Below are 71,483 nucleotides of genomic sequence, written 5' to 3' on the forward strand. Positions count from 1 at the left end.
TGGCAACCTAAAACCAAATATCCCTGACTTTACTTCTTCCTGCATTGCTGTCCATCTCCTCCCACCTTTGCCTTCAGCTTTACATTGTCCTTTCTGTATCGTCCAGAGATGATACCCAGGAAACAGGGGTGGAAAAGAGAGTGTGAGAGCAGCAAACTGGGAGACACCAAGCTGGTTGGAAGGGATGTGGGGTGAGAGGATAAGGATGGGAGAGTTGCATGGGTGATGCTGCTCTTGAGATGGTGAAAGGCAGTCCCACAGGTACCATGGGGTGGAGGTATATTGTCACTTATAAATTGGGAACTAGGCATGATTTCAGCTGCAGAAGCTTCAATACTGCAGCAATCCCAGCGAGCATGGGTGAGCATCAGCCCAGTAGTCATGGGATGTCAGCAGAGAACCTACAGAGCTTTTGAGCTTCACTTGCTGTTGACATTCAAATCCAGTGCTGTGTGAGGCCTGGCTCATAGCAAGGATTACCAAAATCCTACCTGAGCCTTTGGACCAAGAATTCCAGTTTTCAGTCTAGCTGATCCTGCTTTGGGGCCTGGATAACCTTTTGGGGTCCTTTGAATCGTATCTCCCACCCAGTCCCTTTCCAGGTCACCCCACCACAGATGCGGAACAGGAGCAGGTGCCACCAGGACCCCATTCATACAGTTAAGGCTCAATGAGGGATTTTTCTGGGAATGAATGAACAGCAGAGAACCATGTTCAAACTTCTCCTGAGCAGACAGTTCACTCTTGAGAGGGAACCCAATGCTTGGACCTAAAAAACTATACACACACAGATATGTTACATATTTATTCAAGGCAGAAATTGGCCAGGAAATGGCTATAAAACACACATTTTGAATAAAAGGAGGGAGATTTATGGCTCTTTTGCGAATCTGAGTCATATCTTTCTGCATCCCCCAGGCAGGAATACTCTAATCACTAACATACCCCAAACATGTATGCACAGTGGGCCGAGAATTGCTTCCTTCTGGCCACAGCTCCAGCTAAAGACGTGATAGGGATTGAGCTACTTTATCTGACAGTTGGTAAATGAATTGCCAATTCATTCTGAGCTCGGAGGGGGATTTTTTCCCCTTTCAAAAAAAGGGTCCTTTTATATACGTCTTTGATCAGTCAGGGCCTTGACAAATTATTTTCCAAGGAATTTCTTGAGCCCTAATGCCATGAGGAGGGAGAAAAAAAGAAACCTGGATTTGCTCTCAAAGAAAAGCTTTTATGTCTCAAAAATCACAGCAGTATAAGGGGTTTTCCTCCATTTCCCCTTGTCTCCTTTGCTTCAAGAAATGGAGGCAGGTAGCCTGAAGACTTTTCCGTCCCACCTAAAGGCAGGATGCGGATGGGGAGGAAGCATGGCCAGGTCTCCCAGCCCGATTCCTCCCCAGCAGGGAGGAGCACCATGAACTCTAGCATAGACTGAACAGAAAGGTCATGGTCATCAATGACACTGATAAAGAGGCCCTTCAGCACTGGCATGAGCAGTAGGAGCAGGAGCAGCTCAGGGTTGTGTCACCAAGAGGCTGCTTGCTTGCCACATTAAGCACTTTGGAAAGGTTGGGACACAAGAGAGCATCTCCTCACTGGCACTGCTTGCTGCTGGGGTCACTCCAAAGTGTGAGGATAAAGCAGTGTTTGCTTGTCTTTTCCCAAGCAAAGGGAATGGAGTCAGGGGAGGCTTCCTGGGTTTACCACTTTACTCTTTTCATCCTATCATTTAATCCCTCTTCTCCAGGCAAGTTTCATGTCCTTGATTGAATCCCAAGTGGTTCAGGCAACGAGTTGCACAAATCAGGTCTGCACTTTCTATTACCATTAATGTACAAATAACTCATTCCCCAGTTATCCCACTCATCTGTCCTGCAGGGGGGCAGGCTCCCAACAGCACAGGATTCAATTAATGTATTTCCACTACACTGAACTTCAACAGGATGGCTCCAACTCAAAATAAAACCAAACCCACAAGACCTTTTTTCCAGCCTAACCCTGCATGGGAACATATGTAACCTGTCTACAGGAATCCTCCTACTGGAATCCCAATAGCAGCCCCACTGCAGGCAAGACTGATGGATAAAGCCTTTTGGTTAGAGGCTAGCTGGTCTCAAGAGTAAGTTGTAGCTTAATCTTCTAAAGAAATTAGCTTAACCAAATCACTGCGGCTGCCTCTTGGGAATTTTTCACATTCATGAGTGAGATCCAAGCACCTAAAGAATTAAAGGTTTCAGGCTGAATATTGTAGAGGGTCCTCAGTATGACAACATTGCGCTTGAAGAGTTTTTCAAGCTCATTCGCTTTTTAAATAGTACCTGTTAAACTTCTCCTGGCTCACAAAGTCTCTAGATTTGGCTTCAGATTAAGCCTTAATATAGGTTATATATAGTTGCTGTTCCATCTCAGCTCCTGTTCTTGGAAGTCAATCCTCCTGGAAAGAGCAGCAGCTGTCTGCCAACCAGGAATAAGAGACAGAGCCACAGATGGACACAGCTAAAGAACCAGGATGTTCTTGCCCCATCCATCAATAAGTGATCAAGTTGTTAAAGCTGTCCTAAAAGCTGCCACGATCAGATGAGAAAAAGAGATCTCACACACAGCTTTCCTGTACTTTATTAACAGCTGTGTAAATATGAGTAAGATCCAAGCAAACCAACATTAAAAATAATCCCATATAAGGATCAGCAATACCCTGGGATATGGAGATAATCCTGCTCAGACCAAGAGCTCACTTCCTTACAGGCAAGAGTCTTCAAATATTGGCATGGACTGAACCACGGTGTCGGGAAGACAGACATTAAGAAAATACTTAAGGCTTTCTTTAGATTGATGGGGTTTTGATGCTATAGCACAGCTAGGAATGAGGTGGCCCTTTTGGTTCCTAGTGCTGACATTGCCATGTTTTGTTATTCTTTTAAATACTGATTAGAGCTGAGCAATATTTTGGGATGTTGGGGTAGCATGAGGTGAGAACTGTCTTTCTTCTACAAAAAAGATTACATCAAATTGCCCTTACAAAAGGATTCAGCAACCACTATGAGACCTATCCTCACCTCCCATCCCAACAGCAATGTTTTATGTCAAAGCATGAGCAGCTTTGGTGTTTCCTATTCTAGGAGACACTTTACATACAAATACAATTTTTTGTTTCAGGTGATTTGTTTAAAAAAGAGAGGGAAAAGTACAATTAGAATCACAGCCTGGTTTGGGTTGGAAAAGACCTTACGATTATCCAGTTCCAACCTCCTGCCATGGGCAAGGATGCCTCACATTAGACCATGTCGCCAAAGGCTCTGTCCAACCTGGCCTTGAACGCTGCCAGAGATGGAGCATTTAACACTTCTTTGGGCAACGTGTGCCAGGGCCTCACCACCCTCACAGTAAAGAACTTCTTCCTTATGTCTAACCTGAACTTCCCCTGTTTCAGTTTAGACCCATCACCCCTTGTCCTATCACTACAATCCCTGATTATTTCTTAGTAAGCTAAGTAAATGATGTCCTTCAAGCCTAAGCAGCATTTTGGTGCTGGCTCAATACAGCCAAAAAGAACACTTATCCACACTGGTCCAACAGTGGTACTTAATTTCCTCTGCAAAGTGGTTTTGGAGGCTTTGAAGGTCACCCAGCAGCACAAGGTTGCCTCATCTGTGGCCCATGGCTCTGGCTATGCTGCCTCCTTCCCTCACTGCACAGCCTCAGTGTAGGACGCTTGGACATGAACCAAAACAGAACCTCATTACTTGCTCCCCATGTAGGCAAGTGCTGCAGTCACTGCCCAGCTGGGTTCGTCATCACCACCTTGACTGGCATCGACCCAATATCAATACTGGTGCCTGTCACTCAATGAGGCTGTTAAAGTGTCTGTACAGACACATGCACCCATAATTCACTGACCAGCTTCAGACTGCTTACAGCATCATGGACCATCCGTGGTCCATTGACCCTCTGCCTTCAATTAAAAGCTCTCTGAGTCTGGAATTCCCTCTCCTTCTCTGCCTAGGCACACTGAACACCAAGCTCAGGCAGGATAGCCAATGCTGCTTGAACAGCAGCAAATACATCATCCTAACTCAGCTTCTCAACCAGACTTCAGATAGACTTGCTTTCCCCAGATATGGGCCCCACAAAAACCATCCTGTGTTTTAGCGGGCTGCAGTGTTTCTAATTAAAAACTCTGATGAAGAGGGTGCATGCAGATGTCCTCAGATTTACAGTGATCTTGAGACGGAAAATATTGGGGGACCCCCCCAGCCTAAGTTTCTCATGAGGATCAGGACCTGCAACTGCCTTTGACAGTTGCCCATAGTGTTCTCCAGTTCCTGATTGGTGAGGTATGGACTGGGTAAGTAGACAACAAGGTAGGTGGAAAATTGGCTGGGCCATCAGATGCAAAGAGTGATCATCCACAGCAAAACATCCAGATGTTAGTTGGCTACAAGCAGCATCCCTCAAGGGTCATTGCTGGCACCAATGCTTTTTAATAGCTTGATATATTAAAGACCAGGATGATGGGACAGAGCACAAGCTCACCAAGTTCACAGATAATACCAAGCTGGAGGAGCAGCCAATACACTGGAAGGCAGAGCTGCTACTCAGACAGACCCAAACAAGCTGGAGAAGTGGGAGAGCAGGAGCCTCACCAAGTTCAAAAGCAAAGCCCTGCGTCTGGCATGGATAATCCCATCCAACAGGATAGGCTGGGGCTAGAAAGTAGCTTTGCAGAAAAGGACCTGGGGGTCGTGGTCAGCAACAAGTTCAACAGGAGCCAACCATGTAGCCTTGCAGCAAAGAGCAGCTGCACCCTAAGATGTTTGAGCAGAACCGAAGACAGCAGGTCCAGGGGTGCGATCATGAAGGATGTATTAGATGTCCAGACACCAGACGTCCAGGGGGAAATAATGCTCCATCGTGACCACCTCAATACCTTCTGATGAGAACGTTTCCCTAAAACCCCAAGGGCAAACCCCAGATTGCTGGTTCATCACAGCCCAGGACTAAGCAAAAGCTGAAGTGGAAAACTGATGACTTTGGGATTGCTAGAGTTAGCAATGGGGATATCACAACAGCACAAAGCCCTACAGCGATACGGACACACAGGAGACCTCCACGTGCCAGATCACACAAAGTAGAGGAAGAGCAGCAGTAGATTATTGTCATCATGATAAAAATGACAACATACTTGTTTGGCTTTATGCAATAGAAACATCTCAACACCAGCATTTATAGATGCACTACTGGAGCCCTCAGTCCCTTGCTATTAGAGGGCTCTCTACGCACTACAGAGGGTTTCTGCCCCCATAATTTAGGGCTGTACTTTCTGTTCATAATTCACGCAATATTTTTTACCTTGAAGCATATTACAAGTCGTTTGTGAGGTCTTAAGTAGAGAGCAAACTTCTCCTGCCTTGTAGCACATTACACTCCCCTGAGAGCACTGCACAGGTTACACAGAAACCCATTCATTCATAGGGACCATTTTCCATCTCCTCACAACATCCCCAGTTTTTACTTACTTGTGCTTAAATGTGCTCCCACCAGCAGCATCAGCACTGAACTTACAGTATCACTGAGAGCTACCAATACAAAACCTCCACAGCAAAACCCAAGCATAGTCTTCTCTCTTCCTTTAATCCCTGTGGTGGGAGGGCTCATCCAGGTGGAAATGATGCTGGTGAGAAGCCTTGGAGAGTGTCTCCAGCTGCTGCTGCCTAACTCAGAGCAGCTGCAGACCGCACAAGTCTTTCAATGGCAATGAAAGACCAATGGCAATGAAATGCCCAACATGTATTGCCCAGGCATTCCCAGGAGAGGGGCTTCCAGGGTGCTCAAATGAGCATCATCACTCCACCATCAGCCCTTCTGACTGACAGCAGGAGCTGGTGCATCTAAATGCCTTTATTTATCTCATGGAAGAACCATGGCAGACACTTGCTGACTTTTAACTGTACTTTACAGTAGCTGAATCATAGAATCATAGAATGGTTTGGTTTGGAAAGGACCTTAAGATCATCCAGTTCCAAACCCTCTGCCATAAGCAGGGACACCTCACCCTAGACCATGTCACCCAAGGCTCTGTCCAACCTGGCCTTGAACGCTGCCAGGGATGGAGCATTTGCCACTTCTTTGGGCATCCTCCCACATGCAGGGTAAAGCCTGCAAAACCCACAGCAAAGCTCAGTCAGACCCATCTGCTGAGGCTGTAGGATTTGTTTCATCCAACCAAAGGAAGTAGAAGACATCGGAGCTGCCGAGTGTGATGGGTTCCAAGTGAAACATGACAGTATTCCGCTCGGAAACGGCTGCAGGTTGACAAATTTCCTTTGAAATTTCAAAAGAGTAAAATCTCCTAAACATAAACAAAATATTTCTACTTTTTGAGGGTGGGAATTTATTCAAGACACTTTCTGAACATTTTCCATTCACTTCAAACATTTACAATTTTATTACTCAAAAAAATGCAGCAAAAGTATTCACTTTTCCAGAGAGAACTCAAAAAACAAGGTTTTTTTTGTCTGGTGACGAGTTCTAGACCCACCTCCAGACAACTAATTTCTTTTCTCTGTCTCATTTTCGTACCCACTAAGCTTTCCAACTTTATTATATAGCCTAAAATCCAATGAAGAGGAAAAAACAGGGTGAAGAGAGTAATGGGGGGACTCAGAATCCCTTGAGAGTCTCATATAATCACAGGACTCCAGGAAGTGGAAACTTTAAGGGGGGGGGAAGGTTAAAGAAAAACCCCCAAAACACTTTTGCAAATCACATGAGACCCATCATAAAATTGCCGGAGTTGGCAGCACCATAAAATCTATGATACTGTGGGCTGGATTTATGAGCAAGAATCCTGAGGCTTTGGGATATTTTATTCCCTCAACCCTGAGGGCATGAAGGCAGTTTTAGGGATGGAGCATAGCCTCGAGCAGCACTGAGCAGGCGACGGGTGACTTTGCCCCTCTTGAGCATCCTTGTCTCTAGGACAAAAAACACCAATGCAAGTCTGATCCCAGCAGGTACCACAGTGGGGTAAAGCCACCTCCCAAAAAGACCCAGTATCTTTGCTGTTGAAACTTGAAGTGTGGAGGTGAGCTGATAGGGACAAAGAGCTCTCTGTGGGTCTGCTCAGGGCATCTGCAGCCTCCTCAGGTACAAGCCATGGTAATTCAGGGAGTATTTTAGCCCAGGAAGGCAGCTGAGAAAACAGCGTTGTGACCACAGCCTGGGAATTGGCGTTCACTCTTGAAGAGATTTTTTTAGCAGAGGTTGGGTTTCTTTCTCTCCTTCTGCTCCTGAAGGAACTGCACAGCCTGTGCTTATTTATTTCAGTTCATCTATAAAACCCTGTTTTTCTTCTGCCTGGGGATGTTTCATGGCTACTTTCCACCCGAGCAGCAAGCTTGCTCCAAGACTCCTCACCAAATGGGAAAGGTTTGAGGTACAGAGGTCCCCTGCCCATGAGGAGAATGGGTTACTGTTGCCTTCACCTGCCACACCAGCCCTCCTCCTCCACTGGCTTTGCAGCATTCCCTTTGGAGCCCAGTTCCTTTCTCACCCAGGGACCTGGTTCACTTCCCAGCAAGTTCAGCTCTCCTGGACACTTCCACTATCCCTGTCCCCAGGCCCACAATAGAGTACCCCTGGTCCAGGCTGTTCTCAACACCCTCAGTGGTGCCTGTGGGAAGCCACCAGGCAATGCTGAGGATTGGTTTATGGCTCCTGGGACTTGGAGGCAAGAAGGGGCCATGCTCCATTCCCTTTACCATGCTTAGATGGTCTTCCTCAAGTTTCAAGACCTCTTATGGATGAATTTAGCTCTGAATAGGGTGAATTTTGCAACCACTTTTGTCCAGTTCTTTCAATGACAGTAGCTCCTATCTATTTTTCCCTATTTTTTTTTATCATCATCATTATCATACTGTGCTAAGGAATAAGTCAGTAAGAATAGAAATGAAGGAAATCACTTCTTTGTAGCATAAAATCACAACCAAAGGGAGAGAACACCCTTGTTGACAGCTGCCAGTATTGTTTTGGACCAGCTGGGAAGAAATACAAGCTGTTTCTCAAGGCTCAACATAGACCAGGCACATTCACATCTAGGCTGGGAGTCACTATGGGCCTTTGAACAAGTCACTTTTTCTTTCATGTCCTATCTGATTCCTCACAGTCCTGCTCATCCAATTGGAAGAGTAGGCTATGCTCATACGGTACAACTGGGCTTCATCAAGGCTAAAGACCAGGAATGCCATATTGAAGCAGTAGCCAGCAAGAAACTCTTCAAGGAGAAGGCTATATAGCATCTTCCTATCCGCCTTTGCCTTCATCCCAGATTTTGCTAATGTGACAGGTCCATCCTCCTGCCACTGATGGCTTCCTTGCTCCTCATGCCATCATGGCTCCATGAGGCTGGTCTTGGGGTTCTACCTGGCTTTTCAGCAGCCAAAACCCAGCCATCAGAGCCCACCAGGGCATCGCAGGCTCCACCAAAGAGCCTCAGCATTTCCCTGAGGAGACAAGAGAATAATGTGAGGAAATTAGTCAAGTTGAAATCTTGAGGCCTTCCAAAGCTTGAACAGTGATTTAACATGTGAGTTTAATTTCCTGAATACCCTTTGAGATGCATGGCACACATTTCTGGTAAGACATCTTCCAGAGTAACCACTGGCCATTTAATTATATGTAAATGACCATATAGTGATAAGATAATTACATGATCAGCAGTGGGATAACAGGGTCAGGGAAGTACATGCAACTGACAGCTCAATACAGCGTAATTTTTTATTCCTGAACTCCAAATGCAATTCACTCACTCATTCCTCTTGGCCAACTGCATATTCGGGATGCACAGCATGTGATTTACTGAGCAATGCAACACTTGAGTAATTCTCTGGGGGTGGCTTTATGAAGACAAACAGCTTGGGGTACAACTTGAGGTCCTAGACATGCCCGCAGAAGGGTTGCATGATGTCTACGTCTCCTTCTGCTGGCAAACGTAGCCGATACCCAGAGCGAGCTCCCAGGGTAACACAGCATCATATTTGACTGTGTCTAACCCAACATTTATTAAACCCAGTTGTTGCAAGCAGAAGACAGTAAAATCAGAGACAGCTGAAGGATGAAAGCTGTGTTGTAGACAGCGCTGGGATATTCCCAGCAGACACCATGTCCCAGGTCCTGCCTGCCATGGGACAGCAAGGTGGGAGCATCACCTTAGGAGGGACTTTATCACCCTACTCACTTTCTGTCCCTTTGCAAGGTGTCTCTAGATCTCTGGTGCACAGGAGGCCACCAAGGCTGCTGACCACACATTGCAGTGCTGCTGCCACAGCCAGATGAGCTGCTGCTGGTAGGACAGGCTGGGGACACCTCCTCAGTTCATTCTCACCCTCCACTTCTTACAGTGGCCATGGCTCACAAAGGAGACCTTTCTGCTGGATGTAATCTCTTTATTTCTCTGGAGATGATTTTCCCATCTTGTTTCCAATCCATGTAGCATCAAGCATGCTCCTCTCCTTTGCTGAGGCTGGGACACAGCCTTACACCTCACCTGGGCCAGACATCCCCCACCAACCCCTGCATGGGAATGGGAGGCAGCTCAACATCCACAAGGGCTTCCTGGTGCCACCCCAGCACCCACCTGGATTCCTATGGTTGCTTCTAAGTCTGCCTTGATGGAAAAGCGACCCCAAGGAGAGCATATCCCTTGGGGATGAATCGGGTGGGAAGGACCTGAGGAACCCAGACAGCTCTGTAGTGGACAAACACACAGCCCTAGACACAGCAAGCTCAAGTTCAGCCCATCACTGCTGGACAGTTGGGATGCTGCACCTCCTGTGGTACATCATAAATAGGTAAGAAATCAAATGTATGGGTATCAAGCAGAAAGAACTAAAAAAAACCCACCCCAAAACAAAGAGAAACTAAAAATAGGTGGGCAGGTCCCTTGCTGTTGAGTGTGTTCGGTATTTATTAGACACAAATTGGCACACGAGAGTATGAAAGCACAGCTAGGTAGGGACCATTGCTTTCTCCTTAGTTACATGGCTTTGGATACCCGTCTACAATCCCTCCCCTGCACATAGCAGCGTTCCCACACATTCCCACCCTCATTCTCAGTTGCTGACACATGGATATACCTCTTTTGTTCATTAGAATTACTTTTAATTAAAAATATATGTAAATTATATAGAGTGTGCACAGCTTAGAGGGAAAAAAAAAAAAAGAAAAGAAAGCAAACTTCCATTTCAATCAGAACTGTAACCCCTTTGAATCAGTTGCTTCGCTGGCTTTGTGACAGGCTGAGTTCTTTGAGCTCCCATGTATAAATAAATAGCACCAGGAAATTTTACACCTGAAACACTCTGCAGTAGACATTTTTACTTACACACATTTGCTGTTGCTTCTCTTCTTGCCTCCCCCCACTCCCAGCATTTCATGACCATTTTCTGCTCCTTTTTAAACACATTTACTGAATAACTCACTTAACATACCCAGACCAGTATCACTTTTTCTATGAGAGGAAGGAAAAGGACACGCCATAAAATGAAAGTCCAGGATTGAAAACAAGCATCATCAGCATTTTCATGAGCAAACTTCTTCCCTTCGCTGCTTGCATCCTCTCCCTCCCCTTTCCCATCACTGCAGCTGGCTCAGAGCCTCGCTTTCCACATGCTGGTAAAACCCAGAAGGAGACAAGCTGTGGATGTTTCTGCATCAGAGACAGCTCATGGACCAGGAAAGACCAGGAGATGGGAAGGAAGGAAAGAGGAGTGAGAGCATTACACGCAAGTGGGAAAGGAGATGAGTTTACGGGGCTGGTTCCTGCAGAGATGTGTTTGAGGCATTCATAAGGAAACACAGCAACCCACAGGGAGGGATTCCACTTGTGGTACAACGCCTGGGCGAGGTAGGTACCTGCTTTGCTTATTTGTGGGTTAATAATACATTTTCCTGTTGAAAAGTAACAACAATAATACTGATTTTAAAAAATTGAAAAAGAATAAAGAAACACCACTCCAAAATCCACCCTTGGTTACAAAGGGATGGTGTCTTTTTTCCTTTTTTTTGAGAAAATTGAAAGAAAAAAATATATATATTATTATTTATTATATAACATTGTCAACATCAACACCACAAAATAAAAGTAACATCCTAGTTGTTTTCGTTCAAGCATTCTGACCGTGTTGAGAAAGGCAGCAGGAGTTTGGTGTCCCTTGGAGAACAAAAAGAGCAGGAGGGCAGGGAAGGGGACAAGGGCACAGGGCTGGTGGTGGCAGCAACACAAACTGGGTGGGGATGGTGGTAGGGGGAATGTGTGCCAACCTGTTGGGTTTTCTCTTAAACCAAAAGAAAAAGGGATGGAGGGAGGGGGGGGTAAGTCACACCAAAATGGCTATTTCATCTGTGGCTTCAATCAGCGTCCGTCCCTCTTGAGTGCTATCGGTGAACATTCAGTTAAAGGAGTTTTGCAAAATACTCTTGTTTTTATTATCAACAGGGTATTTTTATTTTTTTTTTCCTTTTCCCATTTTCCTTTTCTTGTTTGCTTTTTTTCCATGGTTAATGCTCTTGCACTTTCCTGACCTCCTTGTTAGCTGTTCTCGCTCCACTCTGGCACCATTCCCACGCCGTGGACCGAGTGGTATTGGTGGGGAGAAAGGGTTCGAGGCACGCCGTGGGAATACAAGAACTCTGCGGGCTGTAAGCTGCTGGGGGGGGACTGGATGCCAGTTTGAGGTCCACACTGCCGCACGATGGGTTGGTGAGAAACAGAGGTTTGGTGCTGAAACATGCTATGGGTATCTCCTATTTGGGGGGAGGTATGGTTGGCCACACTGCTGAGCCGGGGCATCAGTGGCCCCGAGGTGAAGTGGGCAGAGAAATGTTGGTAGGGTAACCTGTCCATTGGCTGCATGGCAGACACTGTGCAACTGCTGTAGGATGGCACGCTCGGCCACGTGTTACAGCTGATGTCCTCCAAGCTGGGCACGGGGTCCGTGGGGGGAGCAGAGCTGGCATACATACATGCTTGGCGCTGGGCTGATTCAGTCCTGTATGAAGTGTTCAGTCCCTGCTGCTGGGGGTAACTGGACCTGTAGAAAGGATCCTCATCTGCTGGAGAAGTTTCCATGTAGGGCTTCTTGTAGGGATGCTCAGTGGTGGAACATTCCTCATCTGTTGGGAGAGAAAATCTCCTGGTAGCAAACAACAATACTATGCCCTCGACTGAACCTCCCTCTCCACAGTCCTCATTTTACCAAGGACACAGCCTGCACAGAGCTGATCCAGACACTTCTTTCAGTTATGGCAGTGTAAATCTAGATTCCTTCATTGGAATTCATCTGAATCAATCCAGCTGAAATCAAATCCTGCACTGCTGGAGTGGGAAAGGGATTAACTAGGAGCTCTGGGAGGAAAATTAAGGCAGTAAGATACTGGAGGGATCCTGAGGCTTATCTTGCTTGATGACACCCCATTATACACCTCCAAGCTCTTAATCTCCCTTCTGCTGCAGCAGTTTGTCCAGAGGTGTAACATCTGCCTGTGGATACAATGCACCTAACCAAGGTCCCCACTCCCAACTGAGAGGCTCAGAGCTGATGCTGCTAACTAAAAGCCTTTGCAGTGATATATTTTCACAATAAATGAGACAGGAATGAAGATCACAATAAAAAATCACCCCAGGAGAGCATCAGCGATGGCACAGTTGAGACAATCAGATTTGGAGTTGTACGGCCCCAGTCTTTAGCTGTGCCAAGGAGAGCTGGGCACATAAATCCCATGCAGGGAGCCAAGCGTAACAGCAAAGAAAAGTAAATTTCACAGCTAGAAACAACAAGGCACAGCTTGCCGAGGCCTTTGTTTCCTGCAGCATCCTGGGCCAACAGAGGAAAGGAGATAAACAATTTAGGTGAAATCTCTAGGGTGGAGCAAACTGAATAAATGAATATGCCCTTATTTATTCATTCACAGGGTCATCAAATGAAATCCAGCTTTGCCGGAATGAATGGCAAAGTTCCCAAGGACAAGTACTTCACCAAGAGATTTTAAGGACAGTGAAGCAGAGGGGAGCTTCTTCCGACCCAGATTAACTTTGCTGCTGCTTCAAGGACAAGATTTCTGGTGCAGGCAGAAAAACATCCCACTTCACTTAGAGCCCTCTTCGCTGCACCCTTTCAAGAGGGGGGAAACTGAAAGAAAACCACATGAAACGGCCCTTTCCACATTTTCTCAACCAACATGTTTTGAGCTGCAATTTTTTTCCACCCTGAAAATACAAAGGGACAAAAAAATCCCAAAACCAGCTCCACAAAAAGGACTGAAAGCATCTGCTCCCCAAGAAGCACTTGCAAAACCACAGGTACACGGGTGTTGCTGCTGGGCTGCTCCAAGACGAGTACCCATGTCTCTCCTTCAGGAGGTGTAGATGGGCAGTGCGGCACCTCTTGTTTCTTGTTGACATGCTTATTGCTAGATACAGCCATGTGCTTTCTCCTGGAAGCTGAACCCACTCTGCTTTTAAAATAACCCATTATTCCCTCTCAGGTGTCTGCCAAGCCCAGCTGGAGCAACTGCTGCTCTTAGTCTTCTTGGCCCGACCACCCCAGAAAACATCAGGTAACGAGATACACGCCATGGGGACCTTCTCCTTGGTGTCCTTTGACTTTGTAATAGCCCGTAAATTGAGCTGGAAAAGCACAGTCCCATTTCATGCTTTCTTCCTGACAACAGCAAAACCTGGATCCTTAGTCCCAGCAACACAGAGCCCTGATAATCAAGTTATCTCCCTCCTCTGCCATCACTTAAATTGGGACAGAAAGTAGAATGGGATAAGTGAGCAATGCAACAGTATCTTTAAAACAGCTGGAACAGCAAGCAGATAGATGCAAAAGTGTATCACCCTCCTTCATCCTGATCAGAGTCATTTTGTATAGGAGAGATGGAGAGGATGTTGTCCCCTGAAAGACCAAAGCTGGAAGCACAGGTCTAAGCTCGCTCCCAAACACAGGTCTATCACAGGAGGTACATCTGGAAGAATAGCCTGAGCCCAAGCTTTTACAGACAGCCTCAAAGTTTTGGATCCCTGTCCCACCACTGAGTAATAAGAACACTAGGGTGGAAAAACAATGTCTTGTAAAATGAAGCATTGTTCTGCTAATAAAGTTTTCAGCATTAAACCGCATTACTCCGCTGGCATCAGACATCATTGGCTTGGGGTTTGACTGTTTATTTTATTTCATTTTTTCTAAATATACAACACAAACCAGTCAAACTCTGTTTTTCAGTTGTGTAAAACTCTGCCGGACTTACAATCTCAGGTTGCTGATTTTTCCATTTAGCCCAGACATCCCACTGCTGGCCTCAGCCCAGCCAGTCAGAGCCACAACATTATGGATCCGCTTCCAGGATTCATTGCAGGTGAAGGGAGAAAAACAAAAACAACCAGAATTGCAGTGGAAACCCTGTAGGTACCCTCTCTTCTTCCATAAGTTGTTGTGATGGCTCTGCTGGCCTCTCTACAGCCAGCTCCATTGATGTCATATCAGGAAAGAGCATCATCACTCCAGGTTGTAATATGTGTAAGGACACTGTAGCCATCTCCAAAGTGACAGAGTCACTAATGAAAGATTACAGTCTATCCTAACAGCTTCTGCCTGCCCTCTGGTCCCTATTTCTAATGATTTTCCCAACTACATAACATCAGAGTGCTGGATAAGGAGGAGAACAGTCCACCTCCATCATCATATGGGGTGATACAGACCAGAGATGCTCAACTGGGGCCAGCAGATGAATTTACACTGGTCCAAGCTCTCTGAAACTACAAAGTCTGATCTGACGTTGTCCCACCAGACATTGGGTGACATTGTCACCTCCTTGCAGAGGAAACCAGAGCCAGCACAGAGCAGGCAAAGTGCCTCTATGTGGTGTATGGAACAGATCTGAGAGTGGAAAGGAGACATATTCAAGGAAGAGGATGGCAAAAGGAGAACAAGTCAAAGAGAGCTCTCACACAATGCTGAAGGCTGCTGTTTAAATTCATCCCCACCTGCTCTGGAGCTTGGACAGTCTGTCCCAAGGCCATAACCCTCCCCCTGCAGATCCTCTCACCTCTTCAGCATCAGTGTGAGCAGGACATAGGAGATAACTGGCCTGTTCTGGGTTTGGTTCTTGATGTTGGTTCCCTGATAGCCCTTCATTATCCTTTTCCTGTTGCCACTGAGCCCTCAGAGGTGCTGGGCGCTTCCGAGGGATGATGACCATCCTGGGGGATGCTGGCCATCCTCCCCTTTTGTTGCTATTCTTGGAAGCCAAGGATGGCGACCAGCTCTTGTGACCAGTCCCCTGATACTGCGCAAGCCTCAAAAAGCAAAAGGTTCTGCCAAGCAGGAGAAGCTGCCAGGAGTTGGGAGAAGCTGCTCCGAAGTGGATCCAAGGAAAACGGAGCCTGCAGAATGGGGTGGAAACTGGCGCTCGCACAAGGAATTTGATGATCTATCTAATGAAGGAGCTTGAGCGAGAGGATAAGCAGTTCCAAGATTTCCGGTATTTACTACTTCCAGCTGGGTTGTAAATACTACACAAATGGCTTTTTAAATGGAATTTTCCCAATTTCATCCAAAAAGAAATGCAAACATGTAAAATCTCGGGACTAGAGGGTGCGCTGGGCCCACCTCTTCCTCTGGTGTAAGTCAAGAGAGCTCTCTTTCCAATTCATGACAATCAGCTCCCTGGGACAGAAGACAATGGAGAATGTGACGCAACTGGTTTAGTTTTCAAAGTTCACCCACACTTCCAGGGCATGACAGTAGGTTCATCCTGACTTTGTGAGGGAGACACAATGGGTGATTATGATTAACACTGCTGGTTTATCCCGCCTGGTTTCTAGTATGAATCTAACATGAGCCTGAATAGCCAATACCAGTGCACAAGACTGACAAGGGCTGTCAAAGACGGCATGAAAAAGACAGATTCAATCTAAATTAACATCGCTAGAGGGCAAATGAGACTTACATCATAGGACATGAAACCTAAGACACCCTGGTTATTTCAGCAATCACACAGTTTGTGATATGGTTACATTGCACTGCAGGGGAGCACAACAGAAAGGGTTGTGGGCTAGAGACAATTCAACACCAAAAGCTGGAACCTCTTCCAGAGAGGCAGTGAGTTGCCAGCACTGCCTGCAGAGGCACAGGAGACACCTCCTGATGGGAGAATGGGATGCTTATATGAAGCCATCGAAACTACAGTGCCACAAGCGACGTGGCTGCACAGCAAGAGCTGAGTGCACACCAGCCCCCAGGTATGTCAGCACCATGAGGCAGGCTCTTCTTCACCCTTGGTGTGCCAGCAGCCACCTTGGTCTGGGTTCCACTGCATCTACCAAAGCAGCAAACACCTCTGGATACAGCATAGCTCAAGCCTTGGCCAACTCATTGCATCTCCTAACATCCTAACATGCAGGATGAGCAGCATGTCCTCCAGAAAGAGACCCCATACCTGACTTTCGTTCTACAGATTCTTTGAGTGAAGGAAAAGCTGGGTTGGATGAGGGAGAAATCAGTTCAGTCAACAAAGAGGTCTATCCACCCTGACAGTGTCTGTCGCTGAGGAGAAGGGGGAAAGGCGTTGCTGCATCTCCACCAACCTCACCAGAGCAGGAAGGAGATGAAAGATACATTCTTCCCCATGGTCATGTCCAAGCTAGGTGGCTGAAGGATACGGTCCTCACTGGTTGGAGCTGGTGGGTTCTGCCACGTCCCTCTTCTCCCTCAAGAAGAGTGCCAACGTGACAACTTTTATAACCTCCCCAGGGAGAGGCTGATCCAGTTGCCTCCTGTTCAGCATCACAAGCATCCCAGAAGTCTGCCAAGTGGTTGCGATTGTGTAAGGCTGGGAGGGAGCAGAGGTTTGGAGGGATGGCTTTTTACTTCACAGGAAATCTGAGGGAGCGGATAACACAAGGGAAAACAAGCCCCAATGCCCTAATTGGGACGTGGGGCTAAAATGAAAGACAGAAAAGCAAGCTGCCTGCTGGTAAGTCCTTTTGGGCTTCTCCAAGCACAACAATGAGAGAGGGAGAGGTGGAGAACAACTAGAAAAAAGGCTAAGCTCTAACTGGTCTTTGTTGCAGCCTAAAAATCCACATCAAGAACTGAGACCACTCCTTGGTAGGATACAGGATTGGAGTTAATCTGTCCTCTCAAGACCAGCAACTTTGTGAAATGCCATGAGAAATCTCAGTGTGGAGCTGGGATACAATGCAGGATGATTCTTGCCTTGATGACTGACATTCCTCAGAATCCAGCATGTTCAGAAGGTGCCTGGAGCAGCTATCCCATTGCACCATGCTGGGGTTATTCCCAATGCTGCAACTGCACACTCCCACCTGGGCACCAGGAATTGCCAGATTCAGAGCTCTGGGATGTGTCCTTCCTTCCTTCCTCACCCAGAAGAGCATCACCTCCCTGGAACAGAGGAGCCTTCAGAGATAACATCCCCTCGCAGCCCTGCTGCTCTCCCCTAATGTAACCCCATATCAGATCTCCAGAGTGAATCCATCTTCACTTGACAGCTAAGAACAACACTGTCAATCACAGAGCTAAATCTGTCTTAGGTCACCAAGGAAGTAGAAGTTGAAAAAGGTGCCTTCAAGTTGCTTGAATACAGACCTATTCTTAACTGAGCCCAAACCAAGACTTGACCTCCTCATTAAAAAGGATACAGAGAAACATCATGAGATGTCAAAGCTGGAAGGAGCTGTATCTGAGACACTATCTTGGAAATGGTATTTGCTACAGCAGATACAGACACCAGCTGGTCTCAAACCCAGCTGAATTGCCCTCTGCCCTTGTGAGCACTTCTCCATCCCTACAGCCTTGCAAAAAGGAAATAAGCCATTTGAGATAAATCCTAAACTGACTGAAGAGGAGTCAATGTTTGGGGACTTGATGATCCAATGCAAGCAATAGAGCTTCCAGTCCAGAAAACGGATAGAGGTGCGTTAGGAGTGAACATGCTCTTGCTTTCATGTTTTCTTAGATGGTGATGCTTGTTGAAAGTTATGCAGAAAAGTAGGAAAGCAGGAGAGCTGTGAGGGAAAACTTGATATTACACTTAGGAAGGGGAGGCTGGAAAAGGAAGAAAAAGAGGAATATTATAGGTAAGGTTATTTTCCCCAAGTTCAACAAAGACCCTTGCTCAGTGCTAGAAGAAAGTGCCACGCTCAGTCTGAGTTTGAGAGGAAATGTTGGATCACGTTCTGATTTATCTGCACAGAATTTCTCATCTCTAGTGACTTCTCTTTTTTTCTCCTTTTCTAATTAATTTCACTTTGCAAAGAGCTGCTTGGCAGCTTATGTTGGCTCTCTGTTTCCCATTAACTTTGTGTTTCTTTTCTTTAAGCCCGGGTGGCTGTTTTCGATTTACTAGATGCATGGGGAGAGGGGGAAAAAGGCACAGGGAGGAAAGCAGAGACTCAGGCTCCTGAGACATCCAGCATCACGGAAGAAGCCAGTGGTATCAGACAGGACACTGCTTCTCTTTGATTAAAGCATTTGGCGGCTTTGATAAAAAGCCCTTAACTGCTTGTGCCACTCAAGCCATCGGCGAGATAATGAGAGGCCATCGGCCGTACAGACAAGGACTCCCTTTGCCAGTTCTCCTGCACTTTTGCAAGGGCCATGCAGGCCAAAAGGGGCCGGGGAGCTTCTTACAGGGCAGATAGTCGTCTCTTCTGTGACAATAAGAGGAAGTGAGATAATTGAGGGATTGAGGGAAACCACCCATGGAGACACCACTTAGCGGGAATCCCAAAACTGGAAGGAAACCTCTGTTGATTCCTTATCACCTTACAATGTGGAGGGGAATGATGAATTGCTCTGTGGTGTAGGGACATGCAGCAGTCGGAGATTGTCCAAAGGGTTTGTTGCCATTTGGGCCAGCTTGTTTTGGTTAGGTTTTGCAGAGGGGAAGAGGAGCGGGGAAAACTCAGCTCCCAGGGCAAAGGAGCACCAAGGATGGATCACAGGCTGAGGGACACCAAGGGTGAATGGGACCGGCCTTTCCATCACCAACAATGGGGCTTTGCAGCAACCCAATTGTGTCAGAGCACCTCAGCAAGGGCTACACACCCCACCTCTGACTTTAAGGGATACTCTGGGAAGCCACTGCAGCTCCTTCTTCCCCACCAAACAGCCAGCTCATGTCTAGCATCACCATTTCCAACCACAGCTTTGCTATACTCCATAGGAGCACGTGGGTCGCCTGGTCAGCTGGAGTGGTCAGAAAATGAGGCCTCCATTCATCACTGTTTGGCTCAGTCTCAGGAAAATATTAAGATTTCTCAATGTTTTTTTCTGTTTTGCATTTATATTTGTACACAACACACATGTTACAACATCCAGGGGATTCACCAAGGGTGGGAGAGGGATTTGCACTGTCCTCCTGCCTCATCTGCCAGCACTTCCCAGCATCTGCTACCTTAGCCTGTTAGTCTACACTGCACATCCCAGTGCCCCAGAGGTTATGTTACTAAAAATAATGACATGTGGCTGACTGATAGGACTGTGCAGGGAAGCAGGAAGGGATCTGCTGTGGGGTGAAGCTACCAGGCTGGATAAATTCTTGGTGCATTCAAAGGCCATGGTGCTTGCTATCTCCTGCTAGCTTTTCCCATGCAACATAAGCTAAAGCCTGAGAAAGGGGAACTAGGATAGGCTGTAGCCATCTCCTGCCCACCCTATAGGGTTGCATTCAACCCTGAAACTGTCTGTTTTCTTCTGAGTGGTTGGGGTAGAGCTGATCTAAGGCTTTTGCTATCTCAGTCCTGCAAGTGTTTCTGCACCTAAACACTCCCATTGCTTTAGGAGAGGAAAGGAGAGACCACAAACTGCTCTCTGCTGCATGAGAACAATTATCCCATGGATAGCATGGGGCTCTTCACGCCAGGACGAGCTGAGCAGTCAGTGTAAAGCCCTCACAGTTTAATCCCTCAAGCTCTGTCAAAGCAGGTCAGTCGCACCAGAGGGGAACGAACATGGATATCATGATTGTCAATCCCATGCACCATTCATTAGACCGAGCATTTAAGTGGAATTGCTTTCTGCAGACAACTGTCTCCCAACTGTGAGACTCTCAGTTGAAAACTGTGCAAAAGCCAAGCTGTCAAGGTATCTCCACTCAGAGATTAACCCTGTCTGAGGGGCTATGGAGGCAGATAAGTCATCTTTATCTCTGGTACTAGCTATCTTACTGAATGTGGATTCAACATGGGTGAAAGGCACTGCCACCCCTCCAAATAGCTTGCTCCCAGCCCAGCAGCAGAGATGGGGCTTTAGGCTATGGCGAGAGGAGTTTCCCAGCCCAGCCTGGGGGACCTGCACAACCCTCATCTCTTGCTCATCCTCATGTGTCACCATAAAGCAGGCTGGGGCTGTCCAGCCAGTGGGCAAGAGGAAACATGAGAAAACAACGCTGACGGTCATGTTAGGAAGAGGAAGGCGCCGAGTGGGGAGCAGCCAAGGTCTGACCTTTTCTCTTGGTGCAGTGGTAGATCTGGCTGTGCTCCTGGGAGATCGGGTAGGGGTTGGCAGGCGGGAGCAGGTCCTGGGAGGTGCTCGACACCCCGTTCTCACACTGGTACTGGGAGCCCAGGTTGGAAGAGGCAGAAAGGACCCTGGTCTCACCACTGAAGGGGCTGTGATTCGAGGACACTTTCTGTCTCACTGTGCTCCTGGGAACAACCGGGTACTCTTTACTAAAAGCAAAGAAACACAAACAAAACAAGCAGAAAATCAATTAATAAATAGATCAGTGACTTAATAAACGAAGGCAACACGTTAGTGTCATGATGTTTGTTTAGACTTTCAGGCAGAGACGTCCCTCTCAGGAGACTGCAGCCCAGTCACACTTTCTCCATGCAACACTCTTCTATTTCACTTTCCTTTTAGTATCTTTCCCTTTAGATTCACAGCTCTTCCAACACAATTGCTCTTTTACATCCCTATGTACAATAGATATATGCAGTTATAGCAAAATACATAAAAAGATTTATGTTTACATATTCTAGTAGCATTTATAAAATAAATACTATTTGTATTGTATATGTGGATGTGCACGAGTGCACATAAAAATCTCATTTCTTCCAAGCTGACTTGGAGATGGGTTAAATATCTAAGCCTACTTCTTCCCCCTTATGGTATTTGTCCCTATTTCTTTTCCCCAGGGTCTGCCAGTCTGGTTGTCCTGGATAGGGGATCCCTGGACCAGAGAACAAGCTCACTTCAGACCACTTAGGAAAGAGAAAGAAATAAATCACCAAGTCCTGCTGCACACCAGAGCCACACACCTCAGCAGAGCCAGGCTAGGAGGGGGAGCACTAATGGAAAGTCTGGTTCATTCCCTTGCTCTGAAATCTAGTTTGAAGCAGGGATGCTTTGCCAGCACTGGCTGGAAATCCCCTCTCCTGCAAGACCCTACAGCGTGTTTTGGAGACGTTTCTCCAAGCATATCAGAAATGTGGCCTGGACAAGATTATTCCTGCTCTGCAGGAGAGAGAAGTGAAGCTGAATAAGGTCTCAGAGCCTTCGACCAAGGTGCAAGCCTCCTCCTGAGCTGTCTCCAAGACTGCCAGGAGCTCCCTGAACCCAAGCACTTGCTAAAATGCCTAAAGACCAGGTAGTACAGCAGCACCTCGCAAAGTGCCAGCAGTCTTAGAGCAGCCATGAACCAGAGCCAAGATTCCAATGCAAGCTTTCTTCTTCATGGCTATAACAATTGAACCAAGCTGGCTTTGAAGTAGCCTACTCACCTGCCCAAAATCATTCTGCTGGAGCAAGGACAGATCCTTAAATCCCACCAACAGGCTCACCTTCCATGCGAAGGAGGAGCCCTGAATCTCCAATTAAACCCTTTAGAAAGGACCTATCAGTGTAGCAACTCAGAACTTATTTAAAAAGTTTAACAATAGCATTTATATAAACCTACTCACAGCAGGGAGCTTCCATCCAAACCACTGCTGTGGTGGCTGACAGAAACATCAGCAACGGAGCTGTAATGGAGGGGAAACTCACCCAGGAGCTCAAACCCAAATAAATGTCTCTCTCCTTGTGCCACAAAAGCTTTCCAAACCCCAGGCACTGGTGGCTTGCCAGGAGAGCCTATTCCAAAGGTGGTGTTTCTTCCCCTGGAAGCCCAGCAGCTCCTCCCCACAAGAGCATGGCTTTCCACCCACTTGGACAGGCTGAAGAGGCATCTTCTTCCCCAGAACTGAAGTCCAGACTGTGCACGAGAACAAGAGAGAGATGGACTGGGAGGAAGCAGACTTATCTCTCAGATACACAAGACATCAACGGATGCCAGGGTATGTGGTGGGCTTCAAAGGACCTCTTTGACTGTGGACACCCAACACTAGCATTTCCACCCTAGGAGCTCTTGCTGGAGGGCAGCTTTGGTGGCTTTTCAGGAAGGTCAAGAGCTGTGGCCTTCAAAACTCCTATGACCTTCAAACCTTCTAAGTTCTAGGGGATTTCCCAGCCCTACCAGGTCATGTTCTTGAGCTGCCTGTTCTTGCACACAGCAATCCTCATGGAAATAATACCAGCACAACACCCCAAAGCTGCATCCCCACCATGTTTCCCTTCCAAGAAGACAATCGTCAGGGAGACGATACATGGACCTTGCGCTCATCTCTCCTCCCATCTTGCTGCATGGATTGACTGGTTCCTTCTTCCTCAGCTCCAACACCACCAACACCAAATGCCCCAAGAAAAAACAGAGCCTCATTGTTATTTTCAATGGGGTACCCCTGAGCTATGATGGAGGAGAAGGAAGGACATACCATGATACGATGCCACACATGGTCTTGGTGTCTTTTCTGCAGGATGTAGAAATGACTGTTTTCACAGTTTTTCCCTGCTTCAGTGGGGGAAGAATTGGATGTCTCTTTGGGACATGGGATTAGATCTGCATGGGGGTTTCTTACAGTAAATTCTCACAGTAGCTCACAGGGACCCCATCGATATCAGACCCTTGCTGCGTGAAGCACCACACAAACACTGAGAAGCCATCCTCATCCCAGATACTTCCCACCTAAATCAACACTTTCTCTGAGCTGAGATGGGTGAAAAAATAACAACCTGACTGTTTTTTCTTGATTACAAAAACCTTCTTTCCATAAAGGAGCTGTATGCCTGAAACAGCAATATTTTTACCCCAAGTGTCAGCATAGGTGATGTCAGGATCCCACACTCCCATTGCACACTGGGGATCGAATTCCTTTCAGACTGCATTTCCCAGGGGACTCAACAGCCTCCATAGCCATAAGAGAGCTGTGGTGTTCTGCAGGAGCCACAGCGGGAGCAGGGAGTCATGCTGGAGACGGAGCAGGTTGGAGACACCAAGTTTCCAAACAGCAGTTCCCAGGAGGTATTGCAATGACTTCTCTCCAGACTGAAATATTTCCATTTCAGTCAAAACATGTTGAGTGCTATTTTTGCCAAAAAATCTACTATTTGAGGAAGGAGAAGAAGGAAAGTATTTTCTAACTAAATAGCTCAAATATTCTCTTTCTTTCAGTTTGCTATTTTTCTGTACACAAAGGCAGTTATCTCTGTATTCCTACCTGTTCCTTCCTTATAGGAGCTCTAATAAAGAGATATCTTTGGTACCTTGTAAAGCAACACTCATCTCGAAACATTTCTAGATTTCTGAGCCCACTCTATATGGAGTGTACAAACCATCTGAGTTTGTCCTTCTGTCTTTTAAAATGTTTTGGGGTGGATTTTTTTGCAGTGCCTAAAAGTCACTATTCCCACAATAGCTGGTTGTAATCCTGAGCCACAGTTTAATGGAATGAAAAGTTTTGTTCACCACCAGCACAAAATGACTGTTGTGTCCAGAAATTTTGCTGTCAGAAAAAACTGTAGCAAGTAGCAAGGGGGAAAAAAAGGCTAAAGCTGTATTTACACAGGCAATATAGGAAATTGCCCACACAGCAAGGAAGAGACCGGGCCAGAATGTCAGTTTTACATGGGAGTGTTAATGGGCCACTTTTTTTTTTTTTTTTGCATTAAAAATTGTAAAATTAGAAGAAATTGGTTGGGTGAAAGAATTTAAAAGGAAGGAAACTGTCAATGGTCAATTTAAAGTCCTTTGGAGGCTAATGATGAATATTCAGTTACTGTAGTTGGTGTACTACAACAGCAGATGGGGACGGGGAGGAAGGGGGGAGCCACATTGCCCAAGGTGCTGTACAGTCTCTGCACCACCAGGCTTCCAGCTGAACGGCCACTAGGAGAGAATACTACTTGGATTTTCATTAAACCTTGGGGGAAGAAATAGGGGTTAAGGTCCAAGGCTACAGCGAAGGCACTCGGTCCTTAAATCCAGACTCAGTTCTTAACTTCCACCTGGCCACATGTTTCCCAGACCTGTAGGATCAGCCACTGGCTCTGCAAAACCATTTCCTACTAACACACACATTGTTCTTTAAAGTTCATCATATAACCCTGACCCTGCAGATCAGGTCTTACAAGTGAATCTTTCCTGCATTTCCCTAGCACTTACACCCAAATCAGACCTCTGCCAGGTGGAATTAGTGACCTCTGTCTCATTTTCTCTCAGAAGATCTCCCTCCTGGCCAAATAATGTTGTCATCATGATACACTCAAGAGCTCTGTATGATCACTTACACCACAAATTCATATTTAGCAAAGAAATCAAAGGACCAAATTCAAGGTTTTGTAATCTCAGAGCTGGAAACCTTGTTGGCCTCTGCAAACTGGTAAAAACTGTGAAAAAATATAAATATAGACCTTCACAGAGTGACATCCAGTCAACTTTCTTGCTTATCACTGTGCTCTAAGACAGTAATAACTGTCAATATCTTTTCATGTCAGACTTGAAGTTTCCTAATGTACCAGCCAATGCACAGTAAATGCAGCTGCCAGACAAAAAACTTGTTCAAAATCAATTTGAAGATCTACAGTTCATAATCAGGAAGCTTCTGCATCGAAGCATTCAACCCCTACTGACCCTAAGCAAATTATTATAGAAGAATCTTCTGATATTTCTGCAATAAAGCATTATATGCCAAGTCTTTCTTAGAGCTGCTGTAGCTTATGGTAATAAGACTCCAAAAGATTTATTAACTGTCAGGTCCCAAGGATCATACTGATATCTATTCGAGGTCAAGATGAGGCATGATATGGAAGAGGATTAACCCACGGTTAGTTGCTGCATCCTTTGAAGCCCCCAAGCTGGGCACTGTCTACGTCTTGTTCACAATGACAATTCCTAGTCTAAAATCCGATCAATTAGTGGCCAACTGCAGCAATTCTCTCCACTCTTTCCAAATTGCCAGGAGATTTTAACTCCTCCTTGGTCACTCACTACAAAACAGCAAATGTTTGCTGTCCTATCAGTCCTGTCCCCTTCACACACCTGGCATCTGTGGATACAGAGGTGCAGAATAAGACCCCTATTCCAGATGTGCAAATATAACTCAAAGGCATTTGGGTTTATATTTCCCAGGCCACCAATTGTTGTCCTCCCTGCTGAGACTCGAGAGTAGGAGAGAAATGGAAGTCAGCCATAACAGATATAGAAAGAGGAAGAGAAAATACAACTGTAATAAATATACCATCACCCAGGAAAAAAACAAACCCGAAAACAATTGTCAATTGTCAAGTGCATTCATTTCAGCTTATTTCCAGCATATTGAAATAAAATCAAACCATTCTCAAGAGGCACTTGAAAGAGTTTGAACTGGAGAGTTTGAAGCAGATAAAATCTACAGCGGGAAAGGACTTGGTAGGACAGAAACTACTGAGTACTCCCTTCAGCCTTACCCTCAGATCAAATATGACCTCTCTTTGCATGGGGACTGCCCACAGAAAATAATACCCTAGACTGGACGTCAAGTCAAAATGCTCATTGACGAATATGGTAGGATGTTCACTGCAGCATTCTCCACCAACATATCAAATGTTCTGGCTTTCTTGCCAGAATGTGAAGGGATCCAATAACCCTGTTTTGGATACATGCATGGTACATTAACAACCAGTGCTTCATGTGAGCAGTGCAGCCCGAAGAGATCACTGCAACAAACCCAAGAACCAGCAGCGGAAAAAAACAGCTAGAGATATAGAGCTATCATCAGGCAGATAAAAAGCTGGATTCCTGCAAACAAATACCACTGTTCATGTTGGAATAAGACGAACACAAGAGGAGCTGGAGAATGCATGTCAGCCAAGAGAGACAGCATCATCATCCCTTCATGCTGTGCCAAGCTTCTGTAGATCAGGTCCTGCTGGGCAGATTCCCCAAAGAAGAGGCAGTGGAGGAAAATGCAGCTACCCTGTGTTTCTTGAGTTGATTTTCTCCCTTTAAAAGAGCTGTGGCTACTCTCCAGTGAAGCCTGTAGAGCCTTATTTTGAATTTCATCTGAATTCCATCAAATTCTATAGAATACAGTTCAAGCCCGCAGTTTCCACTGGGGCTTTAACCAGGAAAATTTCCTCAGGGACATTGCTGGAGGAAAGCACCATCTCTCCAACAGATGTTCTAACTCCAATTCTCACACTGAAAATGTTTCAGACAGCATGTGGCTCTTGGGAGATTTCAGTGCAGAACATGGGAAATGATAGTGAATGTAAAGATGCAGTGAGAAGACTCAAGAAGAGAAAGGTCATTTGCAGTGGACTGAGACCTACTTGCATTAATCAGACCTATCAGTCCAACACGATGTTAGCATGCCAGGGTACATAACATCAAATGAACTACACTGCCACTCTTCTTTGTCAAGTGGATAGTGCTGGATCTCTGTCTCACTTTGAAAGGTTCCAAGATATCCCTCAAGGGAGCCAAGATCCACCCTTTCACATAATCATCTTCCCTCTCAAAAGTATTCTCAATAAGAAGCTTCAAGGACTAAATGGCATTAATTTGAACAAACAGTAACTAGGGCCTGAGACTTTCAGCAGCTCTTCAGCGCCAATAATAACTGCTGAAGACAATGGGAGTTGCAGATGATCAATAAAACTTGGTTAAATGGCTTAACAGCACTGACCTTCTACAGCGCTCTAGCCCCAGACCCACAAACACTTCTTCCCCACCATCTTTTGGCAGTCACATATTTAAGCTACAACTTGCATGCAACCCCCCAGATCACCCAATAGCTATGGTTGATTAGTACACTTGCATTGACATGGGGCATTTTAAGGGCAAAGTCCTAACACTGGCATCTGCAATGCAGATCTCATCGCCTCTCTGCATCAGCTTCACCCTCTGCGGATTTCTGCTGAGTGTTTTGCTCTTGCTCTCCACACCAAATACCCCTTGGCACAGCAGAAGTTCTAAGGGGAGACAAAAGGGATTTTCACAGAATCCAAAAGGAACACTTTGCCTAAAATTCCCAGCATCGCAACTACATCATTTTATGCTTTATGTTTTCAGTTGCAGCATGAGCACAGGATATAGATGCCGTATAACTCGCATCCCTCTACACATTTTCCTCTAGTGTGTTTTCCTTTTTTCTTCTTTTTTTTTTTTAATCAAGGAAATCACAAACTTGATCTCACGCTCAGAAACTCGAAAACTTTAAAACCCCTGTTCTCCCACAGTGCTCATCCTGCCAAAGAACCTGCTAAAGGGGTCCTGTGTGTCTCAGGAAAGAAAGACAGCAGGAAGACAATTAACATGTATCAGAAATCAGTGTTCACTGGAATTTGGATCTTCTTTGGAACTCGTGGCTATTCTTTTTGAGGTAAATCATCTGTTGCTGAAAGGCTTAATATTGCTACTGAATGAAGTTTTCTACCTGGACAGACTTACTAGCTTTTCTTCTGGGAAACATGAAGAGAAAAGCCAACACAGACCTTGGGAAGAAGAAAGCTATGGAGAGAAACGGGCTTGCAAAGACATCCCCACCTACCCAGATGGCCAGAGCGCACAGAGGCAAGAAGAGCAGAGATGGAGGGAGAGTCCTCAACGAGTCACCCGAGACCATGCTCTGAGCTCACTCTTGGCACTGGAAGTTGTCTTTCTTCCCTGCTTCATCTTCCTTCCTCTCAGTCTCTACTGTTTGCCAGGGTTAGGCATTCAATGCATGAAGCATCAGGCCAAGTCTCCACCAGCACCTACACCTACTTCACCCCACTGCAAGACCTGCTCTGAGCTGAGCAGCAAACTGGTTTCCCTCCCATTCTCTGACAGCTAAAGGTGCAAGGATACCACCAGGTCTGGCCACATGGTAATTCAGGATGGACTTTATCTCATGTACTTTTAGCTATTTAAAAGGCAGGTATCTACTCTAAGCAAATCATTCAGACTCTGCAGGTGAGAAAGCAGAGGGAGGGCTCTTCACCCACCCTCCACATCCGTGGGGTAAAGTCTCGAAAGAAAGCAGCTTTGCTCTCTGGAAGCTCCCATCACACTCTGCTTGGCACAGAAAGGGCCCAGACACCAGCCCAGCCTGGGGGCACTGCTTCTAGACAGCATCTTCAACCACCACACCCCTACTCCCATCTAATCCAAGCCCCACACAACACATTAGGACCTAAAGGTTTAGTGCTGGGAGCACATTTTCACCAGGGCTCATGCCTCCAAGGCTGCTCCAAGGTGTGCAAGTGTAGGGACACACTTTGGCCATAGCTTGGGCCAACCCTCCCCAAAAATGGGATGCCACAAGCAAGCTCATACACCCGGCTGTGTCAGCACCTTGTCTGCTGGGGTTTGCTTCTCCCAGGGCTGGTTTCAGCTGGAAGATGCCCCTCTGCAATAGCCCTATGCAGGGAATTCAGAAACATTTGAGATTTAAATAAAGAAAACATAGAGGTTTAAATAAAGAAAACACGGGGCATGCAAAATTCATTCCCTCCATGGCTATGCCCCTTAATGAGATGATCAGTGACCTAATTTATGTCAGGTCACCAGTTTTTGGTACAAAAGGCTGTTGTAAGAAGTGCTTTTTCCAGCTATGTTTTTTTCCTATAGGGAAGGAATAGCACTATAAATACATCCCACCCTATTCTCCAAGGGCATAAATAGGCATCACTCCTCTAAAGCCAAGACAGACTTACTGATACCTGCCAGGTGGGGAGTGGATACATCACTGGGAAACAACTTCAATATATAGGCACACAGACATATATTTATATATTAAAATACATTTTAATATCTATGTACTTAAATTTTATTATATACTTAATTATATTTTAATATATTTAATTATATTTTAATATATATTTATATGTTAAACCTATATAAACCACAAAGGTAGGTCATACTTCTCTAACATACTCAATCCTGAATGGCTCTTTATCTTATATACACATTTTATATACATATAATTTATGTATGTTTTCCTATATTTTTATATATAATTTTGCATATATTCAGATATATATAAAAAGCCACAAAGGTGGGCATGTATTTTCAACCTTGAATAGGTCTTTATTTCACTATAATAATCTTATCCTGCTCTCCCTTAAAAAAAGACATCTTTGTAAAGCTACACAGTCATTTCTATGCTATCGGTACAGAGGATAAGTTATTAAGGAAGTGAGCATCAGAAATCATCCTGCAAAGTCAACGCTGTGGATTTTAACCCTTCCAAACCTGCCAGATCTAAGTGGGTGTGTTGATAGATTCCAAGTGTTTCTGTTCACTGTATCATCAACTATGACCACAAGCCTGCATAAAAATGCCAAGCAATTTTTAGCACAAGCTCAGCATGGCTAGATGCCATGCTCTTCATATGGCACGAAGCCCTTCTAATAGTCCTTACTGTTTTAACTCCTCCCTCCCGCTCCAAAAAACTCCCACCATGAATGTAAACCTTCAAATCTTTCCATTGACCATAATGAAAGGGTAGTTTAGCAGCAAAAATGTGCGGGGGACATCGTTACTCAAGTTCCAGTAGAGGTTGGGAGGCTGGCACGGGAGGGAAGGGAGGGAAAAAAGCTATTTCAAGTGGTAGTACACCCATAAAGAAAGAAATATTGACATATTATGCCACGATCTGTGATGTCATTGGAAAGGGCAGTCAGGGAACACAGGGCACATTCAGAAGACCACAGAGATGATTTAGATGGAGAAGAGTAACTGTGGTATATATACATTTTACGTATATATATAAAAAAATATAATACATATATTTTATATATATTGGATTTTCTGGGTCTGAGATTGAAATTATTTGTACGCAGGAGTACTTTTGCCCATTTGAGTAGGGTTACAGTTCTAAGTGCTCACAGGATTTCAGGCATTATTTGTTGCCTACCAGCTCAATATGCATGGCTACGGAGAGCCATGCTCAGGTCACCATCTATGGTAACCAGAAAACACTCCTGCATCCACACCAGCATCTGCACTCCAGCCTGCAACGACCACCTACAGCCAGCTCCTGGGTGGGTGGTGGAGAAAGCCCTCCCAACAGAAGGTCACAGCACAGGTCTCTACAGCCCTCCACTGAGAGCCAGCTCTGCTGGTCTCGGAGAATAAGGGATCTGAGCCACTCCTGCCTTCCTGGGCGGAAAATGCTATATTGAACATCTTCATCTGTCTTAGGTATAATCATGGGTATGGCGCTGTTCCTGCAAAACATTTGCACCAGGAAGCAGCTTGACACATGGACAAAGTTCCAAGTGAAGTGAAAGGCATGAAGTTAATTACTGGCGGGCCCTGACATTTAGAAAAGGACTTTAAACAGGATTTTTAAACAGGATATAGGCTTGATTTTCAGCATAACTACTTACATCCAAAATTGACATTCAAAAAGGTCTCTTCAGCCGCCTGGGCCTGGAGATCCCAACATTTCTAATACCTCCCTTCTTCAACCTGAAACCACCACGTCTGCACTCCTGCTCTGCATTTCCAGAACGGACCACGTAAACACTCCTCTCCTGCCAAAGACCCTCTGAACGCCAGCAACCAGCACAACACAGGTCTCTGCACTAAGATCTCCAGAGGCATCTGGAGCATCTTTAACAAACCTGCTCCCAGAACAAGGTTATGAGCTTTGTCTTTAAAGCACTGCCACCTGGGGAAAGAAATACCCCACAGCTCTTCTGTAGTAGCCTGGTGACCAGAGCTTCTCAGAGCTAGTCCAAATCTCTTGTTGCTTTAAACAAGTTTAAGCCCACACACAGCCTGAGAGACATGTGCTTAGCCCAAAGTTAGAGGTTGTTCTGGATAGGAACAAGTCAGAAAGCAGTACAAGATCCCTATGGCCAAGAGGACAACCCACAGGTGAGATCCTGCCTCTGCAACCCAGCAGTTAAAGCATTCACTTTGGAATGGGAAGTCCTGGATTTTGGCCTGATATTTCAAGAGCTTGACGTAAAACACATGCAGATGCCAGAGAAGGGACTGCCACTATGTCCTGGCTTAGCTCAAGCCAAAGGTGACGTGCAAAGCAAAGCCCAGGCAGCTCCCATGGTCCTGAGCGGGTCCCCACTACAGAAGCACGAGTTACCTCTGCATCCTGGACATCCTGTGGAGCTCCATGTCGTCGCTGCCGCGGAAGCCTTTTGCAAAGGGGTTGTTCTCAATCTTCAACTGGGTGATCTGAAAAGGAGGAAATGCAACGGGTTCATCACAAGTCCAAGGCATGGCCTGGGAGAGAGGGGATATTGTTTATTAAGCCCAGGCCAATAGGGATGTGGGGGAAAACACAGCTTTCAGGAACTCAAGTCATCCTTCGGCTCAGGCATTGACCATTCCAGATGGGCCTTCCTCTACATCGCTCCACTGGAAAAATATCTCCTGTCAACAACCTCTCACTTCTCTCAGGCTTGTCCCATAATTAACACATGGGACTGCACACAAACACACACAGGTTTCTCTCTGGAGAAAAACTGCTTTATTAGAGTTACTTTCTTTTTGCTGTTGGGACAGAAAAGGCTGCACTGACTGCAGGACCAGGGATGAAAGTCGTATTGCCTGGACAAATCCCACCAACACCAAGTATTTTCTCATCAGTGTACAGCCATAACCAAAATCTTACCTCTCCAACCCTGGATCCCCCTACTCAGGCTGCTGAGGCTCACCCTTTATGCATTTCAGACCAGCTAAATGTACTCCAGGTGCTCCACTTCTGACATCTTTTCCCAACCAGCCCCACGCCTGTAAGCAATGCATGGACTAACTTCCATATTTACCTGGAGGGCAGCTCCACCTCTGACCATCATGTCCTGAAAGAATATTTGTCTCCCCATTCATTCTAGAAGGAATAAAGAGGGACTAGGTTGCTCACTTGGTTGGCTGCCTTCAACATCTAAAGCTTGCTGGGATGAATCCCCCTCAGACTGTTAACTTTGATCCTCTTATAACATCTAAGCATGTTGGAGAACATAGCCTTATCCAAAGCAACTAAGGTAGTCCTCTCCTTCACATGCCCCTCCCGAGGGCTTAGGTGAGTAGGTTTTCTCAAGCCAGGGTTTGTCATTTAAGCCAATAGTAACTTTGGACCAGCAACACCCTCAAATGCTCTGGTGATCTCATGCAAACTCTCTCTGGATGCCAAATGTGACACAAATACTTTAGAGTCTTTGCAGAGCAGGACTGAGTCTGGATCAGGTGTGATCTAACTGCAATGCCCTAATATTCAGGCAGAAGAGGCAACAGCTCTTCTTCTCTTTCTCCATCACTGCCTGGCAGTCCAAGCCCTCAGCCAAGAGCAGAGAAAACCACTGGCACTTGCCCAGGAGAGACAACTCTCTGTTTGCCATTGGAGGAACTTCATGTGCTCACCGCATTTTATGGAAACACTGTCTTTCCTTCCTATTGAAAGATGGTCAACAGGAAGGAAAGAGCTCAAGATTAATGGTGGGAGAACAGAGAGAGGTTCATGTTCACCAAGTCAAGCACACGCAACTGGACCCTCCTCTTTGCCAAAATTCAAAGAGAGAAACCTGGCTCGGCTAGTGTCAATAGCAAACGCTGCCAGGTATCTGCACAACTAGATTATTTTGATATTTTCTTGTCTTTTAGCATGTTTTTTTCCCAAAGGCTATTTGTTCACTTGCCACTTTTGCCTAATTCAGCCTCAAAAATCACACAAAGACCCCTGTCACCCCTACGCTTGCCCCCATGGGCATTCCTATTAAATCAGGACCTAATTTAGCACCTAAACAGGGCATTGCACTACTTTTTTTGGTCACACATTTCAGATTTCAAAGAGAAGGGTAAACAACTGATCTATTTGATCCAATTTGCCATTTGAGCCATTCGCTAGCAGTAAAACAGGGGCATATTTTGTGACAAAAAGTCTTTAATAATTAGACAACCATCTGTGTATTTTGCAAAGAAACTACCTACTGGCTTCCACTAGAGAGGTGGTGGCACTTGTGGAATGAATAATAGGCATTATCCAAGTTTTTGACTGCTTCTAGGCAATTTGCATTCTGAAGCACACTAAATGTACGAGCTGTCCTCCCTCGCTGAACCCAATGGCAATATTTGCTCACATAAGTGAAGTCCTTCTCTGAGCAAGGATTTACAGCATTGGCACCAGCACACAGATGTATAAAGGGCCGGATTCATCCAAACCTAACCGAAGGCATTTTAACCAAGGCGCCTGCACTGGGAACCTCGTCTCTCGGTGTTCCTGCTGAAACCAATGGAGGGCAGATGGGGACTGCCAGAGGGCACTGGGGCTCTGTGGTGGGCAGCATTGCCTTCACAGGTCCCCAACGCTCTCCATTCACTGGAGAAGGAGTCATCAACACGCTAGCCCCTGATTTAAGGGCCTTAGATGAATGCTGTGTTTGATGAATCAAGCCTTTATATCACAGAATCATGGAATGGTTTGCGTTGGAAAGGACCTTAAGATCATCTAGTTCCAACCCCCGCTATGGGCAAGAATGCCTCACACTAGACCATATCACCCACAAAATGTCAGATAAAATATCATATTTTGCTATTTTCTTGTCTTATGGCAATCTTGCAAATACATTGCTTCATGAGTAGAGAAGTCCCTAACCTGTATCAGGAACACACTCAACAAACAAAGGTATTAACGTATGTGTTGGTAGCAGAATGCCCCAAGTGAAACACAGCTAACTTGAGCCTCCTTAAAATTCGAGATCTGTTAGATTGAAGGCATCTAGAAACCAGGAACTACAGTTGGTTTTACATTAGGTCTCAGCTCTTTGGTGAACTTCAGATGGATTTCAGCAGAATCTTTTTGAACAAAATTTCCCTAGATGGTAACTCAAGGCATTAGCCCTAACACTAAGCCAGAAGAGTCCCTGATGCCAGATTTAACAAAACCCTATACAACAAAATAGAAAACAGAAGAAGGTGATGAATCCCTGCTTTAGAAAACAGCCTGGGGAAGATATTTTGTTTGGCCAGTTTTTGTCTGACTTACAAACTGTTTCAGAGGTGGAAAAGCAAACGAGTGGGTGGAAATAACCTTCTTCTGGATCAACTTTGCCATAGCAAAACTCTGTTTAATTGACTATAACTCATAGAGGGGGGCGAAAAAGCTGTCAGAAAGTCAAATGACAATTACATCATGAAAAATAAACCAAAATACGACATCCTGCAAAGTCATTAAGACAGAGTGCCCAGGGCTAAATTATATAGCACTGATTCAATAAAACCATAGGGCTACGTCTATGTATTTGTTATTCAAAGAAACTGATGGCAAAGTTCACTTCTGAGTACTGATGCAGACCCTTCTGAGATGAGAGCTTTCCAGAGTGAAGCCTCTTAGATTGACACTTTTCAGGGCTTGTCTGACTGATGGGTTCATCTTCACTTTAACAGGAAGCAACAGTTCCCAATGAAATCTCAGCACCGTTTCTCTGCACTCCTTCCTTTGGGCTAACTGACCACAAAGTACTTCTGCTGAGACATTTCCAATGGCATCTTTAGCTCCAGCATGATAAAATTTGCATCTAGCTACATCAAGGAAAGACTATTTACAAAACTGAAACATCCCATGCCAGGTATATGCCCTCAGCTCCGTTTTATTTACTTACTTTGCTATCTACCAAATTGGTTCCACTTCTTTGGAGCGCTTCAGCTAAGGGAAAATACACTATCATGACCCTCTCAGGCTCTTCTGGAGGCACTTCTGAAACTGTCTTAAAGACTGGGCATTGTAGAAAAGGGGCTTCATGTTCTGCAAGGGATGGGGACCCTTAGTTTCTGAGCTCTTTTCTTGTGACCATGTGCCCCACTTGGACAACTTAAAAGCTGGAGTGGCAAAAAAATCACCATTCTGGTCACTTCATTTAGTGATGAAGAGGTTGAGGTGTTTACCCTCAAGCTAAGCACACATGAACTTCCCCATGTTGTGGGGATAAGTGTTGTCCCTGCCCTGCAGGTGACCATGGTCCTGCTCAGCGTGGCAGGGCTTCAGGCTTAAAAGCGCAAAGCCTTTTTCTTCTGCACTCTCACATACCTCAGGTGGAAACCAAGTTAGTGTGGAGGAGGAAGCCAAACCAGAGAAGTGGGAAGGAAAGAAATAGCTGAATACAAGGTGCCTGGTGAGACTACGCACATCTGGCTGGGCCAAACAGAGAAACTGGATGGGGAGCTGGGACTCGAAGGCTAAGGTAAAGGCCAGGGGAAGGGGGGGCTGCTGGCAAAGGGAAGAAGATGATGAACCCAGAAGCCAGTGAAGGAAATGGGAGGGACTGAGAGCCAGTTGATGGTCAAAGGTACTGGTGTGAGACAGAGGAGCTCATTGAGGAGGCTGTTGGCTGAACTCGGAGACAAGAACGGAGGATGAGAAGAGACAGACCTTGCACAGTGTCGGATTGAGAGTGGGAAGGAGGTGGGTCAGAGGCAGGAGCGAGGTTGGAGGGAGATAGGATGTCTTTGAAGAGCTTGGGACAGAGTCTAGATTGAGGACCAAAAGGGGTCAGGAGCTCAGGGCTGGCTGAGAACCTTACCCCATGGCTGGCAGGGAGTCAGAGACAAGACTGAGGACAAAGGTGCAGAAGGAGAAAGGACTGCTTCAGACACAGGTTGTGAAGGACACAAGACCTCTTGAAGGAAGCAGTCTCCCACTGAAGCCTGGGATGGGATGAAGCATTTGAAAGTAGAGATTTGAGGACCCCTGGAGAAGGTCAGTGAGGGAACAACTCACCGCTGTCCCGGAGCAACCAAGGGATGCACAGGAGCCATCAGTCTGGCGATGAAGAGGAGATACATGGTCTCACCTCCCTTAACCCCTGGGAGCCCCGCCTCTGTCAGCACTTGAGGGAGCCCCCTTGGGAGAAGAGCCTGCCCTGAGCAAGGAGAGTGGCTCCCCCTTCTTGCCATGGATGTGGGAAGACGTGGGGCCAATGGCTCCAGGCTGGGCAGGGAGAGTTTGGGGAATACACCCCTTCAGGGTTGCTTCAGGGGACTGCAAAAGGTCCAGTCACCGCACAGAGGCACTCCATGGGATGCCAGCTGGGGCACTACATTGGTGACCTCTACTGAAGTGAAGGAGGTGGCTACCTGCAACTAAAGACAAGGAGAACAGAGCTCTCAGGGCAAAGCATCCCTGCAAGATGCCTCAACAGAGTAGCAAAACGCCACATGCTCAGAGGAGAGACACCAACTTAACAGTGCTCTTTTAGCACAGGGGTCTTTCTGGGGGTGGGATGAACCTCTACATTCAGAAAGCCCTCCAGGATATTTGTCCCACTGGCTATCTGGGAGTGCATCCAATTTGTCTTCAGCCAGATCCTTCCCTGGTCCTCTGCTTTGCTATGGTGGACATAGCATTTCTGGGTGCCTATAGCATCCCAGCTGGGATTATGTTTCCTTAAAGGAATTTGGGCTACCGAGAACGTTAAATAACTTCGGGGCAGGGGAAGGAATATTGGCATAAACCTGGATATCCTGAGGGGGGAAAACCAATATAAAGCCCAAGTCCAGCTAAGGGGAAAGTAGGTTGTAAAAATTAATGAGAATAATTGTTGTGAATTCTTGCTTTTGAAAGAACCCTCATGAGGGCAGAACCTTAATTATTTCTGTCTATTAGGGTTCATTTCCTGGTCCTAAGCACTGAGCTAGTACCTAATAAATACGAGCTAGTAACACAATGATTTAAGCTACAGCAAAACAGGACTTAACTGCAGGGGAAAGTTAATATTAGGGACTCAACCTGATTGCAAGCACCCATTGTGTAAATGGCAAGGAAATGAAATGTGCATGTGACCTATTTTAACACCTCAATATTTTGGAGGGGGGAGGCGGTTGCAGAGAAGGGGGAGGTGGTCCACCAAGCTGCTGAAAACCACATTGAAAACTTTACCTAAACTTTCCTCATAGCTTAAGCCTCCTTTTGGGGAGTGAGGCTGGGGAGGGGGTGATCCCAGTGTGCTTAAATACCTTTTCAGGCTGTCTAAAATATCAGGGGAAATAAGCACAAGTCCTGCACTGAGATTGCAGCTGTGCTATTGAAACAAATTGAGGGATCTGAACTCCGGTATTTCTCTAAGCTGTGTAAGCATAGGCTCGAACTGTGGGCGAGACATACAATTAATAATATAATTCACCTATAACATAGCTCTTGAAACCTAAAACACATGAATTTGTGTACATATATGTGTAAAATACATGGCTGTATAAAGCTATGTGTAAAATATGGTGGTGAATACAAGCTCTGTGTGATTGTGCAGATAGGAAATTTTACGTGAAGGATGCGCTACAGGTGATGGATGGGAGAGAGGGATGGCTGTAAATGGGAAAAAATAGGTAGTGCACTGGCAAAGAGAGGTGGGATGGAGAGGATGGACAGGCAGACCCTCCTTGGGGAGCTCAATGCAGACAGACACAGACCAGTGGGACTGTGACTATCATTTATGGCAACAGGAAACACAGTCTGCATTGCAACATGGAAAGATGTTTTGCCAAGCAACATCTCAGCAGGGAAAGGTGAATTTGGGGTTCTGCTTGTGGAAAAGACCGCACGCGCCACCCAAGGATGTCACCCCTTGTGCCCAGCCAGCATCTGCAACACCAGCTACACACCACCTCAGCCCTGGTATTATTCTCCATCTGCACTAGGGCAAGCAAGCTACAGATTTTATTCCCTTCCCTGGAGGGAGATGCCATTTAGGGTAGCTCATTCCCTGATTTCTTTTTATGGCTCTATCTTTCACAAATGGGGCTTTATCTTGGGGCTACAGCCACTCTTTCCTTGTTTCCCCCAACGATTCAGTGCAGCAAGAAGAGGAATGTGTGTGTCAGGGAGGGAAGGGGGGATGTGTGTGTAAAACGTGTAGGGGGGTGTGTAAAATATGTAGTGGTGGGTGCATGTGTCTGGTGGGATGCGAGCGTGTGTATCTGTAGGGATTCATGCGTTTGTCAGTGCGTATGTTTTGACAGAGACGGATACACAGATGTCATTTCTTATCAAACAGATGTTGTTGATTTACAATCAAATAGCCCTGCTCCTCCTAATATGGCACTTTTCCCAAACTACTGTACTTCAATGTTTCTGCTTTGCTTTTATTTGCATGATAATTTCTTTCTCTATAAAACAGTCCTATTTTTCATCAAAGGAAAGCAGTTAAATTCAGGTCTGTTTTCTCATAGGGAAATGCCTTTAAAGCGAGCAGTGTGTCCTGTTTTATTAACTCCCAGTTCTATTAATATTATATTCTTTCTCTGAATCCATCAAGCAGAAGTTAAACTTGATTTTATAGCATCCAGAGTGGAGTTATAATTTAAGGCATAATTTGGCGAGGACTCAGTTTGGATTCAGTTTGCTTGTCCTGGTCGTGCCAACAGCTCCTATTTTAAAGGGCAGGGAAGTATTTTCTTTTCTCCTTAGTTATGGTGAGACACTCTTTCTTCCCCAGCTCTCTACCTCTGCTCTCTGTATCTGCTTTGCCAGCTGATGGCCAGAGGAAACGCAGTTATTTTGCATAGGTTTAGGAGCTTCCTACTTACATCTCCAGGAGAGCACCTAGGCTTTAGCCAGGGTGTTAAATGACCTTTCTCCTTTTGAAAAACAATGATTTAACCCTGTCAAATGCAAAGGAACCATCCTACCTGCCCGTAAGTACAACTAAAAGCTTGTAGAAATTGCTTTGTATGCGGTTGAGGGAGGGATTTGCTTTTTATTCCCCATAGGAAAATCAGCTTTTCCTGGGGCTCTGCCCTAGCAAGGGTCTGCGGGCAGCAGTGAGGGGCGGCTGGTGAAAGGCATCGCTAATACATCTGCTGGGAACTCCCACCCTGAGTCTTCCTCCTCTTCCTTCTTCCTCGAGGGATGGGGAAGCCCAGAAGAAGAGAAGTGGGGTCCTCCGGCGGAGAACCACGCCAAGAAAACCCTTATTTCAGCTATACTCTGTTTTGTTCTGCTTTGTTTTGCTCGGGCAGGCGGGGAGCTGATCTCAGGGTGAGAACCTCCCTTTCCTTACAGGGCCTCCCCCGCTGCCACCAGCAGCCCCCGGCCGGGGCCGAGCCCTTCCCCGGGCCAAGGGCCGGAGCGTTATCGGCCGCCGGGTGCGGGGGGAGACCGCCGGGCTCCCCCCCTCCATCATCATCAGGCTGGGACCGACTGCGGGGGGGGAGATAAAGGCAACTTCCTCGGTTGGTCGGCTCCTCTCGGAGCAACCCATCCTGTTGAGCTAATTCCCTCTCGGGTCGCCCTGAGCCCCGTCTGTGGATGCTTTGTGCGGCCAGGAATAACAGAGGGGGTGGGACAGGCCGGTGGTGAGATGGAAGGGGGAGAAAGGAAAAGGAGAAAGGAGGGGAGGTGGAGGGAGAAGGGAGGAAAGGGAAAAGAAGGTGGTGAAAAAAGAGAAGTGGGGAAAGGGAAAGGAAAAAGGAGAAGGAGGGAGAAGGAGGGAAAGAAAAATGAAAAAAGGGGGGAGGAAGGAGGGAAGGAAAAAGCAGAAAGGAGAGAAGGAAAAGGGGCAACGGGAGGAGGGAAGGAGGGGGACGCGCCGCCGGTGCGAGGCCCGGCCCAGCCCCTCACCTTATGGTTTTGGTAGGAGGTGACGGCAATGAAGGCGGTCTCTGGGAAGACGTGGGTGCAAAAGGCGGTGTTCTTGGAGCCGAAACCGTTGTTCTCGTCCGCTTTCACGATGTGGAGCCGGGGCTGGTATTTGTGCATGGAGTTCAGGATGATCTGGGCAAGGGAAGAAGGAGAGGACATCCCGTGGGAACGGAGGGGGCACAGAGCGGCGCTGACCGGGGAGGGGGAGAGGAGGAGAAGGGCCCGCAGGTCCTCGCACCTTCTTCTCCAGAACCTTCGCTCTCCTCAGCACCCCCACCCCATACCCAAGAGCTGATCTCCATCACTCCAGAATCCCCCACTCCAGCCAAGCAGCCCATCGGGGCCGGGAGATGCTGTGAAAGGGGTGCTCATTCCCTGCTGCCTCCCCCCGCCACTAGCTCTGGCCTGTGCTGCTGTGTCTCCCCGGAGCTGGTCCCCAAACACCCCGTGGCCATCCTGAACGTGATGCTGGTGGGGGCAAAGAGACAAGAAGTGGGGGGCTGAGGGATTTAGTGTGTGTGTGTCCCTCCCGCAGAGGATGGAAGAGGAGGAGGTGGGGGACCGCGCTAAATTCAACGCGGGCCCTGCTCGGTACCGGGTTAATCTCGGGGGAAGGTGGCGGGGGGCCGCCCGGTCGCGATAATGACTGCCGGACCCTGGCGACAGCAAGACGCAGCGCGCCCCGCCGCCGCCTCCCCGTCCCTTCCCGTCCCGGGGGTTTAAGCAAATTGCTTTGACATCCAGGAAAGTCGTAGACATCAACGGTGAACGATCTAATGGCTTTTAATTTCATTACAGCGACTCTAATTGAGAGGCTCCTAGTGCAGCTCCTCGTCTGAAGTCCCTCATTGTACCCCCCTAGGGTCTTCGCTTTCTTTAGAGGGACTTCTCCCCAGAGCCGCCTGTTCGCAGCGGGGGGATGCCCGGCCCCGGTCCCCCCAGTACTGCTCCCCAAAACCCCACCGTGGGGGTAGAAGAGGTCCCCCCCGCCTGCGCTGCTGAGGAGTCCCCGCTCTCCCCTCCCTCTTCCCGGGGGAAGAGTGGGAAATGTGCTGATCCCTGAAAAAGCAGCTCTTTCAAAGCGCTTTGCCCCCAGCTCAAGGCAAAAAAATGAACTAAAATTAATATTAGAAAAGGAAAATAAGATAAATACATCCCTCCTCAGCTGAGGTGGAAAGGAGCTTGTAAAAGATGCTCAGCATTGGGGTGGGCTGGGGGGTCTCTCCAGCAGCCCTGCCCCTCTCTTCTCAGCGACTACATGGGCAAGGATTTAATAGCCCGAGATTTATTATTAAAAAGCAAAGGAAAAACAAAAAGGAAAGAAAAAAACCCCAACACTTGGAATAAAAAATGAAACTGAAGTGTTGAAACGAGACTGGAGGAAAATACGTTCTTGGAAAGGGATGGCGGGATCTGGACTCGCATACCCGTTTAAGTAATTTTACATATATATATTTTATAGATATATATTATTCATACACGAGCATATATATTCGCTCCGAGGACCAAGCATCTTTGGGGACCTCCGAAGGAGGGCTAGTTCTGGCTGCAGAATTCACACAAACTTTCACTGCCCCACGGGTCCAGCAAAGACCTTTTTATGTCCAAGAAGCTCTAGCGGGATTTCAATTACTTTTTCATTATTATTATTATGGTCTTTAATTATTGTTGCATTTTCTTTGGATCGAGGGATCCACACGGTTTTAGGTCCTATTTCTCTCGAATAATTATGCCTGATTGATTTTACCTGTTAGGCAAACTCACAGAGGCAGGGAGCAGATTTTAATGCTCCACAAGTCCCCATGAGAGTAAAACCAGGTAGTTGAATACTCAATTAAGCCGGACGAGCTTCTCCAACTGGAGCTTCTCTCCAGCCCGTGGGATCTGTAATCAATTCCCATGCAGTGCTGCGAAATAGTCCGGTTTTAAAGTTTATGCTTCCATTTAGAGGGGAAGGGGAGGATCCTTCATTGAGGTTCATCCCACTCTCTCATGGAAGAGAAAAACACCCCACCAACACGCTGGATTTGAAGGTGGGTGACATTGCCATGACCTTGTGGCGCTGGCAGTGATGGGGGGACCACGCGTTGGTGCGGGACACGCTGTGGAAGAGGACTGCGAGCTCGCTTTGGAGGGGGGGACAGTGCCCTTTTCCCCCCCCTTCCCCCGTACTTACATGTCCGAAAGGGTCGAGGTGGTTGTTGGTGAGTTTGAGCTTCTGGAAGGAAACCAACTGCCTCATCCAGTGCGCGCCGGTGGCCGGAGAGTCGGGGTGCACGTACAATCGCCCGGGCATGGCCGGCTCTGCCTTCCCCGTCACCGACCTGTGAGGAGGTGGGGACACGGGCCCTGAGCTCCGGCCGGGAGGGGGTCCCCATCCGTGGGCTCCTGCTCCCCATCCATCCCCTCCCGTGGGCTCCTGCTCTCCATCCACACACACACTATCCCCCGTGGGTGCCCCACAAACACATCCTGGTATCCCCACGCCGTTCTTGGGTAGAAAAAACGTTTACAAACGCTGCTAGGGAATTAATTGAGCTCTCTGGCACATCTCCCGCCGGAGCTGGCTCTCACCGTTTCCCCATTTAACTCCATCCTTCCCCCCCTCCCTAATTGCGGGCGCCCAATGCTTAAAGACAGAGATAGTCCCTTCCTTATTATAATTAAACTATCAGCTCCACAATAGCCAATAATCTCATTGTCAAACAGGATTACAGTTATCGTTAGCTAATGGATGCCTTTCCCAAGGACCGTGGGAGCATCCGAAGAGGCTCAGGTGAAGCCCCTGCACGCAACATATCTCCTTTCCAGAGGAAAAATCAGCGCTGAGCCCCTGATTCAAAGGTATCCCCAGCCCAAAAAGCCCGACAAAGTGGTCTCCTCCCTCCCCTTTCCCCTACACTGCTTACCATTTATTATCTGCAAATTTGTATCTGTGGTCATCCGCTGGTACAATGTCCATCAACAGAATGTACTTCGTTTTTGGATTAAGTCCAGTGACCTTCACTTTGTAACTGGGGAACATCCGCCTATTAAAAACGAAATAAAACAAATAAAAATACAGGTTAAAAGCGGAGAAGGGAAAGTTTTCCAAGGTGGTTTCGTGTGGGTGTTTGCAGGTGGGGTCATTTAACGAAAGGGCAAAGCCACATTCTCCCTTCCCGAAAGGCCAGGGGAGGGCTGCACCATTCCTTCCCCTTGGGGGGGATGTCTGGGTGCCGCTGGGTGCCCCTCCAGCCCCCAGTTGAGGTGAAACAGGCTATTCATCAAGGCAGAATCGTAATAGGAGGCTGGCGGGTTTGATATTCACCTACTCGTGTGCTTGCTGGTCTAGTCCTATTTGTATTAATTCTTTGTTTCGACTCTCCCTTCTTTGAACAAAATCTGATCGTGAAAACTTTGGAAGCGAGTTACTTCCCTCTATACATAAACGGCTGGAACAGAAGGGGAGATTTGCCAAAGAAAAATATATATATATTTCTATAAATATATATATTTTAAATACATATATTTCGACCACCTCTGTGTGTATCAACAGTTGGATGGGTAGATGTGAAAAAAGCGCACCCCAACCGACAGGCACTCAGGTGTCAAACCAAATCTGTGCGCGGGGGACATCAGCAAACACACCTGACAAAGACTTGGAAACCACTCGGATACACGCTGAAGAACAGGGGCTTTTCGAAATAGTTTCCATTACTGCAAGGCAGGGACTTAAAACACTTGGTGTTATTTTAGTTTGCGCTTTCCAAATATTTAAAAATAAAGCAGATGAAAATGTATCCCTGGACTTAAAATACGCCTAAACAAAACCCCCACACCTCTAAAAATACCGCGCTCCCCCCCTACCCCAGCCTCAGGCTCGGGTTCTTATCTCTGCCATAGGGCAGCTGGGCTGGGTTTTAATTCGGGTTTAAAAAGCCGGGAAGGGGGGGAGAGAGGAAGGGGAGAAACGGGGATTTACTTTAACGTTTTAAGCGAGAAGAAATCCAATTCCACCTGAAGAATGGTCTGTAACTCCACCGACAACACCTGACCGGCGAGAACACGGACTTCTCCAACAATAAACACGGGGAATTAGAGAAATGAGGAAACCGATCGCGTATCTCCCCTGCAGCCCCTGCCCTATAAATGTCTATTTTATTGCTCTCCAGATGAGATTTCTGTCCACTGCGCTATTTTGGTTGGAATTTCTGCAAGGTGGTTTCCGTCTCCCTCCGTGAGCTGCTTTTTTTCCTTTTTCTTTCCTTTCTTTCCTTTTTTTTTCCCCTATCAACTCGGGTTTGGGGCGGTCCCTCCGCTCCCCCAGCCCCCGTCCCACTCCGGGATGGGGTTCGACCTGTCCCCAGCAGCATCCCTCCCTTCCCTCTTTGTACCCCCTTCCCTTGGACACAAACCCCTACTTTAAACCCCATTTTCCAGCAGCAGCGAGGTTCAAGGCGAAGGCGAACCATGAGACAAATCTATCTGCTGAAACTTTACACAACTAACTCTGTATTTTTATTTACTTACTTTCCCCCTCCTACTTCAAGCAAATTTTGGAAGATCACAACAAACACCAGAGGACAGAGTAAAATGAAAGTTTGACTCCGAGTTGTTTATTGTGCCCTTGGAATCTAAAGCTACTACATTTCTACACATAGAAGGTTTGGGAGGGTTTTTTCCTTCCCTTTCTCCGAGGGTTTTAACTCAAAATCACAACGGAAAGAGCCTCTCTCGGGCTGCCCCACTTTACCGATGGAACTGAAGAGACTATTTTACTGCGTCTCACTGCCTCAGGCACTCTTCAATCTAACAATCCTCCAACGCATTAATATCAAAGATGACGTTAAACCGCCTCAAACGCACTCAGATACACACATAAATATCTGCGGACCGGGTTGACTAAACCGGTCATGGAATCGATTACGCGGAATCCCAATAAAGTTGGATTTGCGAGGCTGTATATTTTTCTACACTCCCACACAAACACACACATCTAGAAGCGTGTGTCTGGACGCACTTAGAGCCGCATGCTATTTATTTGCAGACACGTCTATCTGTGCATCTAAACAGCTTCGCGATCCGTATATAAACAGTAGCTCAAGACCACATCGACTTTTAAATGGGGTGGGTGGGTGCTCTGGGTGTGTTCGCCTCGGTGTAAGCAAAATAAATATGACCTGTCGGTAAATAGCGTAAGGCATTGCGAAATCGCAGATGGGCCGAGCTACTCCTTTAATTAAAAATATGATAATACTACTAATAGTAATGATAATACTAAGTCGCCCAGCCCCCTGCTATAACCAAAGTTAGGTTCTGGCCAAGCGGTCGCAGCTCGTGTTCGCCTGGAAAGCTTCCAAAGGCCTGAAATTGGGATTAACGATCCAACTGTTCTGGTTAAGAAAGAAGCCAGAAGAAAGTTTCTTCTGACTAGATCCTCGCAGGGACGGTTCTCCGCACGCCCGGCGCTCCCGGGGCCGTGGCACACGGACTCGGATGGGGGTCTCTCGACACCAGTGATGTGACCGTACCGATGACAGGGAAAGCGGCGCTATGGCCGCTGACACGCACCCCCATCTACGCTTGTGTGTCCCCCCATTGTAGGCAACTTCCCCCCGCAAACAGGCCCACATGAGGCCGAGTCAGCCACGCAGACACGAAGGGGAACGCGCCTCCCCCTCCGCCTCTTACCTCCCGGCCTTTGTTATGATCATCTCCGTCCCCACTTCGTGGAATTTCAGCCACAGCTCCCGTTCGTGCAAAAACACCTTTATCCCCTCCATGCCCTGCGGAGGGGGAAGGCACAGACCATCAGCCCGGAGAGGGTACGGGGGAGGCCGTTGCGGGAAGCTCGGAGGGAAGCGGCCGGGCGATGGGGGCCGGAGCTCGGGGCATTCCTGGGAAAATCCGGCCACTTGCGCCCTGGCAAAGCCGGGGACATCGGGAATTCAGGCCGGGGAGTGCTGGCTGGGGGGCTGGGGCAGGACACTGCGGGCCACGGTGCCTCCAGTGAGGGGCAGGCAGGGCCGGGAGCACCGGGACCGGCTCCGGGCCGCTCCTGAGAGGAAGAAATACCCCAGCGCTTCGGCCCAGCCGCTCCAAGAGCCACCCGGAGGAGATTTACACCCGCGGGCTCCGGTTCTGCCGGCCGGAGTGATATGGGCTGTCCCCTCCGTCCCCCGGCCTCTCTCATCCCGTTCACCCCCAGCGCTAAGCAAGGGCCGCCCGCAGCGGGGCCCTGCGAGCCCACGGTCGGCATCGCGGATGCCACCGTGGACACCACACATCCCTCCGCCATGGAGTGGGAGGCACAACGGACACCCCCAGCCCTTCGCTGAAAATGGAACCGAAATCCATTCGGGGGGAGGGGGGTGGAAGCAATTTCCAAAAGGCCCCGAGCCCCAGGGCTGATCCCGGTACCCGCACTCCCGTGGACGGCACCCACAGCCGGCGGAAGGCTCGCACAAGGGGGCTACCTGCCAGGGGGTAAGCGGGGCTCTGCGGAGGGGCTCCTCAGCCGCTGAAGGCGAGGCGACCCCGGTGGAAAACCCCTCTCCCGGCCTTCTCCCCCTCCTCCACCGGGCTGCCCGGGGCCGAGCGCAGGGAACGGCTCCCGGCACCACCCGGCCCCGCCGGGAACGGGGAAGCCGAGCAGGGGGGATCCTGGCCCGCTGCTGCCTCGGCCCATACTCCCCCGGCAGCGAGGAGGTCCGCTGGGTCCCCCGTAGGAGCCCACGCGGGTCCCGGCCTCAAGCAGCATCCGGGAGAGGAATGATGGAGAGTATGAGGGGCACCCCAAGGGCGTGCAGGGCCCCAGGGTCGCTTTGGGGGTGCTCACGCGTGACACCCCCTTGCCTGCCCTCAGCGCCCGTTGCCTGGGTGCGGACAGAGCTGCGTGTGCACCAGTGCGGCTGTACCTGCGTATGCATATATATATAAAAATATATATATGTTTATATATTACACAAAGATGCACAGGCATAGCAAATAAATGCTTGTGCATGCGCTTCCGTGTGCATTCGTACCCTCACGCGCGGACCCCTTCACCACCAGACTCCTCTCCCCGGTATTTTGGGTGCTCTTCCACACGCACCCCAATATTCACGCGTGTGCTTCCCCGCTTGAACACGACCCCAAATAACACCAAAGCAGGATGAGGCCCAACGGCAGGTGAGATTTTTCACGCCCGTGGGGGCCTAAGACGACTCATCCCCGCACAGAGCTGCAGCAGCCACCCAGCTGAATTGATATTTGGGGGCAAAACGCCGAGAAAAGGGGGAAATACAAATGAAAAGAGCGTGGGGGTGAGGAAGAGGAGCATGGGTCCTTACCTGCTGCGTGAAGGCTGCCTGGGGTGAAGTGGGGGACTTGCTGGTGGCCCCCAGCTGAGTGTCTTGCTTGGCTTCAGCCTGGAGCTCCTTGGCCTCCGAGTCAGCCGGCGTGGTGGGGAGCCCGAAGCCTTCCTCGCTATCCGCCATGTTACGAGCTTCCTTCGCCGGATCCCCCACTGCAGGCACACATGGGGAGAGAGCAGAGATAAGAGACGCATAAGTCAACGCTGACGTTTAATAAAATATAGAGATATCTATACATTAGGGATGGGAAAGCCAGCCGGCGCCCTAGGCAGGGCTGCCCGACAAACCCGCGCTGCCCGCAACTCACTTCCAGCTGCCTGGGGAGGGAACGAGGCCCTTTAACTTTGGGAGAGGGAGAAATAAAGACTTTTATTTATTATCGCAGCCCGCAAGGGATGATAGGATTTGGGGGGGGGGGGGGGGGGAGGAGGGAGGGGAAGGGGGAGGCGGTATTATTGAATGCATCTTTTGGTAAAGGTAAACAGAGTATTTTAGGTCTGTCTAGCAGGACGCAGGGAGCAAGGCACCGGGGGGCCGTGGACCGGCCAGCTCATCTCAGGAGTAACTCTAGAGGCTTGGGGTTCAAGGTGGGCGGGTGGATGAGGCTACCCCGAGCTTCGGACACCTTCAATTGCCCCGGGCTTGCTGCCCCCACATTCCTCCCAGGGAAATGGGAGTTTTCACCCCTTTCCAGTAGCGACCAGGCAAATGCCACCGACACACCAGGCCCCTTATATCGGCCCGTTTGCAAAGAAAATACAACTTCTGGCATCCCTACTGGAAAAATAAAACAAAAATAAAATATAAAGAAATAAAAAATAAATAAAATAAAGTAAAAGCCTTTTATCCCCCTCCCAGCACAGTTGTGAGTAAAGCAAAGGATGGACGAGATAGTTAAAATCTAAAAGTGCAAATAAAACAATCGGCCGAGACACTGTGCAAGGTAAAGCGCGCTTCGGCTGGTGAACGGGGGGTGGAATTGGGGCTGAAGGGAACTAAGCCATAACACTGAGAGTCAAACTACACCGGCAGCGACAACGAGCTTCAAAAATACACGGTTTATGTCTGACGCGAGTAACCACAGCGAGTTCTAAAAGCGCTATTTTGACGTGGCTTTAAAGGCTCTATCAGGAATGGTAAAAGTTTCAAAGCAGCACCAAAAAAAAAAAAAAAATAGATAAAAGATAAAAGCAACTGAATTATCTGTTAGTTTTTGTTCTTAAGAAGTTTAGAGTTTTAGTAGCTTTGGGGAGGGAATCTCTCTCGCATGTTTCAAAGGGGATTCATTTTGGAAAGGCCAACCATATGGAGGCAATATTGGTTTTAAGGACATGAGAATGTTTTGAAATGAGTTCTCCTTCTCCCTGCAACAATATTTAAAAGCCTTAAAAAAAGAGAGAAAAAAAAAGGGGGTGGGGGGGTGGGGGGAGAAGGCAACTCTCCTTTAAATGCAGAGGAAAATTAGGGAAAAGAGAGGGGAGAAAATGATCTTCCCCGCTAGTGGTGGGTGAGATATAGATGTACGTATATATAATTTAAAAGGACAAAAAGCAAAGGAATTCTAGGTCCGCACCTCTGGAGCTAAAGATCATGCACAGAAACGGCCCGGGCCCCCCTCCCTCCTTCCCAAACGCTCTTTTCCCACCGCACACCAGCCAGGCGCTTGGCACTAAGTGACTGAAGGGCTAAGCAAAAGCGCTACTGAGCGCGGAAAGTGCGCGGAGGGACGCGGGGCGCTGCGGTAGCCGGTGCCCCGGGCCCGGGCTCGGGCCCAGCCCGCGGGGGCAGAGCCGCGGCTCCAGGGACCATTTAAGGCTTTTCTCTTCCCCTCCTCCTCTTCTTTTTTTTTCCCCTCCCTGCACTGTTGTTTCTCTTTTTTTTTTCGCCTTTGCTGCAGCTTGGGAAGTTCCCGTTATCCATTTTTTAATCGATCTCCCTCCAGCTTGGAGCTATTATGCCCCTTGAGCTGCCAAAGTTAGAGGAGAGGGGGAAGGAAAATAAATAGTATTAATAAAGAACGTTTATTAAAACAAAGAAGGAGCCAGCTATGGCAGCGCAGGGCAGCCCGGCCCCAGCAAGCATTCCGCATCGAGACAAGATAAAGCAAATATAAAAATACTAATAATATTAATTAAAAAAGGGGGGTGAGGCAAAGAAATAACCCAACAACTAACAGCAATTGGTGATCCATGTCTTCTCTTTTTTTCCCCTTTAAAGAGCTGCTGAGAAGAAATAGAGCTTGACAGAACCAGGCCGCGGTGGCTGTATGAAAAACGCATCTTGCGCTGCTAAAGAAGCACCAAGTGGGTTTGCGGAGGGGCAAAAAAAAGGGGGGGGGTCAGGAAAAGAAAATCCCCCCTTTGCTTTTGTCCCTTGCCCCCCCTCCCAGCCCCACACGCGGCCGCGGAAGCCCCGGTGGGAGCAGCCCACCCCCCTTTCCACTGCACCCCCCGTCTCCCGAGGCCTCGCAGCTCCTCGGCAACGACAATCTGTGTCCAACAATGCCCCCAGCCAGCCCCTTTCGCTCTCCCTCAGTCACCCCCACGCACACACGGATGACAGACACCGACGGACATACATGGCAATGGAAGAGCTGTTACCTTGCTCGTTGAATGCAATCAATGCATCTCCGTACATATAATGTGTGTGTCTATTTTCCCCCTTTGCAATGGAAATTACAGTGGGATCAGGCTTCCCGTGTGCATATTTCCTTTTATTTATTTATTTGCGGATCAGCATGTGAAAACCCAGCCTGGAAGAAAAAGATCTATCCAATGCAAGCCTGCTTGCCTGCTCCTCTCTCTCTCTCTCTCCCTCTTTCCCTCCCTTCCCTGCTCTCTCCAAACACTTCCAGGTTGTCAGACGCACTAGGAAGGATCCTGAGACCAAGATAAAGCCCCCACCCCCACCTCAGCCTGATCTGGAAGATACAGTTTTCTCCACCCCACTCTTTCTACCCTCTACCTAAAAAAATAATTAAAAAAATAAAAACAGCACTTTAAAAAGAGGCAGAGGATTCAAGAGAGGAAAAAGAAAACAGCTCCCTCGTGGAGGAAAAATTAAAATAAAAAAGCAAAAAGGAGGAAAATAAAAGTTTCGGGCTGGTGGCGACCGCCGCTCCTCCGGGCAGGTTCGCGGCGCTGCCGCCGTGGCTGCGCGGAGCCGGGCGCGCAGCGCGGCGGAGCGGAGCGCGGAGGTGACGTGGGCTCGTCCAGCTCCGTCCGCCAAGTGCCGGGACCCACTACCCAACCAGCTGGGATCCTGCTCCGAAGAGACTCACCCTCACGCAGCCCTCCCCGCCCCCTCCCCTCTAAACCTCCTTTTCCAGCCTATTTTTCTGGCCGGCAAACAAGAACAAGGCACAAAGACAATCATCAAACTCCCCAGCAGCCCTCCCCCCTTTCCCTCACCTCCTTCCCCTCTCCCTCCCTCCCTCCTCCATCCATCTCTCCCAACCAAAGAGAAAATTCAGCGCCTGGGAATATCCCCCCCCCTTCTTCCTCCCCTCCCTCACCCCTTTAAATAAATCCCTGGCTCCGCTAACTTCGAACCCCCCCCCCCCCCCCCCCGAAGCCATTCTAGAGATGTGGATTTAAACCCAGCTTTATATTTGGTAGTGCTCACAGAGGCTTTTTATTGGGGGGGTGGTAGAGGGGATCCCCCCTAAAGGGACTCGCTTAGGTATAACGGGGGGGGGAGGAAGGGGGGATGCAACGCAGCGGAGTGGGACTGAAAAACCCCGCGAAGATGGACCCCGAGTGGGGTTGTGGCCCTTGTCCTCGCTTGTGGAGGCAGCCAAGCTCCTTCTCTTGCCCTTCCCCACCCTCTTCCTCGCCCCGCGCAGCGCTGCCCGGCCGCGGGCCGCAGCCCTCCGGAGCTCTTCGCCGCGCTCAAATAATCAACCCGTCAGGGAGGAGCGGAGATGTGGCTTTATCTGCATCTTCCTTCGCTCCCTTTTTTTAATGTATTATTGGGAGGGTAAAGTTGAATAGGTCAGCGCAGGGTAAACAGCCTCCCTGTCGCATTCTGCGGGCTGAAGAGAACCAGATTGGCGAGGCGGATTTTTGATAAGACTCGGAATAAATGGCATGGTTTAGATCTGCTCTGCCCACCCTCCTCCTCCTCCTGCCCCCACCCTCTTCTCATCGGTGTGTCCCATCCCTGTCCCCCCCCCCCCAAAAAAAAAAAATCCTTCACCCTTTTCTGCCTCTCGCTCGTTTCTTTTGCATTTCGTGGAAGTTTTCAGCAATCCCACCCTTGCTCCCAGCTCCCGCAGGGCGCGATAACACCGGAGCCGCCTCAAAGTTTGAGGTGCAGAAGCGAAAAATCTAGGGGTGAGCGGCTATTAGGGGGGTTGGAGGGGTGGTGGGGTAAGGAGGGTGTAGTTTGGCATCTCCCAACCCTTTCCCATGTGCGCCCCAGTTCAAGCTGCTACTTGAGAAGAAACAGCCAACAGTAAACGGTTGCAAATAAGAATAATAAAATCACTGCACTTGTAGCCACAGAGAATAAGCCAGAGAATGCTACTTAAACAAACAGAACAAAGCTTGTCCCATATTTCATTATTTTTAGAGGGAAAGGAGCCGTGCAGCTTTTCCAAAGACAAATAAACGAGGGAGCGAACCGGGCAGCTCTTCCCGCCGGGAAGCAGGCGGTGGCGGCCGTGGCAGCCCCGGGGCCTGGGGAGGGTGGCTCGGCCGAACCCTCCCACCGCACCGCGCTGCTCCGAAAGGTGCAAACCGGAGGGTGGAAAAACAAGAGGGAAATAAACAGGTATCAAGGAGGAGCTGCCGGTGCTGGGCGCTGCGGGAAAGCCGCGGAAGGAGCGTGGTGGGCTCAGCCCCGAGCGTGTGCTGAAAGCATCTCCCGAGGTACCCAGTTCGCCCGAAAGAAGAGGGGTTTCTCTTAAATATCCCAACGAAAGCAGCGAGGAGAAAGGTTTCTCGTAGCTGGTAGCGAGGGAGAACACGAGCTTCCCTCCCCTCGTCAAAAAGAAAGGCAAAAAGTGAAAATCCCTCAAGTTTGGAAGAGCGAACCCGAGCACGGCCGCTGCCTGGGAAAACACTCACCTCTCCAGTGCCAAACTAGCGCTCAAACACCTTGAAGACAAGTTGAAAACGATGCAAATAAATCGAATTTATTTCCGTCTGCAGGTTGGACGCGGGGGTAAAAAGGAAGGGAAGGGGGAAGCTGGGAAAAGGACGGCAAGTCCAGGCTCTCCGGGACCGTAATGTCAAGGCAAAGGAGCCTTCCAGCTAGAAGCCGACTTGTGGTCTCCTACAAATTAAATATTACTGTTTATTACCAGCCATACTCCGATAAAATAAAGAGAGTTCAAGGCGATAGCTGCTATCTCACGAGCTTTGCTCCTATAGGACACGGAGACGTCACCAACCACGCAACTGGCCTGTTCTGTCATGGTTGACTGCAGCAGTAATGGAAGGTTAATTTGTATTATTCTCCTCTTTTTAAGGCTCTATCAGTGAGATTCCAGCTTTTCCCCCCCTTTTTTTTCCTCCAAAAAAACCGATTCAGTGCAATGCAAGATACAACGAGGCTGTGATTGTGCAACCTCTCTATACAGATGCGTGTGTGTATATACACATAAATATACATATATTCACACGGCGAGACATACAACGCATGTGTATATATGCAGGTGGGAGGCTGTATAGATCATATATATATCATATATATATGTGTGTGTGTATATATATCTATCTCATATATGTATATGTATCACCCAAGCAGGCATGGAGTCTCTGGAAACTCCAGGAGAACCTGCTCCTTCTTGGAACGGAAAAGGCGGAAACCAGTAGCAAAGCTCCGCTTCACCAGGAGCAGCCCAGTCCATCCAAAGGTATTGGCATTATTCAGCCTAATTTATTAATTTCATTTTATTTTATTTAAATAATGCTCTTAGAGCGAGCAGGAAACTTGTCAGATGAATGTTCAGGCGCTTCTGAAAGGCAGCACACTGGGCTATATATAGTAAATGATAACCTGGTTATTTGCACAGATTCAAGTGTGCTTCGGGAACCAATTATTTACTCTGATTTAAAATAAATAAATAAAGGGAGGGAAAAAAGTAGTAAATCGAGGCGATTATTTGCCACATAAGATTGACAAGGGAAGGGAAAAACAAGAAACCACCCTAAAAACCACCAAATGCCTCTGAGTACAGGCAGGGGCTGCGGAGGAGCCGCTGGCTCTTCCCCGCTTCCCATCTTTCCTTTAAATTGGAGGGATTTGGGATGCACTCGCGGCCGCTGCAGAAAGATTTTACACACACGCACACGCCCTCGGCTCCCTAGTCCACCACCACGACCCACCCCAAAAAAAAAAAAAAAAAAAAAAAAATGCTAAAGCGTTGTTTTCTCCAACAGAAAAAGAGAGAAGGAGAAACAGGGAGAAAGAAAATTAAAGAGCAACACCTATGGAGCGAGGAGTTCCTGGACTCTGCAGAGGGTGAGTGTTCTCGGCCGAGGGGGCTGCAGGCAGCACCCTCCAACCTCCCGGGCCGTCAGAATCTGCCTGCATTGATCCAGTTCCCCCAGGCAGACCCCGGAGGGAGCCAGGACCTCCGCAAACGGCACTGAGGCAAAAACACACCACCAAAACCAACAAAAAAAAAAGGGGAGGGCGGGGAGAATAAGCCCCCCTGTACGCCGAGAAATAAAATCCTCTTTCCCCATCCCGACCTCCACCTAAATCTCCCCCCACTCAAACGAATTTGCAGCCGGGCGATTGGGAACCGGTTCCCGCGGGCCCAAGCCCCTAACCGCCACCAGCCTCCGCCTCTAGATACACATATAGAAGTATAGGTGTGTGTGCAGAGCCTGGACACGCGGTTTGCAAACGCGCAAACGCACTCACGACACCTTCTCCTCGCTCAAGTGCTGGAATACAATTTATACCTTCAGATTGAACGTGCAACATAAACGCCTGAGTGCAGAGCTGTATATATACGTCCATATACGTGTCTGTGTACATATATATACAGACAAGCACATCGCAAAACCGTATGTGCATGCATCAGCGTTAATGCAACCTTTTGCACACTCGCACACCGGTGCAAGTGCAAAGCCAGCCGTGCCCCGGCCCTTACACACACGCACATGCAGATATTTACCTTGCTCCTATGGTTTACACGCAGGGGTTTTGGGTGTGCACAAGCATCATTCTGCCCCCACCCTCCACGCAGCTCAGTGCAAATCTGTGCACCCGCAAAACGCGGGGGGGTGGGTAAATGTGTGCACAACGCCTATGCGCCCTACTCCATATATATATATATACACATAAAGTAGACATAAATATCTGTATAAAAGCTCCCACACGCATAGAAACACCGGAGCGTCCATCCGCAGCCACAGCACCAACCCCCCCGCCACTTACCTCCCTGGGTGTGGGGGTGCGTGGTTGGGTGGGGGGTCTCAGAGCCTTCTACACATACACGCTCGATCCCCGTTGCTCAGCTCCCCGATGCAGTCAGGAGCGCAGGATCAGGCCCAGGCCCCGCCGCCCGTCCCTGGGGCCCCAGGCCGCGGGGAGCCCCCGTTTTTTGGGGCCGCATGGCCGGAACCCTCTGCCCTTTTGCTACCTTCGGAGGATGTCCCTCGCCCTGGAGGTTTCTCCTTTAGGCTATTCCCCTGGAGAGGTGGAGGGAGGAAGGGGGGAGGTGTGGGGGTGGCGGGGGTGCTGGCTTGCAGTGGGGTCGAGGTGTCAGCAGTAAGAAATAGTGCCGAGCATGAACTCACTCCCCACCTTCCCCCAACACACCCCCCGCTCTAAAATCACTTCTTGGGGCGGCTTAACCAAATCGAACAGGCTTTTGCGATCCTCCCGTAGCCTGCGGCTCCTCGGCAACCGCCCAGGGGCCCGGGCACGCTGCCCCGGCCGGTACAACACCGGTCCTCGGGCCTCCGACAGCTTCGGCTTGCTCATTCTCTCTTCTCCCCCCCGTCCCACCCAGAGATTCCATGGCAGGAATTACACCAACCCCCCTTCCATTTTTAGGCAATTTACTTCTACTTTTTGACCATTTCTCCTTCTATTTCTATCTCCCTTTTGCTGGCCGCGTACCCGCTGTGGCGAAATACGCACCTGGGAGAAAACAAGTATATAAATAATCATGCTCTCTGGAAGCGTTTTGCTCCATTCACTTTGTGTTTTGTTGGTTGGTTTGGAGGTTTTGAGGGGGTTTGGGGTTTTTTCCCCCTACCTTACGGGGTAGCGCCTGCATTGATCTATTTGTAGCACCGATACAGCTCTCCCCTTGTCTATATTTCCATGACAAAATCCGGCGTTTAGCGGTCTACAACTCGCTCAGACGAGCCTTCGGGGGTAGATACCTGGGGTCGAGCTTTTTACATTAACTTTTTTCCCTGTAATTACAGGTGAACAACACTTTTCTTTCATGTTTGTGATTTCGGGTCCTTTTTTTCCCGCCTTTCTGGCTACTTAAGGAAAAAAAAGAAAGAACTTTGTAATTAAGAACTGTTCCCCCCTCCCCTCAGCCCATTCATTTCCCAGGCAAACTCCTGTCTTTAAAACGGTGACCAAAAAGTAAAACATAAGCAGCCGGGCAAAGGCAGGGCTGCAGAATCGCACAGCGCTGCCTTCGGAGCCTCCCACTCGTGGGATGCAGGTCCCTTTTTCTCCCAAATGACAAGTGGGGAAAGGGTGAGAGGGTCCCGGAGTCAAGCTAGGAGCATCTCTGGAGCAAAAGCGATCTATATTCTCGCCCCAATTTGCCTCCAAAAAGCATCTCCCCCGGAATGAACCGCAGCCCGGGGGAGCTGGGGCTTGGCCCCCTATCAGACTTGTCCCGTGGGCACAGTGCTCCTCGGAACAAGGGGAAATTGGGCTGCATTTCTCTTTCCCACCTCTTTCAGGGAGCCAGGCCGCGTGATATTTTGGCACGGGGTGCCCATCGGGTTCTCCTCTCCGCTCCTATCAATGACGGATGCTCCAGTGGAGAGGGGCACGTTATCGATGCCGGAATGGAAAGGCTAATCTGCTCTTGCCAAACAGAGTGTCAATCAGGGCGTTATCTCGGATCGAAGGAGAAAATAAAAGCAGATAAGGCCTCCGCTCTCGCCCTGAGAAGAAAGCTAATGGGGGCAAGAGGGGGAAAGTCTTCAGCGCCCCATGCCTTTCCCTGAAAGTGATCTTGCAATGACCTTGAAGGGGGGGCGGGGAAAGGAGCCCGGACCGAAGGGTTTTGAATCAGTGCCTGATAAAAGGCCGCACAAGCGACACCTGTAATTGTTCCTTCCTTCCTACCCTCCTTTTTCTCCCAGGGCAGGACCAGGACCGGCCCCCGCTGCGCCCCGGCTCTCCCAGAGTGACCAGCTCGGGCACCCACATACCAACCTCACTCCAAAAACTTTCTTCCCAACTCATTTTTCTTTATTTCCTCCTTCCCAATCAATCTTCCCTTCTTTATACTTCCTATTTATCCTTCTTTTTTGTATTTGGTTCTCCCCGCTTTTCTCGCCCCCGTTCCCTTTCTATCCTCTGCCCTAAATTAACATAGAGCGAAAGCGCAGCCGAGCCTGGCCGATCCGTTATGACCACGTTATCCTTTGTATTACCAGGATACCCACAAATTTCGGGAGCCAAAGAGGCTCCCAGGAAGGCCGAGGTCTGCCCCGCTGCGCGGAAGGAACCGCGCTACCTTGCGGCACCCTAAACCCCATCTCTTATCCACGTAGGGAACATACAGATTCTGTGAATCACCTAAACAGCGCCCGAGAAGCTTTTTTCGTTCTCTTCAGCAATTAAATGCAAAAAAATATCTACAGGAGAAAGAGAAAAGGGGGGAAAAAAGCATTTCCCCTTTTACGTGGGGTGCCAGGCCGCAAGCTGTAAATCCGGCCCAGCTGCGCGGCCGCGGATAGTTCCGCGGCAACCAATGTGGAAGAGAAATCGGTTTCCGAGGGGCACAGCCCCACGGGTGTGCAGGGCAGCACCAGAGCTATTTGCGAGGAGCGTTTCCCAGCCTTATCCCACCGATCGGGATTCTGATCCTGAGGGTTGCAGGAAGCTTCCCCCCACGCAGTGTTTTTCCACGCAGAGGTGGAGAACGGAGCTGGGGATTTGGGTGCCAAGAGATGCTGGTGTTGGCAGTCGGTTTGGTGAACCCGATTTTTATAACCCCGTGCGCGCCTCCAGCTACGCATCGCCACAGATTAATACCTGTTCCACTCATGTTAAGCGTCCGTGTTGCATACGTGCTCTTCCGTTTGGTCTAGTGGTTGTGGGCACAGAAAACGCTGCTTTCACGCGTTGGAAGAAAATATTAAGAGCTCATTTCGTATCTGACTGTTTTAGGGGGGTTGGGGGAAGGGACGGTCACGCGTGTTGCCCTGCACCAGTGCATGTCTGCACGGGGGTTGAGAGTGGAGCACATTTTGAGTACTATATACTTATTCGTTCATTTCCAACGAATAATTCTGGATTTTAAGGAATTAACGCTCAAATCTCTCGCTAAACCCTCTCTCGGTGGAGCCCGGACGGTACCTACGGGGCCGAGCCCGCGTCCGTCCCCCCTGGGCCGGGGGCAGGATTCACCAACCTCCCCGCTTCGGGGGCAGGAGCAGCCGCCGTTCAAGACAATGTCTATTTTCTGTCATTAAGAACTTGTTTCTCTCTCAAAAAAAAAAAAAAAAAATCTCGTTTGGATCCAAGATTGTTTTTTATGATTCAGTTGGACAAGACGGAACACATGTTAGTTTAAGCAGGTTCATGAAATAGCTGTAAATCAAATAAAGTTTACGAGTTTAGCAGGAAATACCGAAAAGATGAAGAAAAAAAAAAAAAAAACCCTCCATCGAGGCAGAGACCAGCAGGGCTAAAATAGTTGATGGAGTTTTGTCCTGCTCTGTGTTTCTCTCTGTTCTCTTGTGCATCTTGCCGATTAAAGGCCTTGAGACCCCGTGTTGGCGCCAAGTGGCATGTTATTAATCAGTTATCCCGAGGTTCAGTCCACATAAGAGAGAAATTTAATCACCAGAAACCAGACCCGACATAAAAGAGAAATCTAAAATCAATTCCCGCCCGTTGCTCCCCTCCCTCCCCTTCCCCACCTCCGAAGCGATCAGAACGAGCAGAAGCAATCAAGATCTCGCTCCTTCTCCCTCTTAATTGCAACGGGAGAACTGCAGATTTACCCGGGATTTATCCCGAAGAGCATTTGGGAAAAAACAAATAACATGGAAAAAAAAAGGAATGAAAAAAAAAAAACCCAAACAAGCACCGCCACCACAACGCAACAACTTTGTCCTTGATCTCGCTATAAAAACCTGATGGGGGAGAAATATCCCAGGCGGAGCCTTTTATAACGGAAAGTGGGGGGGAAATGGCATTTATCGCTGTTAAAATGATCTTTGAAGGCTCCCAGGGTAAGGGCCCTTTGAGGAGGGGTCCCTCCACCCCAGATGCCGGTCCCAGCCTCTGCCTCCTTCCCCTAACCCAGGCTCCACTCGAGGACGAGAATGCTGGGGGATGTCTCTCCCGAATGCTGTGCGTCCCCCCCTCACGGGAGCTGAGCTCTTCCTTAGAGCACATCGCGACCCACCAGCAATGCCTCCACTTTCTGCCAAGGCTTTTTGGGTGGGAATGGCCAGGTTCGGGTTAGGCCGTGTGGGTTGGAGGAACCCTTGACCCTTCTCTCTGCCTCCGGCACAGGGCCGCGGGGCAGGTCCCCTCCTCCGGGAAAGGACCGGAGGGGACAGCAGGGGAGAATGGACCAAAACATCCCATTCCCTCCCCAAAAAGCCTGCTTGAAACCCAGGGAAAGCGGAGAGGATCGGCCGCGCAGCTTCCACGAGTGTTTTCCATGGGACACCCCCCCCATGGTTTCCTCCCGGCTGCCGGACACGGCTGTGGTGGTGGGGGTCTCAGTTGCCTCTCGGCTGCGGCTCGGAGCCGTGAAGGGCACACGGGGGAGGCGGGAGGCCGGCGGCCGCCCCGGGGCTATATTTGGAAAAGAATTTGGAAGCCCTTCCAGCAAATCTGTGCGAAAGGTACCGGCCCGAAGGGACGGGCTGCCGCGGGGGCTGCCTCTTCCCCAACCCCCCTTTCCTCCCTGGGCCACCCCACGCATCGGGGCCGCCCCCGTGGCAGGATCCTGTTGCCCACCCGCGTATTTATTCCTCGAAAGAGAAAAGATGCAGGAAAACACCTTTGCCTGCCCAGGGACAACCTCATCTCTCCCCATCCACGACAGCCAGGGTTTAGCAAAAGTCCCCCCCCAGCCAATGGGTTAAGGGTTCATGAAGAGGCTCTAACTTCGTGCCAGCCAGATTTGCTTGTTCTGCCTTAAAAAACACATAGCCGGGGGGTGTCCTGTGGGCCTGGACCTTGGGGAGGCGAAGGGCAGCCGCTGCCTCTCCCACCTGAGCAAACCTGCTTGGGATATCTTAACGAAAACCGTATTCTTTCTCCCGCATTTTTCTCTCCATCAACATCCCCTCAAAACCCTAGAAAGCATGATTTGATTTGGGTTGCCTGATGGGTTTCTTTTCCCTCCTGATCGTTTTCCTACAGCCCAAACAGACTAGAAACCACAGAGAAAATAATCAAAGTGCAGCATGTTTTCCCACAGTAGGAATGCATGTTAGCACTCTCTCCACGTCTCGATCCTCTGTTGGCGTGTGGGTATCCATGCGGAGATGCCTCCAGAGGCAGATGCACAGATGCAAGAAGGCGTTTGAGTGTCCACAAACCACCCGGACCTACGGACGAGGCAGCCCACGGCCTCGGGGTGAGGATGCCAGCCTGGAGCTGAGAGTTTCAATGTGAACGCTGGGAGATACGTGCGCGAACGGGCATAGAACCTATTTGTACCCGCTCGCATCAGTGTATTTGGCTGCAGCCCCTGGGGCGATGTTAGCAAACCCATGGGTACAGCACCCACGTGTGTCCGCGGGTGCTCCTTCCCCACTCAGCCCTAATAACTCGTCGGCTTCGCTGCTGCCTGGCTGAGCTCCACTCCCCCCCCGCCTTGCTGTGATGCCAGGGAAAAGAGTGGAAAAGGAGAGGGAAAGGCAAGATTTGGGGAAGCAGCGGGTGGAGGGGGGCCGCGGCAAAGGGAACGAGTGGGCTCCGGGGGGAAGAAGGCTCGTTCTCCAGCAGAAAATGGTTTTCCAACCCCCCCATCTCGCTGTCAAGCACATCCGTAACTCCTCCTCTGTCTGCGGAGCGGCTCCGCTCCCCCCGTCCCGGCTCCCGCAGCTGGGCGGTGTAGGTAGCTCCAGATAAGTGAAAGTGGTATTTTTATAGGCTGATAAAAGAGACTTATCTCGGGTTTCCCGAATCTGACAAAGATTCCCTAATTGGTCATTTGCCCACAGCAGCATCCCCAGCCCAGGGCCCAGCAGACGCTATTTTCGCCCTCCAACAAAGGGGGTGTCGCGCCCCGCTCCGCTGCTGCTCCTCGGGCTCTTCCCTCTTCCGACATCCCCCGAGAGCGCTTCTCATGCCCGTTCACCCGCACACGCTGAGGTTGGGGTGGATGGGGAAGCCCCCCCATCACCGACCAAGGGCTCTGCCACGGTCCCCTTTGCAACCAAGAGGGATCCTCCGCCTGGATCGGCCTCGGGGGAGCAATTCCCAGTCACGTCTCCCCTGCAGGAATCAATCCCTCGGGACTGCCCACCGAGGAGAAGTCATTCTCGCACTAACCACCCTCCATGTGTTGGCTGAGAGTGCCCATAAACTACATATTACGTCTTTCTGTGACACGAAATACATTTTATCACCTGGAAAAACCTTTCCCATCACATACAAATGCATGTTTAAGCCAAGCGAAAGCACTGTACTACGGATAGACGAGTGGAGACACACAGAGTTCTGCACCAACGCTGCCTCCTCCAATCCACTGGGTGCTGAGATTAAATGAACATTTAAACCCTGGGATTAAATACAAACAGCAAAGTGCAGTAACCCTCTTTCTCCCATGGCTGCCCATGGAGCTCAGGTCCCTCTGGAACAAGCTACAACCATCTCACCACCAGTCCCATCTCTGCCCCGTGCATCAGCTGGGATTTTTTTTTCCCCTCCAATACATATTAGTTACCAGGTTACCAAAAAAAAAAACAACCCCAAAGCACAGAGGAAATGCATTTCTGAACAGCCAGACCTCGCAGCCAGCTCGCATCACAAGCCTTGAAGCAAGCTGGGAAGTCACCCACTACACTTATTTCTCATTTTCCCTCTTTCTTTTCCTGGGGAAGGGGGAAGGGACTTGGGGATTAACGGCCCATCTGACCTACCAGTGGTGGATGCACATGAATCAAACACAATCAAAGGCCCCAGTGTCAGCATTAGCTTGACCCCTACAACTGGCTCGGAGCTCGGTGAGCAGCGAGGCCTGTTCTGGCCAGAGCAGCATGAACCTTCCCCTGGGTTATTAATGCCTGCCGAGGGCTCTGCCCAGCCCAGCTGAGCCCATCAGGTTGGAGTTACAGCCACCTCAACCACCCTAGGGTGCGGGGTTGGTGGGGATGGACCCGGCTCTGCCCTGCTACGGCAACACCAGCAGGATGGTCCTGCTTGGTTGAGTGAAAACAGGTCTCAGGGCTTTAAAACATCCACTCAAAATCATGGACGAGAGGAAGAGAGGTGGAGTTTTCTTGGGGGGGGGTCTGTTTTCTTTCGTTTGTGGTTTTGTTGTTTGGTTGTTTTTCCCTTGTGCTCATGTCTTTTGCCTTTCCATGACTTTTTGGGAATGGTTTCCCTTGATTGGTTTTGGAAGAAGCTGTTTCACACCCCATCAAGACCCTCTGCAGCCAGCAGTGCAGGGCAAAACCAAGCCCTGTGGGAACAGGCAAGGTCTCAGCCCCACCATGCAGCCATTTGGGACCCACATCCCAGCCAATGTGCTCCATGCAGTGATTTGGGACCCACATTCCAGCTAATATGCTCCAGACCTGGCCCTGAGGCTCAGCAGATGCTGAAGCATGGAGAAGCTGAGCTTTTATTAAAGTCCAAACAAATGCTTCCTGACATCTTCGGAAACAGAAGTGGTACCTGAGCACATCTAAAACCTTTTTTCCTTCATGAAAAGAAAAAAAGAAGAACACATCAGTTAGTTCCCAAACCAACTCACCAGCAGGAAAGTGGATTGTCTGTAGAAGCTGATTTTGATTTGAGTAGTTCAGAAAATACCCTCTTTTCAAGGGTGAACTTTTCCCTCACCCAAAAGGGACACCCAAATCATCAGGATCATCACTGGCTCTGCAGGAGCAGTCTCCAAAGGGGATGTACATGGTCCTATCAGAAGCCCACCCTTCATTTAAATGTAATTTTAAATGGAAATAGTGTAACTTCCTCTTCTCCCCACCTAGTCCAACCTGGGCTATTTTTATTTCTTTCATGCACGCTTTAACTTAACATTGACTTCTGCTTTTAACCTGCTCCTTCCAAATATATATAAACAAAATCCTCCTACTAAAAGAACATGCCAACACTCTCTCAGCAACACTTGGCTCTTCAACTTCAACAGGTTGGCTGTCATTAAACCTTGTTATTTTATTTTCTGCAACAACTGGATGAGCAAGGGCTTGTGTGGGAAGCATAAGCTGGGTAGGGGTCTGCTGGCTGGGAGGGCTGGCACCCAGCTCTAAGCGTGGACCGCACTACTGCTGGCTTACTCCAGGTGTGAGAAGGGAGCCTGCAGCAAGGCTCTCATCAAATCCAAGCTGCCAGAAAGCTCAGCGTGCTCAGAAATCAGCCCGAGCTTCCTGAGAGTGCATTCAGAGAGGGACTGGCCCTGGGTGGCCATTCAGAGCAGATTCAGGGCCAGGAAGAACCATGAAGCTGTAGCCCTGAACCAGTTGCCCTGCCTTGGCTCATCAGTGCTGGTTGTGCTGGAAACACCACTGCTGCTCACAGCACTCCCTCTGCCAAAGCTTTTCTGCCACCCAATTTCAGAGGAGCAGCAGGAGTTTGGGTTCCAAACAGCAGCCACTGCCCAGATGCTTGTGAGCTGCGGGCTGGAGAAGCTCCTCAGCACAGCCAGAACAGAGAACAGGTCACTGGGATGGAGCAGAGAGGACAGGTCCACCCATGGCAAACACCACAGTTACAGGGCTAAGAAATCCCTCACTGGGGATCCTCCCTGCCCCAAACTGTTCTCCTATGGCTGCACCCAGGAGTGCTCTGCAGCACCGATGGAGCTGGAGATATTAGCTCCTTGCATGCATCACTGTTGTCACAACACAATCATAGGACAAGATCAAGAGAGTTAGGTGTCCACTTCAATTTTAATGGGATGCAAATGCCTACATTTCTGACAGCTTTTTGAAACCCTAGGAGTAGGAGCTGTTGCTCATCCTGGTCAGTACCTTCTGAACTGGTTTGGTGGTGTCTGTGCAGTCCCTAGTGCATAAGTGTCCTTATTACACCATGCAGTCTCAACACGTCCCACGCTGGCAGATGGTCCCAGAGCACTATCCTGGGGACTCCCATCATGTCATCCCTGATCTCCTCCTCCCAGTAAAGGTGTTATCTCAGGATCTCAAACACCAGGAGCATGGAAGAAGTCCAAGACCTCCAATTTTGGACCATTTGTTGAACAATTGTGGACCTATCTGTAAAACGGTGAAGTAATTTTATGTCTTTCATGATGTCATTACCTAGTACTAAGGTCCTGGGTAGGACAAGTACTTTGAGATCCTGTGGTGGGCTCACCCACAGTGGAAATAGGGCACTTCAGTATCACACAACTTTGCAAAAGGATGTAAGAGAACAAGTGAGCCTCTATTCATTCCCTCCCAGTCCCTCTCTTAATTCTATCCAGAGCATAGAACTGGCTACATTCTAAGGCTGGAAACTCAGCAGCCCTCTAATTTGGGTAAGTCTTACTGGCAAACACTCTAAAATCCATCTGCTTCTACAGACATGGTTAAACTGCAGCCTAGATAACTCTCACTGCAATTGCTGCCATAACCCAGAACAGAAAGTCAAATCAAAGGGAACAGAGATGGAAAATAGAGGAACAGGGTTGGGACTGCAGGAAACAGAAGCAAATTTGCCTTGAGAACAAGTCCTTCAGTATCTGTCAGTTGGATTTAAGTGGTACTTAGGGCTTTTACAAGCCCTGTGCATCAGAGAGAATTTAATGAGAGCCAGAGAGTAGCTGCTTTATGCTAAATCAGCCACAATGGATGCACCAACCCTGGGCAAGGTTCCTCTAGCCAGGACCTTGAGTAAACCCTCCAAAAAGATTTGCCTTACTTGCAAAAGACTGAGATAGATTATAAGCTATAGATCCAATATACCACAGCTGTACGGAAAGTGGCAAGAAAAGAACAGCAGCTCCAGCTAAGTAATGTCTCTTTCCTCAAGAAACCTGGGCTATCTTCCACCTAGCACCAGTTAGGTTGTGGTGGGCTGGAGCTACCTCACTCATCGCAGCATTTCTGCACAAAACTATAGTCTTTCCATTTCTCCTTCAACGGGAAGTCCTTAGCACACATTTGGCGCAGTTTACAGGATGATGATGACAATGTGTTTCTCTTAAATAAAATCCATTTTTAAAGAGTACATGTGCAATTACTTTGGGTTTTGGCCTGTAGTCAGGAAAGAATTTCCCCTCGGGTCAGATTTGGCAGGGACTGGGTAAGGTTTTCTTGCTTTCCTCTGTAGGGTGGGCCATGGTCCACTTCCTAAGATCATCTGGACATTTTCACCTAACAATTTCCCTGCTACTGCCGGGACCTGGGACACTGGCAATGCCCTTGATCTCTCCTGCATGTTTGAGTTTCTGTGGCTTTTGGTCTTTTGTACTAACGGTCTTAAATTTGTTATAGGGTGTTGGGAAGTGTTTTATGGCCTGCAGCGTATGCGGTGGATGTTCTGGGGACTCCTCTGGATTAAGCGGCTATTACATGGTCACCTGTAATTGTGAGTGCCTGTACTCAGTGAGGCAGGTGGTCCCCTCCCTTATCTTCCAGTAGCAGGGCTCTGACATCCACTACAAGGCAATTACACCCCCAGTGTAGTCACACGTGATGTCTCCCCTTGCTCTCATTTGAAGTGTGATGCATATAAACCAAGGTGATAGGGGATATTAGGATAATAAACAAGGTGGAAATCCCAGGACTGGGAAATTATGAAACCTAGGTTCTGCTCCTGTCTTGCTACTAACCAATTGCATGGGACCCTTCCCGCCTTCACACTCTCTTGATTAGACAGTTAGACCATGCTGATTACCCCAGGCTTCGCCTAAAGTCAAAAGAAACATGTTTTATCTAGTCCTCATACCTCCTTGAACAGCAGGGTTGGTTTTTCCCTAGCTGTCTGCTGATAATGAAAGAGCCTCAACAACCAGTTTAAATGAAGTATTTACTTTCTAGATCTCATAGCCCTGATGAATACATGTGATGAGCTTAGCACTCTAAGTCTGACCTCAGCTGGGTCTCCTACAGAACAGGTAACCAGGACAGATCCATCCATGTTAAGTACAAGACCTTTGAAACCAAACAAGGCATGAAGTGGTACAGCACAATGTCTCCCACTCTGTGACACAGGAGTATGTGTTTGGGTATATGTTTCATCCCTGGTGATGCTATTAAGATCTCCATGCGGACAGAGAAGGACAGATGCTGCTGTTGCCCTGTTGGTTATTTCCCAGAGCGGAAGGTAACAGAAATAAGAGACATCCTGCATAGTGACTCAAAAGAAGCGTGACCAGCAGGTCGAAGGAGGTGATCCTGCCCCTCTACTCTGCTCTTGTGAGACCCCACTTGGAGTACTGCGTACAGTTCTGGTGTCCTCAACATAAAAAGGACATGGAGCTGTTGGAGCGATCCAGAGGAGGGCCACGAGGATGATAAGAGGGCTGGAGCACCTCCCATATGAAGACAGGCTGAGAAAGTTGGGGCTGTTCAGCCTGGAGAAGAGAAGGCTGCGTGGAGACCTCATAGCAGCCTTCCAGTATCTGAAGGGGGTCTACAAGGATGCTGGGGAGGGACTCTTCCTTAGGGACTGTAGTGGTAGGACAAGGGGTAATGGGTTCAAACTTAAACAGAGGAAGTTTAGATTAGATATAAGGAAGAAGTTCTTTACAGTGAGGGTGGTGAAGCACTGGAATGGGTTGCCCAGGGAGGTTGTGGATGCTCCATCCCTGGCGGTCTTCAAGGCCAGGTTGGACAGAGCCTTGAGCCACATGGTTTAGGGCAAGGTGTCCCTGCCCATGGCAGGGGGGTTGGAACTAGATGATCTTAAGGTCCTTTCCAACCCTTACGATTCTATGATTCTATGATTCTATGACTCAGTCCTCAATTGCTAAATTTCAGCCTGGGCAAAAAAGATGCCTGTGGATGAGGAATACTTTGTGGTTGAGGCACCTTCCCGAAGCTCAGACCTGTCTGATCTGAGTTCTGCTACTCACATATCAGCCACCCTTCAAGAACAGCAATGATTTTGCTTAAAGCACACCATGCTCCCTTAGATCCCTACGCTTTCCCACCTAGAGAGGACACTAGATGATCTTAAGTTTCTTTCCAACCCTAACCATTCTATGATTCTATAACACAGACAGCTTCAAGGTCACCTCTAGTAACACAAAACACCCGATGGACAGAATTGCTGGTGCAAAGCCATAGGTCTCACTCAAGATCAAAGGGTCCTGTGTGCTCAAGTCCCTGGTCATGTCCTGAGCTCCATTTCTACAAACACGTTCTGCACAGCTGGGAAATCTGGTCCAGAACTGGCAACAGAAACACCCCCTCCTGCTACCAGCTCCAATGTGCAGCACAGATATATTCCTCCTAATCCTTCAAAGAGGAAAAACAAGCAAGCACTCAAATGCCAAAACATTAACTACTCCCCAAATTACTCAGACTACTGCTAATTCTGTATAAATTTACAGCAGCTGCACTACTGGAAGTGAGCTCAGGCTTTAGAAATTACCAGGGAACATAATTTTCTACAGTTCTTCTGAACTTATAGAAATCTACAGGAATGTTTCAGTATACTAACTAACTTCACCAGCATTTCTAAGCCTTCTTTATTCTGCTCATACTGGGGTAACCATGAAACTCACAGGCATGAAATCCACAAATGCATTCCCTCTCAAAGACTCCTGTACACAGCAAGTTCAGCAATGTGTGTCCAAAGAACCACATACGGGAGAGGGTGTGGAGCTCTCTAGCCTGGTTTCTTACACCTCGTTCATCAGCTCTTACTGATCAGCACAGATCAATGTTGAGGGCTTTGGAGGTGTTCATCGTGTTTGGATTTCGTTTCTCAGTTTCCTGGTGGAGTTACTGAGCAGTGATTTTCTGTGTGCATTGTGAAGGGGTTGGTCTCAGCAGAATACGATGCAATGCAGTTTTCTGGCAGGACAAGCTCTAGATCTGTTTGTCACTGTTCTTTTAAAAGGTGCTCTGAGTAACACTAGCCTTGAGTACCAGCCTGAGTTTGCAGCATCCACTAGGTTCTGCTATCACCTACCTGCATCAGCATCTATGAATCTCAACAAAAGCTTCTGCAGTAAGTAAAATATAACCATCAATCTAATACAGCATTGACTAGCAGAGAATTTTGCTATGTTGGGTCACCAGCTATTCCAATCTAGCAGACTTTCCTCTCTGAGTAATTCTCACACATTTAGATCCCACTTCCCGCTCCGGACCTGGAGATAAGATCATAAATAGCCTGTGTGTGCTTAAAGAATGGATACTACAGTAACAGCAGGTAGGCAGACAGGTAGACAGGCAGACAGACATGATGATAAGCCATACATCTGGCATGTAAGTATCATGGCAGTGGAATTACCATTCCCCAGCCAAGTTTCACGCTTTGGGGAGTTGTTTTGACATGCTGTCAATGCCGCACAAGAATAACCTGATTTATTTCCCTCCTTCTCTTTGAAAAGTTCTATTTGGTGCCATTTATTTTGCACTCACTTACTCGCCATCCTATCAGGAGGCGGGAGGTCAGCAGGGTCACTCCTAAGAGAGTATCACGTTCTGTGCAGAATAGAGAAAATGCTCTAAGTTAGCGGTGAGGGAAGAATTCATGCAGGGGCCTCCTTTCAGCCTCTGCTCTCCCACAGTGGGCTCGTATACCTCTTCCCTTCCCACATCCTTGCTCTTCCTTTCAAATGGAAAAGCCAGTACCACTGTTGCTGTTATCCCACCAGCAGCAATCCATCCCCCCAAAGAGCCCGCTTCAGTTTTGCTTCATTTGCGCCTCGCCGAGCCTTGGCTGGGAATTCTCAGGACTCCCATCTCAATCCGTCCTCCCTGTATCGCTTAATAAAATCCTTTAGGTTTTTTCTGTCATTGTATATAAAATAGATGTCGAGTCCCAAGTGGCCAGAAGAGGAACTGAAGTCACAGCGGTAGACAGGAGAGGCGCATTGCTTGTTTCAACAAGGATCAGTACAATGGACTAAGGTGGTTTTAGGCAGAAAATACATGGCAAAATCCATATTGGCAGATACACACTTGTAAACAGAGTCGTCACACCTGGTGCCCAGTACATATCTCAGGCCTCACACTGGCTTTGCTCTGAGATAGCAAACCTCACATCCCTCCAGGCCCACCTCAACCAGGCAAGAGCTACCCCAGACAGCTGCCTCTGGAAGCAAAAAACGGTTGTGAAAACAGATCTGCTGCTGAGACACTTTGAACCCACAAACCACTGCAGCAAAAGTGGGCTTGATGGTCAAAATGCAGTAAGTTCAAAAGCAGACAGCACAAGAGAGAAACCATGAGTGGGTTAGGTGACCTTTTCCTTCTTCTGGAATGTGACATGGGTGGGCAAGGCTGGGCAAAAGAAATAGCGTCAGAGCCTGATGGATCCATCTGTAGTAGGAGGAGCAGCCCAGGGAAGCAGAGTGAACAGCCAACTGTCCAAGCCACTTGACTTCAGCAGCAGAAGCTCAGACCTGCTTGGTAGCAAGGCAGGATGTCCCTCCTGCTGAATACGGCATGTTTTATCACTGCCTCCTGCACACAACTCTCCTTTTGCACCCTTTACTTGATGGTTACATCAGTCAGGAATATTGCCTACACTTCCTACAAGTACAACCAAAGCTCTAACAGGATAATTTTAACCCGAAACTCTTCAGCTGGCACCTTTGCTTTGTTTAGTTCATTAGCTGGGGAACATCTAAGCTCAGTACTAGGGGGTGACTGGCCTGGGCATTAGATCATGGAATAACACGAGCTCCATGTGCAGCTGAGAGCCAACACTTGACACCTGCCTTCCTTCTTCCGTCTTTGCAGCCCGGAACTTCTGCTGCTCCAACCTACGGGCCTCCATTCAGTTCATCACCCTCACACTTGATAGCTACTGCCTGTCCTGATGTTTCCAAACACATGAACCCACTCCCCTGGTCCTCTCTACACAGAGGAATGAGGGTTGCACTCGCCACGTCATGTGTGTCTCAGAAATCAGTAGAGCACCAGAAGAATTCTGTATGGTTGAGATAAGCGTGGAGGCAAAACATAGACATCTATGTTAAGTTGTTCTTCCCCCCACAGGCTGAGCCCGCAGCAAAAGAGACAACTTTGTTGTCTCAAAAATATCGTTAAAACAAGGAAAAGCAGTCAACAGTCAAAACCAGAAAGCAAATACTATCAGGAACAATAACAGCACCTCAGAAGTAGCAATCGAAGAACACAGGATCATGATCTAAGGTAACATAAAAATAGCCACAAAGTCCAAGGGAAAAGAGGGAGATATTTCTAGCATGCACACTGCAGAATTCCCTCTGGAAACGCAGACTGGTTTGCTTCATTTCCTCTTCAGCTTTTGCTGAAATATCAAACAGCACAAAAGCCCCCTATTTGCACTGAGAACACAACTGTTGAGTGCATAAGCTCTCTCCACGTCGCATTAGGCACATTTCCATTCAGCCACCAGGCTCTTTCGACTCCCATTCTTATTTCGAAAAGGAGACAAATCTGAACTGAGGAGCTGGTTTTGACAGTCCTTTATTTGCAAATCTGCATGTCTTTCAAAGTCATGTCAGCTAGGAAACTTCACCGAATGGGAAAACAAAGCTCTCACCAATTCCTGCATCTGTCTAAAGCAAGGACATCCCCAGAGGAGGAGCTGAGCTCGTCAAGGAGGCTCTCTCCTCCTGTTCCCCACTGACATGCCCTCTTTTCCTTTTCCCACTATTCAGTCTGAGCTCTTCCACATCCTCATTTTTTAAAATCCAGCTGCTTTTCCAGTTTCTACTACCCAGTCCTGTCTCCTCTTCCACTCACAGAGCACTTCTCCCAGAGCTGCATAAGGACTATTTCCTATTCCATGTGTTCCTCAAATTAATGTAGTACCTAGAAGCAAAACAAAAGGGGGAGGAAGAATGGCAGGTGGGCTTATAGAGGAGCTTTCAGGCCATAAAGTGAGAGCAAAGACTGACAACCAATGCTGTAAAACCAAGAAAGGCTGAGGGAGAAGCGGGCAGCCTTTCTCACTGATTCACAGACCAAGGAGCAGTAGGGGATGATGGCTACATCATGGTAAGCATAGGCTGGTTGAGATCCCCAAACCAGGCTCTTGAAGACAACACTTGAATAAATACTTCAGTGCCCTTCTTAATTACTCTTTTTATTACCGTGCTTTGGTTACCTCAAATGGAGTGTGCGAAGGGATTACTAAAGAACGCTTTCCTTTGTTAACCTTTCTGTCTCCTTTTTGCTGCTCTGCCAAGATCGGAGACCCTCCAAAACAAACAGAAAATACATGAATAAATAAAGCCTTTGTCAGCTCCACAAGGTGTTGAAACAAGAGTGGTGCAAAAAAGCTCACTCCTGTTAGCTTGATGGATAGGCGAGAACATCCCCAGAATTCCCATTACAGGATCTTTCATGGTGATACTGTGGGACTGAGTTGCAAGATCTTTCCACGTGTGATTCTGTAGGGTTTTCTGCTTCTCAGAGGCTGTGCCCTGATTCCTGCAGTACTACAGGGCTGACAGAACCCTCAGAGGGACTGAGTGTACTGCTGCTAGCAGTGCTCAAACTGTTTACCTTGGACCATTTGGGATTCACAGAGGACATCTTAGTAGTCTGAGCAGAGTTGCCTGGCTTGCTACCTTGTTTTAAGCCTTGCTGACGTATGCTGAGCTGTATAATCTAGGCAGCTAAAGCATAGCCTGTGTTCCAAATATGACAAATACTGCTACAGGGACATCATGGCCTCAGGCACGGAAGGAG

General features: G+C 48.4%; 1 protein-coding gene across 3 annotated transcripts; it reads right to left on the bottom strand.

The window, feature by feature from the left end:
• Nucleotides 1-11,140: 11,140 nt before the first annotated feature.
• Nucleotides 11,141-49,924, bottom strand: TBX5 (T-box transcription factor 5). 3 transcript variants are annotated; one of them, XM_030501284.1, is made up of 9 exons: nucleotides 49,896-49,924; nucleotides 47,272-47,447; nucleotides 45,632-45,726; nucleotides 42,868-42,987; nucleotides 42,135-42,282; nucleotides 39,938-40,090; nucleotides 31,475-31,566; nucleotides 20,529-20,755; nucleotides 11,141-12,171 (listed from the first exon to the last, which is right to left on the bottom strand). In XM_030501284.1, the coding sequence occupies exons 2-9, from the start codon at nucleotides 47,416-47,418 to the stop codon at nucleotides 11,588-11,590; spliced, it is 1,566 nt and encodes a 521-aa protein (XP_030357144.1). In that variant the 5' UTR covers nucleotides 47,419-47,447; nucleotides 49,896-49,924; the 3' UTR covers nucleotides 11,141-11,587. The 3 variants fall into 3 exon arrangements, with proteins under 3 accessions (XP_030357144.1, XP_030357145.1, XP_032776096.1); XM_030501285.1 differs by lacking the exon at nucleotides 49,896-49,924 and having other exon boundaries at nucleotides 47,272-47,475; XM_032920205.1 differs by lacking the exon at nucleotides 49,896-49,924 and having other exon boundaries at nucleotides 11,588-12,171; nucleotides 47,260-47,418.
• Between the last annotated feature and the right edge of the window lie 21,559 nt (nucleotides 49,925-71,483).

The sequence above is a fragment of the Strigops habroptila genome, chromosome 11 (assembly GCF_004027225.2).
Source record: "Strigops habroptila isolate Jane chromosome 11, bStrHab1.2.pri, whole genome shotgun sequence".
NCBI classification, from domain to species: domain Eukaryota; kingdom Metazoa; phylum Chordata; class Aves; order Psittaciformes; family Psittacidae; genus Strigops; species Strigops habroptila.

Excerpts from the sequence above, each read along its gene's own strand:
- TBX5 (XM_032920205.1), bottom strand. The coding sequence starts at position 47,418 with ATGGCGGATAGCGAGGAAGGCTTCGGGCTCCCCACCACGCCGGCTGAC. Across the intron at positions 40,091-42,134 it reads ACCTCGACCCTTTCGGACAT|ATCATCCTGAACTCCATGCA; the intron begins GTAAGTACGGGG and ends TCCCTTGCCCAG. Across the intron at positions 31,567-39,937 it reads CCTCCTACCAAAACCATAAG|ATCACCCAGTTGAAGATTGA; the intron begins GTGAGGGGCTGG and ends CCTCCTTTTCAG.